The sequence below is a fragment of the Chenopodium quinoa genome, unplaced genomic scaffold (genome assembly GCF_001683475.1).
Source record: "Chenopodium quinoa cultivar QQ74 unplaced genomic scaffold, ASM168347v1, whole genome shotgun sequence".
NCBI classification, from domain to species: domain Eukaryota; kingdom Viridiplantae; phylum Streptophyta; class Magnoliopsida; order Caryophyllales; family Amaranthaceae; genus Chenopodium; species Chenopodium quinoa.
In genome coordinates, this window is record NW_018744239.1 from 9,236,645 (window position 1) to 9,308,733 (window position 72,089).

The window sequence follows — 72,089 nt, forward strand, 5'->3', positions numbered from 1 at the left end:
AGGAATAGTTTAGGAAGAATTGAAGGGTTCGAGGACGTTTTCTATCAACACCGTAAGGGTGTCTGGGGTCATTGGCGTTGTAGCCGAATGACCACTTGTTTGTCGATTGGGATCTATATGATTTTGCATGCATCTTTGTGCTTTTCTTTTACTTTTCCTCTTCTTTTCTTTTTCTTATCCTTTTCTTTTTCTTTCCTGTTTTCATTTCTTTTCTCTTTTATTCCCTTTTGAATATAAAAAATTCCATAAAGATTTTTGTTTGAGGCATTGTTTTGTTTTTCTCGTTACATTCGCTTATGAATTGGACATAATACCATTTGGACTTCTATTTTTGAATGAATGACTTCCTATATGGTAACAGTATGCACAGTTTGAGAATATGCTTGGTTGACTCTAGGATAGAGTATACTAAGGTAGTGTGTTTAGAACTTTTGGGACCTTGAAGCCCTAGTCTACTTTTTATAGTGGACTTGAAGCTAATAGTGAGTTTTTGCTACAACCATGTGAGGTTTCATTTTTCTAGCCTTCGGCCTTTATTGCATGAGCGACGCATGGATCCTTGATTATCGCTTACTTTATCCAGAACTTGACTTTTATCTCCCGAGATCGCAACCGAACCAGTTTGGAAGGACAAAGGCATCTCTTCGAGGTGGTAATTTTTCCTTTTCTAGGATTGGATTTTATACTTTTGGTTTTGTGTTTACATTTTCCTTCTTTCTAACCATTTGAGCCTTATACCCTCTTTTCTATCCATATTACTAGCATTTGAGCCATTTGTTTCGTTTTTGTTTCCATCTACGGTTTTTGTGGAGCAATTGGTCCATAGTTAATAGAGGCGAGGACAACGCAATAAAGTATAATAAAGAGCAAAATCAAATGCTAAAAAAAATAACATAAAAAGCACAAAATATTTTGGTGTAAGTGTGATCTCCCTAGTTTAGAGCATTGAGGACAATACTCCATTTAAGCTTGGGGGAAGCGTTCTTACGCTTTTTGTATATATGTTTGTGATTTTTGCTTCAAATAAGCTTGGGGGTGTTAGTGTTTTTTTTTGGTGAGTACTTGATTATGGTGTTGAGGATTGATCACCCGTTGCTTCACAATTTAGGTATACCACCAAATTTTAGCTTACCTTTACCCTTTTCGCCCATACGTTACAACCCTTCCCAAGACCTTTTTAACTTTATTGTTGAGTCATAAGTCGGTGGAGGAAGATAGGAGTCAAGCCTATGGAGCGGCTTGCATAGTCAAGATGTCGAGTAGCCCTAGAATCTCTTCTTTTCTGGTGCCTTCAAGGAATCATTGAGATGCTCACTAGTGGTGGATTTGAAACTAGTAGGGAGAACGCGGTAAGATTGTTTAGGATGAAGGTGAATTGTGTCCTATTAGTTCTCTACGCTTAGCATATTTTATGTTTCAATCAACCTTTGGTATCTTGGAACATGGATTCCCTTATTTGTTTAGGAAGTTGTCCATTCATTTATATTTGGTCATTTGCAAAGGTCCATTTCAAAAGCATTTGTGTTCTTTTTCCTTTTTGATTTTATTTTTCCTTTTATGCTTTTCCTCGTTTTACTTTAAGTGTTATGGGTTTAGCTCTTTACAAACCCTTATGACACCTCACTCTTCCTCATTGGCGACTTTGGGGTTCTAAGGGCTTGTTGTAGCTAAAACAACCGTGATTCCTACGAAAGTGAGTTAGTGTATATTCTTGTCCCCTTCTTTTCCTTTTTCTTTATTTGAATAAATATTTCATCCTACTCCTACTAGCTTTTGTTTCTGCTCGAGGACGAGCGAAAGTTTAGGTAACTTGGGGGAGTTTGATGAGTGCCATTTTTGGCCTCAAATGGCATTATTTTGGGATGATTATAGTTTCTTTAATATCTTTCTTCATGCTTTTTCCCTTAGTTTTAGTCTTTTATTCTCTAGTTGGTCTCATTCTAGTCTTTTCTACCTTTTTCTTGTATTTTCTTGGATTTTATCATCTTTTCCCTTTTACTGGTTTTCCTTTCTTTATTTTCCGATCTAAGGTGAAGTTCAAGGCCCTCCATGGTGATTCCTCAAGTTAGAACATACTCAAAGTGCAAGGTGGAAGCTCTCATATAGCTCACAAAGCAAGGGATGACTTACTCCAAGATTTGATGCTTGCGCCCTCATGCTGCGCTCACATGAAAATATGATGTTGAACCCACCTTAAACTCATTTTGGGACCATCCCCAATGTTGATAAAGAGGAGTGCACCACTTGCATTGAAGAACGCACGGAGGAAATCCCCTGCTCCAATGGCGCGGGCGCACATTCATTGGGCGTGGGCGCGCATGGTGCTGGCGCGGACTCGCATACTCCGCGCGCAGGATCGCTCGCTGTTGGCGTGGGCGCGCAAAATCCGCGCGCAGGTGCTCCACTTGAGCTCTTTGTTCCGTACTCCGTTTATTGCAACCGCGCATTCCGGAGATAGGGCGCGCCTGTACAGGTTTCTTTTGGACGTCCACTTTATTTATCCTTAGTTAGTTATTCTATAGATGGTTGATTTTTCATTCATATTTTGGAGGCTAGAGAGAGAAGTTTTGAAGTTAGTTTCTAGTTCTTAGATTTTAGAGAGAGAAACTTGAGAGAATTTGGATGATTTCTACATTTGATTTCCTTTTACTTTGAATGCAAGCATAATTTCTTTAATTTGATCAAAGTTTGTAAGACTCTTATTCTTCTTAATTCTATCTTTTGCATTTGATTTTGAATAATTGTTGCAATTTCAAGTTTATTGATTGGTTTGATTCTTTATTATTTGTTTGGCACTGATGATGATGATTAGTTTAGTTTTGTTCTTCAATTTCAACATGCTTATTGAGTAGATTCCTAGCAAGGGTGATGGTGAAGAATGCATGAATGATGGATCCTTGCTAATTGGTAAATTTTGATTGATTATATAATGTGATTAAATTGGTTGATAGAATTGTGCTTGTGGTTGAATTGGTAAAGAGTAGCTAACCTTGATTTTCAAGCTTGATTGCATTGTGATTCCTAATGTCATGAACCCTTGATTTAGGGATTGCATTTATTGATTGAATTTGATTTGTGATTCTTCTTGCTAGTCATTCATAGAGGAAACCTAGCTTGACTTCTAGGAGATAACCTCTTAAATTCTCTTGATTGCTATTATTATCCTCCTTTACAACATTTTTTCCCCTCAATTGGCATAACTACCGTAATTGTATGTGGATCCTAATCCCTAGTGCTTTTGATATTGAATTCCCTCTTTAGTCTAGTTTGAGACCATAGTTAGTCATATTCAAAATCCTTCGTGTTCTTCGAAATAGCTTGACCTTAGGCTATTGTAACCTTTCTCTCATTCCTCGTGGTTTGATCCTTGACTTACCCTATACTTGGTTTAGGATTGGTCAAGTGTTTATAAATTTTGTTGATAAGGTTTTAAGTATTCAACGACGTGTTCAAACCTTCTATTACACGTTTCCCCTTATGATTGGGCCATGTGGCCTGGGTATTTTTACCCAAATCATTTTCCCCTCACAAGGGTGACGTGGTATGCCACATGGCGCTTGTGACACTTGTCAGAGCAGCAATGGTGAACGGTTTTTTAACTGTTCACTTTCTTGGGAAATTACAGAGATGCCCCTGAGTTTACCCCTCTATAAGTAGAGTTTTACCCCTCCCTTGTTTTTAACATTTTCACAAAGTCTAGAGAGAAAAAGTAAAGATTTTAGAGTGATAAACTCTGAAAACCGCATGTGCTTCTTTATGAGAATATTACCTACTTTCACCGCTTGTTACAGCCGGTCAGCACTTGACACCTCATTACCTCAGAATGATATATTTGAGGTAACCTTCTTTCTTTATTTCATCCTTTTACAGTTTGTTCATATTGTTTTGAAATAAATGGATTCACCATCAACACACACGGCACGGCCTAGGACAGTAGTCAGCCGGTCTCCTGGTACCGCTGAGTGTAGGACTGGGGGTGCCGCCTCTGGGTGTATGGAGCACCCTTGCTCTTCGCCAAATCCGACCATCTTTGTATTTGTGCAGGACACTATAGCTTGGTCGAAGCAAACGACACCTGATCCGGATTATAGAGAGGAAGGCACATTAAAAGTGTCGTATAACGAAGTTATACCGGGGTAAGAAGAAGTGAATTCTCCACCGAGTGCCCCTAGCACTCCAAGGGATAGTATCTTAGAAGAGTTTAAGCCTCGAGACGGCAAAGAGGTCGGCTCTGGGCCTAGCTCTGAGGAGAGAAATAGAGGAGAGTCCACCTCTGGGTCGGACTCTGAAAAGTGCAGCAGCAACTCATTAGAGCCGGTGATATACAGTGAGAAGGAGGAGCGCCGACTCTGGAGTAATAAGACGGACCCATTTTAGATTCATGTTTTAGCCAGGGATAGGGCAAACATGCAGGCGGGCCTTGAAAATTTCAAGAAGAAACGTCCCTTTGGGGAGAACTATGCCATTCGGGTGCCACCTGAGTTGGGCACCATATTATGGGAAGATGACCAACAAAACGCCAATGACTACTTTGGCTATTATGAGGTGGCATTCTTAGCCGACCTCCACTTCCATGACGCAATAAAGGCCATTCATCGAGGATATGGCTTAGGCGCGTGGCAGTTGACCCCAAACTCCTTTGTCAACATTCTAGGCTATATCGCTGCCTGCGAGATGCGAAACCTCCATCCCACCTAGGAGGCTTTTGCCAAGATGCACTATTTAAGCTGTAACCCAGGCGGCCGGAGGGCGTGGTACACACTGACCACTTACCTGGAATACTTTATGACCTTAGACAAACCATCTAAGTGGTCTGATTGGAGGAACAAGTTCTAACTTGTTTCTTCCCCCAAACGGCGAAAAAATCATGAGTATCGTCGTTACAATAAGAAACCGGAGCTGCAGGGCAAGAAGTGTGCTATGCCCCACATCCGGACGATGACTGGAACTAAATAATAGAGCCGGATTTTTTTGGGGTAACCACCATGCCCCTATCATCCGACGAAAATATCATTGTGCCCAAAAATTGGGTACCAAATCATGAGTGGCTGAGGGATGAGTGCTTCTTGTCCACCTGTGGTCTCAGTACCATGTTTGACAGACGTATGTCAAAAAACCATTCGGCATTTTAATGCCACCTTTATTGCTTCTACACTTTGCGTGTAGTTTTCTTCTTGTTTGGTGATCTAACAGACGGGTTTTCTTGCAGAAACCGACAGAGCCATGCTTACAAGACGTCTTCCCGTTAAACTGCTCAAATAAGGCAGGACGATGCTGAGAAAAAAGGGGCCCAACAGGCGGCCTCCTAAAAGGATCAGGTATGTCCCGTCTGTCATAATCATTCTTACTTCATACATAAATGTGCCAACTGTGCTTAACAATTTATAATCTTTATTTAGCATGGAGACAAAGGGCCTCCTAGATCATTTACAAAATTAATCAAATGGATTCCAGAGGACGAGGCCAAAGGCTCGGCCAAGTTTAGAAAAGTGTCTTCAACCCAGACGGTCCCCACCCTTTCACTTGGGAAGGAACGTCTGTCTACTGGCGGCAAGAGCTTGAAAGGTTTTGGGATTGATATCACCAAAAAGTTGAGCGCCTCTAAGCGCTAAAGAGTGGCGTGCCACTCAATGCTGCAAGCGGTTCCGTAACGGTTGTAGGCGTTCAAAGCCTTCAGCCTTTCTCCCAAGGTACGGCTGGTCCCTTTGAACTTCCTTGTTCCATGCGGGTCAAGTCATATTCTCAGCCATCGGAAGATTCTTCAGGCAGCCGACAGTCTGTTGGTGGCGCCAATGTTGCTTACTCACCAAATCAACCTTGTGCTGCAGATCTTTCCCTCAGATTACTGGACGTGCAGCAATACTCCAAGACCATGCTGAAGTCCATATATCTAAGGACAAGAAGGCCATCCCTAGGGTGTGCTCGTTTTCCCTACCGGTTGCCTCCATTTTCCGTAACACAAAGTCCCCAATTTTTAAGGGTCGTTTATGTACTCTCTTGTTGCAGGCTCTTGTCATTCTTAGATGGTATATCTCATGACGCAAGGCGGTATTTCCCTGGCATTCTGGGAGTGAGTCCAATGATAGCCACATGGCCTCCTAGTTGGCCTCTTCATCATACAACATGAATCAAAGAGTTGGGTCATAAAGCTCAATAGGTAAGATGTCTTCAGCACCATATACCATGAGGAATGGGATTTTTCCGGTTGCCCCTTTTGTCGTTGTTCTGATGGCCCATAGGACATGAGTTAGCTTTCAGCCCATATATATAGGACGCCAACCCTTTCAATTTTCTTCTTAATGCCGTCTGAGATTAGCTTGTTGAAGGCTTCAACCTGGCCAATTACTTGGGGTCAACCGACCGATGCAAAGCACTGAGAGATCACTTGGTCTCCTAACCAATTCTTGAGGGTAGGCGTCTCAAATTTAGGTCCATTGTCAAAGACCATAGACATAGGTACCCCAAACCGGGTGATGATGTTCTTCCAGATGAATGAGATGACATCCTTTGTCTTGATGCCTTTAACAACCTCAGCCTCTACCCACTTGGTGATGTAGTCAATAACAACTAAAATGTACCTTCGTCCCCTGGCGTAGATGTATACGGACCCAAGATATCCATGCCCCATTTGGCGAATGGTATTGGGCTATGATGGCCATTAGATCAGTGCAGTGGCCAGATGATGGATGAGCTTGTCGAACCTTTGACATTTGTCAAACTTCTTCACCAATTCCATGGCGCCTACCTCAAGAGTGGGCCAGAAGTACCCTTGCCGCTTGGCCCTTTCTGCTAGAGCTCTGCCGTTTATTTCTGAGGCGCAAAAGCCTGAGTGTAAATCATTCTGAATCTCATGCCCCCTTTCTGGGGTGATACACTTCAAAAGAGGCAACATAAAACCCTTTTTGAAGAGTTCTCCATTGCGAATCTCAAAGATGGTCGCATGCTTTTTCATTGCAACCATTTATGGATATGTATCCGACAGAGTGTCGTCTAGCCAATAGGCCCGGATACCGTCCATCTAGGTTGAACTTTGACCAAGTAATCCAATGAGATCTTCTTCTATACTTCGTTTTCCATCCCTTCCTAGAAGACTGACCAAGGTGTATCACAGGAGGCAGATGATGTCAGCTTATACAGATCATTCGCCTGATTGTTTTCTGACCAGGGCACTTGAATTAAGTGGAATTCGTCAAGTGTCCTAAACTCTATTTTGGCCGTCTGCAAGTATTTGATCATAGCTAGATGGGTGGCCTCATAGCCACCATGGTATTGGTGAACAACCAGTTGTGAATAAGAGCAGGCGTCAATCTTCCTTGCTCCTACCGCCTTACACATGCATAAACCGGCTAGCATGGCTTCATATTCAACCTCATTGTTTGAGGCTTGGAACTTGAACTGCAATGCATATTCATATTTGTACCCCTCAGGAGACTGACATATTATCCCTGCACCACAGCCGTTCATAGTAGAGCTCCCGTCTACATAAACCTTCCAAACCTGATCAAGATTTTTCGGTTTAACCGGCCTTGTCATTTCAACAATGAAGTCGGTGAACGCCTGACCCTTCACTGCCTTCCTTGGTTCAATAGAGACTTCAAGACTTTACATTTCAATATCCCATTTGAGCATCCTACCAAATGACTCTAAGGTTGTCATTGGCCTCTTGAGAGGTTGTTCTATATAGACTACCTCCAGATCTGCCAAGAAATATGGTTTCAACTTCTTGACTACCATGAATAGAGCAAGGCCAAATTTCTCAACCGTTGGGTACCGGAGTTTAGCATTTCAAAGAACATGGCTAATGAAATAGACCGGGAGCTGGATGTCATCTCTCTCAGCAAGGAGAACAGCATTGAGGGCATGATCTGAGACAACTAAGTACATGTAAAGCGTCTCTTTGGGTAGAGGGCTAACAAGCCTTGGCAAAGAGTGCAAATGTTCTTTCAATTTTTGGAAGGCTATGACAGGCTAAAGTCGTATCACCTAATCAAAAGTAATTCTTAAAACCACTAACTATTATAGATAAAGAAGTAGGGTCGAATCCACAGAGAAACAAGTCTTTCTATTCCTAATTAATTAATATAATCTCAATTATCAAGTAACCAAATTGTTTTTGTGAGAATTAAACTAATAACTAAACTGAAGCAAATTAAATAAGGGAGGAAAACATTAATAAAGGCCTAGGGTATAGGTTCACCAATAAATAATATTCCGAGGTAAAACATAACAATCAATCATCAATGCATAGACTAATTAGATTGTAAAGGGCTTTCGCTACGTATTACAATCACAGAATTAATCTACCTTTATCAAATCGCATCTCTTGAATCTTGACTTAACCATTTATAAATTAACCTGCCTATTGAAACTAAGCCTAAACATCAATTCTCATCTCTCGAATCTCGAATCAATATTTCATAACTCAGACAATTAAACCAGCGCTAATCTAATTGCATAGCAGTAAATCAATCAATAGGAAATCAACCAAAACATTGACTATCAAAAATAATAAATTACCCCGTCATATTAATTATGGATCCCACAACCCTAGAATTCAAACTACTCGCACATATTTAAATCTAAACTAAGCAAGACAATTAAAGAAAGCATAATTAAATCAAAGCAATTAAATTAACTGAAAGTAAAGAGGGAAGAAATCGTTACCAAAGTAGACGGAAGTAAAGAATTGCATAAACTAAAAGTGTCGAGAGGGATCAAGAGTATTAACCAAAAGCTTAAACTAAAAACTAAGAAATTAAACTAACGACAAAAGTAGAGAGAAAGAGAGAGAGCGAAAAGAAGGTCCCCAAACTCGCTTAACAAAAGCGTATTTATATTAAACTAAGAAAATCTAAGCTAAAACGAAATTAAAAGTGCTAAACGAACAAAAGCATTTTCTCTTTGGATTCTGAATACATGGTCCATTGCCTTGGACTCTTCTTCTTCGTCGAGCCCTTAATCACCGATTTTATGACTATAACCGGTCCTGGGCTTCGGAATATGGTCATATGAATGCGACCTTACTCCAATGCTTGTAACAGCTCCAATAAATCCGAGAAAATGCTCCAAATCCGCAATTTCCTATGAAACAATACCAAATCTACGAAAACACTAGAAAACGCATATTAGTAACAAAAGTAGCTCCGTAGAGCTCAAATAAACACAATATATATAATAGACTTATCAAACTCACTTAAGCCAAACCTTTGCTTGTCCCTAAGCAAAGCAATGAATAAATAAACCAAAACTTCACCCCAAAAATAATTTAAATCAAGCACAATCAATTCAAGGCAAATCCAACAAATATGCATCAAAGTCAACCAATCAAATCCATCAAACTACTCATCCTCCCTAAGAATTGTCAAGTAGAGCGAACCACAAGTGTATATAGAATTCAAGACTGGTGCTCACACACTCTTCTCTCTTTATGTGGCGAGTAAAAGATGTACTCGATCGCTCTCCATCCAACCCCTTTAAATGTGAACAATGTCCTCCCAAACTCACAACACTCGTGTGTTTAAGAAAACAAGCACTCAACTAGCAGTCGACTCCAAATAAGTCAAATAATTCTTTGCATTGGAAAACAACTAATTTCACATCCATACAACTCTATGCACAAAGGTCAGAAGGTCTTCAAGCTTGTAATGTAAGGCTTAGGTAAATGATAGGAAATATTTGGGAAAATGTGAGAGTAAAGTCATGCTTAAGGGAACCAAAATCCTAATAAATAAATCCAAGGTCAAAATTAAATAATGACTAATCAACTCTACCAAAAATTCACCAAACATCCAATTATATTAAAAATTCCCAACACTTACAATTTAACTCATAAAATATAACAATAAGGAAATAGAGTGAATAAACAATCTTTGAACTCTTTTTTTTTTCTTGAGCAACCTTTAATTAGAACACTTGAACATTGAAACAATTTTTTTTTCTTTTGCTCTTTTTTTCCTTTTTATCTCACATTGGAATTTTCAACTTTGAACAATAATTTTTCTATTTTTTCCAATCACAATATCAAAAGAACATAATAATAACTTCTCATATTCACCTACATTGTGCAAATTATGTGCACACTACAACTCCCTCACCTCACTAACTATTAGCTCCCCCAAGCCAAGCTTGGGACTAGTAACCAATGGGGCTTAAATAGGCTTGTAATGTGGCTAAAAAAACAATAAAAGGGCACAAGCAACAACATGGGTTGCAAGAAGGGAACAAATATATTTAAAATCATTTGAAGGCCACCTAAGAGAACAAATGCCTTCGTCCTCCTCAATGTGCATAATAATGAGTCATACAAACATTACTTAAAGATATAAACCAATACTCAACTTCATTGACATACCAGGAACTAACACACATTCCTAACCAAATCAGCTAGCCAAGCACCAAATCCACAAATAGCTGGACAAAATTGACGCATGCTAGGGCATCCAAGCAATTAAACATCAAATCATGGCTAACCTATCCACATTACTCATCATCATATACCAACAATCAAAATAATTTTCATGTATGGGGCACAGGGAAGCATGATTTATCATTCATTGGATCGTATTTTTGTAGTTTTTTTTATTATTATTAGAAAGAAAAATAAAATCTAAACTATGAAGCAATAATTAAAAAAAACTAAACTAAGCACACCAAAGAAAATAGAAAGAAAAAGGAAAGAAAGAAAACCTACATATACAAGAAATTCCCCCCAAGCCAAACCAGACAATGTCCTCATTGGCTCAAAGGGAAGAAAGTAACCCAGGCGACTACCCTTCATCATGAAACTCGTATACACCACCATCCCAAGCATTGCAATGCATCATCTTGGTACAATTCTTGACAAGAAAGAAACAAAATGTTAGTAGGAAAAGAGGTAAAAATGAGTCAGGGTCACTATTTCGTTCATAACTTTTTTTATACAAATGATAATGCAGTTATTTCAATTGCATTGGAAATTAGACTTGAAGAGCTTTCCAACGATAGGTTACATGAAAATTTTTGTTAAGAAACGCAAAAGTTATGGCGTCTTGAAGTTGGCCCGTTTTGCTGTCCCGTTCACGCGCCCGGTCGGGCGGCTCTTCGCCCGGACGGGCGAGTTTAACTCTTTCTTCGACCTTTGTTCTCGCGCCCGGTCGTGTGAATGTTCGCCCGGTTGGGTGAATTTTGGGCAAAAATCCTCTTTTCTCTCACGCCTGATCGGGCGAAATTGCTCGTATACGGACTTCCTCCCGCGCCCGGTCGGGCGGGTTCTCGCCCGGTCGGGCGCGCTACAACACTTGGAGTCCGATTTTCTTCAAGTTGCTCCTTTTTCTCCACTTGTTCATCTTAAAACCAAGCCCTACACAATTTAGAGCCCTTTCTATAGCATCCACTTCATCCTTCCATGTAGTGGCTTTTCCTGTGGAAAATGTGACACAAAATACCGCCTCCAAGGGATCTCTAACGAGATCTTGGGGCTTATTAGAAAAATTATTTACATCAACCACATCAATACTATTGCATTTTTCTTCCAACATGGGGCTTTTAGGGGCATTATGTAGATTAAAAATAATATTTTCATCCCCTACACATAATGTAAGTTTACCACTCTTCACATCTATTATTGTCCCTGCAGTATAAAGGAATGGTCTACCCAAAATAATCGGAATTTGCAAATCTTCCTCCATATCAAGGACAACAAAATCAACATGTATATAAAATTTACCTACTCTAACAGGAACATCTTCTAAAACAGCTAAAGGATATTTAAGAGAACAATCAGCCATTTGTAGAGTAATATTGGTAGCTTTAAAGTACCCATATTCAATTTAGAGCTCACAATTAATGGCATAACACTTACACTAGCACCCAAATCACATAAAGTTTTATCAATCATCAGATTGCCAATGTGACAAGGAATAGAAAAACTACCCGGATCTTTTAGTTTAGGTGGAGATTTATTCTGTAATATAGCACTACATTATTCAGTAAAAGCAACTGTCTCTACCTGACTAATTTAGAATATGCAAGAACTTGAGTAATTAATTCTGTGAAAGGAACCGTTACCTGCAAATTCATAAATTTAGAATATGCAAGAACTTGAGTAATTAATTCTGTGAAAGGAACCGTTACCTGCAAATTCTTGACAACCTCCAGAAACTTACCAAACTGCTTATCTAGCTTACTCTTAACATGTCTATTAGGAAATGGTAGTTTGATAACTGGTTTCTGTACATCTCCACTCTTGTCCTGATTTTTATCCTTGTTTGGAGTTATACCCTACAATGTATCATCAGAAATATTAGTTTCACCCTAGAGCCCTGCAGGGCTAGTAACAACAATATTTGGTATAAAAAAATCAGGATTAGCAATATTTGTAATGATAGGTTCATCATCTTTGGGCATAGAAGGCCCATCGTATTTTGAACCACTTCTCAGGGTAATTGCATTCACGTGATCTGTAGGTTGTACTGGCTGCGATGGTAGGGTTCCCTGCTGGCGAGTTTGTAGAGCAGAGGAAAGTTGCGCAATTTGATTGTCCATGATTTTATTATGAGCTATAATCGAATCAATTTGCGCATCCCTACTTTGCATTTGTTTCTGCATATCAACTAACATCGTTCTGATTTCTAATAAGCCAGAATCAAAAGGAGCAGTAACAGTCTGTTGTGGTCTCTGATGTGCAGGTTGATAGTACCTCTATTGTGGTTGTTGTACCTGCGGTGGGGGGTTAAGCGCATTCATACTATGGTACGACATATTTTTGTTATTTCTCAACCCTGCATTGTAGGTGTTAGAGTATGGACTAGTTTGCTTATAGGCTTGAAAAGCATTAATCTTCTTAAGAAAACTGGTGCATTCTTGAGCCCAATGACCTACAAGACCACAATTTTTACAATTTATTGCAGAGTTAGTACCAATAGCAGAAACATTAGCAACGGAAGATGAATTAGAATTACTAAATTGTCTAGTTTCTAGCTAATCGTAATCAATTGTGCTTGCAAAAAGGATATAGAATCGACTCGGTGTTTTCCTTTATTTGCAAATCCTCTGGGATTCCCATATTGGGAATTTTGAGTAGCCATCTCTTCAACAACATTGCTCGCTATATTAACATCCAAATTCATAAATCTTCCGTTAGCTGCAGAGTCCAAAATCATTCTTGAATTATATTCAATCCCATTATAGAAGGCTTGGATTATCTGCCTTTGTGCTAGCCCATGATGAGGGCACTCTCTCTGCAAATCCTTAAATCGTTCCCAAGCTTCATATAAAGATTCATCTGCTTCTTGGGAAAAATTTAGGATCTTACTCCTTAGCTGTTCTCTCTGCAGGGTAGTTTTTGTTATAGAAATTAAAAACAAGAGTTTCCCAATCAGAAATACCAAGTGCAGTTCTATTCAGTCCATTGTACCATAATTTAGATTTACCACATAAAGAAAAGAGAAAAATAATCTCTCTGATTTGGTCATGCGTGACCCAAGCTTGTCTAATGGTGTTGCAATATTGGCAAAAGTCCAAGATGTGAAGATTTGGATCTTCACCCTTAGCTCCGCTAAATTGCTTCCTTTCGATCATAGTAATAAACTGGGGTTTAATCTCGAATTGTACTCCCTCGAGATTAGGTGTGGGGGGCAATGTCTGGAAAATATGCCAGGGATGGCTCATATAATCGTTGAGCTTACGAGGTGGTTGAGCCGTCATCTCTGATTCTAGTTCTAAAGAAACTTCTGTATTACTTGAATTAGATGGGGGTTCTAAAGGTATAATACCCTCGGAAGTAGCTCGTAGTTATCTAAACAGATTCTTCTGCTTATGAAAAGAACGTTCGACTTCAGGATCGAATGGGATGTAACCTGATCTAGAACTCCTAGGCGTAAACAAAGAACTAAACAAACAAGTATGAGAAATTGTCCCAAAGAACTTGCGTTCTTTGAGACTAAAAAAAATAATCTAGAATACAAAAATAATCAGAAATAAAAATAAAATCGTTTCCCCGGCAAAGGGGCCAAATTTTGACAGGCTAAAGTCGTATCACCTAATCAAAAGTAATTCCTAAAACCACTAACTAATATAGATAAGGAAATAGGGTCGAATCCATAGAGAAACATGTCTTTCTATTCCTAATCAATTAATATAAACTAAATTATCAAGTAACCAAATTTTTTTTGTGAGAATTAAACTAATAACTAAACTGAAGCAAATTAAATAAGGGAGGAAAACAATAATAAAAGGCCAAGGGTATAGGTTCACCAATAAATAATATTCCAGGGTAAAACATAATAATTAATCATCAATGCATAGATTAATAAGATCATAAAGGGCTTTCGCTACGTATTACGATCAAAGAAATAATCTGCCGGTATTAAATCGCATCTCTCGAATCTTGACTCAACCATATATAAATTAACCTGCATATTGAAACTAAGCCTAAACGTCAATTCTCATATCTCGAATCTCGAATCAATATTGCATAACTCAAGAAATTAACCAGCGCTAATCTAATTGCATAGCAGTAAATCAATCAATAGGAAATCAACCAAAACATTGACAATCAATAATAATAAATTACCCCGTCATATTAATTATGGATCCCCACAAACCTAGAAATAAAACTACTAGCACATATTTAAATTTAAAATAAGCAAGGCAATTAAAGAATGCATAATTAAACCAAAACAATTAAATTAACTGAAAGTAAAGAGGGAAGAAATCATTACCAAAGTAGACGGAAGTAAAGAATTGCATAAACTAAAAGTGTCGAGAGGGATCAAGAGTATTAACTAAAAGCTTAAACTAAAAACAAAGAAATTAAACTAATGACAAAAGTAGAGAGAGAGAGAGAGAGAGAGAGAGAGAGAGAGAGAAAAGAAGGTCCCCAAACTCGCTTAACAAAAGCGTATTTATATTAAACTAAGAAAACCTAAGCTAAAATGAAGATTAAAAGTGCTAAACGAACTCAGAAACACGTGCCCAGTCGGGCGCCATCTCGCTCTGCCGGGCGCGCCTTTGGGCGAACAGCTACTCTCTCCCTTCTTCCTTGCCCTGTCGGGCGCACCTTCGGGTGAGGGCTTGCCCTGTTAGGCGAGCTCCCGGGCAAACTTGGACTTCTTCAATTGGGCTGTTTCTTAGCCCAATTCGCATTTCCTCTTTGGGTTCTAAATACATTGTCCATTGCCCTGGACTCTTCTTCTTCGCCGAGCCCTTAATCACCGATTTGATGACTCCAACCAATCCTGGGCTTCAGAATGTGGTCATATGAATGCGACCTTACTCCAATGCTCGTAGCGGCTCCAATAAATCTGGGAAAATGCTCCAATTCCGCAATTTCCTATAAAACAATACCAAATCTACGAAACCACTAGAAAACGCATATTAGTAACAAAAGTAGCTCCGTAGAGCTCAAATAAACACAATTATGACCATTGGGATGGGGAATAAATATATATATAAAATAGACATATCAGGTTGCCTCAGTATCATCCCCCCATTTAAAGATGATTTTCTTTCTGATTGCTTGGAAAAAATGGAGGCACTTGTCACATGACCGGCTGAGGAATCTCCCCAATGCCACCATAACCGGTTAGCTTCTGAATTTCTCTTACAGTTCGGGGTGATTTTATAGAAATTACCGCCTCTAGCTTCTCTAGGATAGCCTCTATCCCCCTCTGATCAATCAAAATCAGAGAAACTTCTCAGACTCTACACCAAAGACACACTTCTTGGAATTGAGCATGACCTTGTGCCGCCTGAGTGTGGCGAAGGTTTCTCGAAGGTCAGTAAGATGATCCGTCTGTAACATGGATTGGACTATCATGTCATTAATGTAATTAAAAGGAATGGTATCCTTCCAGCAAGTGTATCAATGCGATAGAGGGTTCAGAATTATTAGAAAGCTAATTCTTCAGTGAGGTCAAGTGATCAGAATGCCTAGGTGGAGGCCGCTTTCGATCAGTAATATTAATGCATAATTAATATTACGGCTTTATCTTGACTGAATCCTTCGGGTCGCACCCCTATGGAATAACCGATCCGAAATGACGAATCAATCCAAAGGATTATATGAGTCATTACAATATTACGAACAAAGACGTCGGATATAGAGCTTAGAGCGTCAAGACCGAGCGTCGCAAGTCGAGTCGAATTTGGAATTCGACGAGACTTGGAATCAAGCAAGCGACAAGTTCGAACCAAGCCGTAGCCTCGCATTTTCCTAGCCATGCAAATGCTAGTCTAGGCAAGGTCACCAACCTATACGTGTCATGCGTGCGTAGCATCGCCTAGCACACGCACATCGCATGGCCCAAGCATCGCAAGATGCGTGCCATGCGTGTATGTGTGCTGTGGTTGTACAAGCATGGCTGGGCGTGCTTACTAGCATAGCAGCACCAGCCACCGCAGCATGCTGGGCATGGCTCAGCACAGCCTGCAAGCATCGCTAGGCCAGCAGCACGCAAGTGCTTGCTGGGCCTCACTATCGCAAGCAGGCAGCACATAGCACCAGCGTGTGTGTGCTATGGCCTATGCATGCTAGGCATCGCATATCAGCAGCATCGTATAGCTGCAACATCGCACATAGCAGCGCCTAGCAACAGCCATAGCAGCATCGCATGCGTGCTTGCTGGCCGCGCATGTGCTCCGTGCTAGCTGGTTGCGCGTATGATGCGTGCTGGCTGGCTGGGCTACTAGCCAGCCATGTAGCTTGGTCAGCCGGTCAAGGAAGGGGACCAAAGAGGTTGGTGTTTGGCTTGGGGAGCAAGGTGATTTGGTCCCCCCTTTGGTGGTCCTCACCTACTCTCTCCCTCCATGTAACACTTAGAGCTTGTTGATTGCCTTGCATTTTTATTTTTATTTTTGATTGAAATAAAATAGTGGAAAATGCAAATCTCCCACATTGATTGGAGAAGGGAGAACAAGTCTCCATTCCCTATAAATACCAAAGTTTTGGGTTTCGGAAAAATCACTTGAGTTGAACTCAAAAGGGGATCTCCTTGAAAAATGAGAAAACCTTTAAGTTCGTAATACTCTAGTTTTGTTTGGTCAAGTCCCGACTAACCTTCGGGATTAAGGCCGTTCGGGTCGGGCCGAGGGTGAGAGCTGTAGTAGGTTGTCGCACTTGCAAGGCTTGAGCTTTGAAGTAAGAGCTCCTAAATCGAGCGAAGCACGCGTCAAGGGTAAGAATGTCTTTTCTCTTTCTCTTTCTAATGTTGTTAATTATGTGATTGCATGTTTAGTTGCTTTAATTAGTGAGCAGGTCTTGGGCGGGTTTCTCTTCCCCGTAGCGTCGAAACCCAACATGTACGCCTCTACATTTCTTCCAATCTAATTACTGAAGATCGTATTAATCATTCGTTGGAAAGTAGCAGGCGCATTTTTCAAGCCAAACGGCATCACTATATAACAAAATAACCCCTGATCCGTGACGAAGGGTGTCTTTTCTTTATCTTTTTTCCATTGGGGTATCTGATGAAAGCCAGAATAGGCATCCATGAAACTCATCAAAGCATGTTCGGCTGTAGAGTCGACCGAACTGTTGATCTTTCGAAGCGGATAACTGTCCTTCGGACATGCCTTGTTTAGATCCGTGTAATCAACACACATGCGCTAGGTCCCATTCGGTATTTTCACAAGGACAAACATTTGCCACCCAATCAGGGAAGTAACATTGTCGAATGAACCCAGCGTCTAACAACTTCTTAACTTTGGTGGCTGCCGCCTGCCTCTTCTCATCGCCGTGATTTCTTTTCTTTTGCCTAACAGGCTTCTTTTTTGGATCCACGGTGAATTTGTGGACAGCGAGATCCGGGCTGATGCCTAGCATCTCTTCCACTTCAAAGGCAAAAATGTCTTTGAATTCCTTTAGCACATTATGCAATTCTTCCCGCAGCTTTGCAAAAGCCACCGTCCTAACCTATACAGTTTTCTCTAGACGTGTGTCATCTAGAGCGATGTCAATTGTTCATCAGTCGGCTGGGGACGGAGGTCATCTAACTGTTCCCTGGTCAGTGATTGTTATTGCCTCTCTTTCTGTACAAACACCAGCTGGTCGGCCTTTCTTTTCTTGCCGCCTGCTGGTGGGGCAAACTCAGGTTCCTTGACATCGTCAAGGTCTATTGGTTCCACTTCCTGGCCAACTGCCATGGGTTTGACGTCCGAGAGATACCACTCTCGGGCCGTATTCTGGTCCCCATTTAGGGAGCCAACAGAGCCATCATCTTTTTCAAACATCAGCAGCATGAGGGATGGAATAATGATGGCCTTGGATGCGTTAAGAGTTGGACGGTCTATTATCATGTTATAGGCGGTCAGCTCTTCTACGACCAAGAACCAGACGACATTATTGCGCCCTTTCCCCCTCTCTCCCTGCCAGATGGGCAGATCAATGCTGCCGACTGGGTGCACAGCTCCACCCCTAAAAATAACCAAGGGGTGAGAGACCTTGTGCATGCTGCCTGGCTTGTAATTCAACTTGGACAAACAACGCTAGCTAATGATGTCAGACGAATTGCATGTGTCAATAAGGATCTGACCAACTTTTTTATTAGCCACCTTACATTCAATGACAATGGGGTCATCATGCGGCCAACGGACTTTGTCGCGCTACTTTGAAATGATGACCTCAGGAAAGGTATCGACAAACGTTTGGCCTTCATTGATCGAGCTAACATCCATTTGTCTGACATGATCAATGGTGCCTCTAATAGTTGGGCCCTTTAGGGAATATTTCAAACATTAACTTTGAGCCCCACTATGGTCATGCATTTAAGCATGGTGGCGTCCAAAGGGAAAGAAGCTAGAGATATAAGAGTCGTCAATAAGTTTTAAGAACTTGTAAACCGTTCACGGGTGTGAAGGTTACACCCCATTCACAATCACGGAGATCGCTAACTCCATAGTGGTTTGGAACCATGACTGGATATTCGGGGATGATGGTACGAATCCAACCTAAAAGAGATTGAACCCTCCCTAAATTGGCCTCGACTAAATTATCATGATATTCATGTGCGCTTTCCGTTCAACATACATACAACAAATTAATCCTAAACCTGTTTAATCTATGTTGGTTGATGATTAATGCACAAATAAATCTGTTATTGGCGATCACTTGAATTAAAATCATGTTAAACTTAAATTAAATTATTAATTATCTTATTAGGCGTGATTTCAAGTACAAATTCCCTTTAAACTTGCAAGAAAGGGCATGATCTAGCAATAACAATAAATAATGAATAATCAAGCAACATATAATTAACGACACAACAATCATCATAATAATCAAATCATCATAATATCATAAATAGTATAATTAGCATGATCCTAGGCATGATATTAAACGGATTAATAACAAATCCTAGCATGTCACTAAAAATAAAGATCAAAGCTTTAGCCTAAACATAATACTAGAAAGCATGACATTAGAAATATTGTTTAACACCCTAAACATGATACTAGGATTCCTAACAAACATCCTAACATGATACTAAGAATAAAAATAAAATTCTAAGCATGATATTTATATCAAAAGCGAGGAATAAGGATAGTAGATCTACTCACTTTGATGCCTCGTACCTCTTTCTATCAAAACAATACACAAGTTAGTAACTTCAAGAAAGAAATAAATCAAATACATAAATCAAATAAGAATTGAAATATAGATTTGGGACCAAATCCTCAGAACTATCAACCTTTCATGTCGAGGTCAAAGGCAACTACAAGATGGGCTTGGAGTATTCAAGTCTCGCAAAGGACGTATGGTGTTGGGATGTGTTTAGGCTAGGGCTAATAGAAAGAGAGAGAGAAAAAAACTTATAGCTTAAAGAAGGATTAAGATGATGATTGTTGGTGAATGAAAAATAGAGGAAAATGACCACTATTAATAGGGAAAATGGGGGAAAAGATCAGAAAAAGAGTTAGAATCCGACTTTGAATAAAAACTGATTGTATCGCGAAACGATAATTACATCGCGGCGCGATACTATATCGTTGTGCGATATTAGTAACTTTGCGCGATATTCGTATCGTTGCGCGATATTTCTATCGCTCAGAGACACTTTTAGAAGATAAATTCGTACGAAATCAAACTTCCAATCAAATTGGGTTAATCGTATTTCCGTACGTATTCTAGTTTTATCAGAATTAATCTATTGAAAAACAAGTGTTTTATTCAATATAAAAATTCTTAAATTTTTATCTTTTCAAAAACAGGCTAAATTAGAACCTTGTAGAGGATTCTAGAAGCCAATAATAAATCCTAAGGGATTTAGGAATGGTGTTTAAGGTTAATGGACCCTCCACATGGTCATTGGGTCGTAGGTAAGGCTCGATTTGGGCCCAGTTTAGTATTTTGGCCATAACTTCTTCGTTATAACTTGGATTTGGGCTTATAATATGTCGTTGGAAAGCTCTTTTCAATCCTCATCCAACTACACAATAATTGGACCAGTATTATGGACCAACAAATCAGGTTTGGACGTTTTTATAAAGTGGACACGAAATGAATGATTTTGGGTTTAAAGGCACGAAATAAATGATTTTGGACTAAAAAATTTAAGGAAAGGTTAGAAAGGAATAGGGCTAAAGAAAAATTCACGAGACTCTTCAACTCTTCACCTAAAAAATTTAAGGAAAGGTTAGAAAGGGTTAGGGCTAAAGAAAAATCAAAGACGTGAAAGGTACTCATCACTGGGTTTGGTTTTTGGGGAGACACAATCAGGTGTCTACAGGCCCCCACATGCAAATTCGCCTGCAATGGTGCAGATCATGTCCGGATCAGTGTTCGAACCACTATCAGCCTTTGCTGACTTTTTTTACGGCTGCTTGGGTTCCGTCTTCAAGGTCACCTTGAACTTGAGGATGTAGCACTTCAGCACCCCCTTTTCAGTCAGTCTGTCCAACAACCGCTTGAGGCTATAGTAGTCATTGGTATCATGGCGAATATCCACATGTAAATGACAGTAGTTGTCTTTGTTCCGGTTTTTGGTTGGACCCCTTATAGGTGCGGGCTTCTTAATGGTCACCCAATCTTTAATTTCCATGTGAATGGAGTAGCAGTCCTTGTTAAACTCGTAACTGGGGACGTATAGTTTAAACTCTTTCTTTTTTTTCATTGACGGCTGATCAGAATCCTCAACCGCCCAAATTTATTTTCTCTTCTTTCTCTCTTCGGCTTTCTGAGCCGGCTGTTCTTGCCGACTCCCTTTTTGTTGGTCAAACTTCTTTGAGTCCGACTCCTTGCTAGTGGAGCAGAGTTCGATCACTTGTATATAAGCTTCCGCCTCCATCAGGGCCTCTTGAAGAGTAGCAATTCTCTTCCGGACGAGGTCAAACTTAAAAGTTGACCCATCTTTCAGACCCTTGAAGAAGTTTGTACATGTAACCGCCTGACATTAGAACAGAGCCCCTCCTTCTCTCCCTGTTGTACCGCGCCCAAGTCAAGACTTGTTTTCTTGGCGGGTATGTTCATGGAGAAGTTAGAGGCAAACAAGAACAAAAGCGTCTTGAAGTTATTTATGCACCCAGCGAGCAGGTTGCCGAACCACTGTTGGGCAATGCCATTCAGTGTAGCTGGAAAGCATCAGCACCATGCGGCATCATTGAACCCCTACAAGTACATGAGGTGGGTGTTTGTCATCAGGTGGTCTTTAAGGTTGGTGGTACCATCACAGGTACTAACCATGCCATTTTCAACCATGGTCGGTTGTGCCGCCTCGTTTACTTCCTTGGAGAACGTAGAAGGTTGTTCACCAATTTTAAGCAGATGGAACTGCCAGTCCAGTGGTTGGACTTGATATGCCGCTAGACCCCCGAAGAGGAGAGGTTGCAGATATGGTTGGGAAAACGGCCTGTATGGTTGTTGGGGAACATACAGGATCGAGCCTATCATCTGAGAAGTTGTATGGATGGACGGGCCGCCTGATAGGTTCTGCTGTACAGATTGGGAATACTTCATCGAGGAATTCCTGAAGTTGTCTGGCATAGTCGACGTTGAAGCCGAGTCAGACAATTGCTTGTTTCTCTTTTGCTCAATGATAAGTCGAGCATCAGAGTAAATCTTCTTGCTACCATCCGGCTCAATATACCGGATGGGCTTCCTCTTTCCTTGATCTGGGAAGCAGAACTTGAACCAACCAATAAAAGGTCTGCCCCCCACCTTTGTATTGGGATGCGGAGTGGGCTGCCTGTCTTTGACTGACTTAGCCTTCTCAGAGTGAGAGGGCTTCTTTGCCGACTAACCTTTGCTTGGACCAGCCATCTTTTTAATGATCAGGTCCTTTAACTCTCCCTTGATGTTCGTCATGAATTTCATGAACTCTTCTGGGTGATGTGAGCAGTCTGCCCTGTCGCCAGGGGCTAGCCAGTTAACTTACTCGAACCCGCCTAATCAACACTCTGTTCCCTATTATCCTTGGAATGGATGCGTCTGGTTTTAAGGGATACATCTTTGGCCGTGTATATTTTGACCTCTGGATCATAATCTGTATCATGGTCCGAATGGACCTCTACTTTTAGAAGTTTGTCCTAAGGAGGCGGTATAGTCTCTTAAGAAACCATCTTAGAGGTACTCTCCCCACAGACGGCGTTTAATGTTTCGGGGTTCATGTGTCCTGCGAGAGAGTTACGTCACCAAGACTGAATTCCTTTTGCCTGTACCTGAAAACAAACAGAAGCTCCTTTTGTGCAGAGTTCCGCCTCCAATGATCAAGTTAGTAAGAGTCGAAGGTGAGTAAAAAGTGCGGAAAGTAAAAGTAGATCTTCTCGGATTCCTAGATCAAGTGTTTTCTCTGATGTGAGAGAATTGAGTGTGATGTAACAAATGAACGTGCCCCCAAATTCGGGTAAATCTCCGTATTTATAGGGTCGTGGGAATCAGTGCCCCCATTTCTAGATCATCAACCTAGGTTATCGGGCTGCGCCATTTTTACGGCGTTATCAGGATTTGGGCCTTTGAAAGCCGCCTTTTTCCCTGATGATTGGGAGTGCCACGTGTCAATTGGTGATTGGTCTTATTTGGACCTCTCATGGGGTGACACGTGTCCCCTTATGATTGGGCCACGTGGCCTGAGTATTTTTACCCAAATCAATTACATTATAATAATTGGAGATAAAGAGGTGAAAACAAGGTTTTTTTGGCTTGTGTTAGAAAAATTAATTTAGGAAGATAGAAGATTTTGGGATAAAATGGAAAATTATGAAATCTAAGGAAGAAATTGGAAAATTGAGAAATTGGAGGAAGGAAAAAGATAAATAGTTGAAAATAAGTTTTTTTGCTTTCAAGTAATACAATGTTACGAAGGAAAATTTCCCAAAAAGAAAAGAAACCTAATACAAATCCCACTATGCATTGAATTTGGTTGTTCAAATGTTGGGGATTTTATTCGATGCTTCTCACATCATCAATCGCAAATCTTCATCATCAATACATCAAAGCCGTTGATTTAATCAACCATCAAATCGGGACCACTCGTTCTTCATTTCTCATGCAGGCGTAGAATGTGGGTATTGCGCGCGCAGGCTTGACCTTTGAAATCCATGGAGCTCCTGCCTCGATTTTTGCGCATGAACTGCAAGTGTGCGTGGTGGAGTACTCGAGTTTGCTGCGCTCGCAGGAGTTAGGAGTTAGCTAGAGCTTCGATTTGTCTTGTTTTTGGGAATAAATTGCCGGTGCTACTTAGCGTTAATGGCTAGGCGTGAGGTGCGAGGTGGGTTGCTATATTTTCATTGATGGTGGTTGTAAGGTGGGCAGGTGGCTGTTGGAGGTTGGATATGGATGATGGGGTGGTGATGTTTAAGTGGCTAAGGGGACAGTAGCAACAACACGGTGGAGCTTATGCTTTCAACCTTGAAGTGATTAGTTTCTCGTCTCGAACAACCACCTACACATACAACCAAAGATGAGAGATAGACCGAGACAAATAAAATATAATAATAAATAAAAAAAAATAAAGTAAATTAAAATAAAGAGACGACACAAAAACTAAAACTAAAAATTAAACTAAAAACACACGAATATTACCAAATAAGATAGAAACCTTATTAACGTGAAAATAAGATAATAAAAGGAAAAGCAAGAGAAAAATAAGCATTAAAATTAGCTAACCACTACCCACTAAGAGTGATATAAATGTAACGCAACAATAATACAAGATACAATAATATAGGATAATAAAAGATACATATAGTGCTTGTTTGTTTTCCTTACCTTTTACAAGGTTTGAGATGATTCTTATGAATAGTAGTGTTTGGACAATTTCAGCTGGCCCTCTAAATTGTTTATTTATTTATTACCCTCATTAATATTAATTATCTCTTTTTTTAGCTCTTAAGAATAGTGTGCGGACATTTATAAGCCTAAAAATATTTGTTAGTTTGAGATAACACTTATAAATAGTATTTAGACAGTTATAATCTCTAAAATGTTTTTATACTTATTTATCATTATTAATGTTAATTGTCTCAAATAATATCGAGGATTGCTTTTCCAAAAAAATAAAGTACTTAAAAACCTTTGATTTATAGTAATGGGTCATGCCTTCGTTTGTGTTATTAATAATCTTAGGAAATTTTAAGGTTAAAAAATGCAATTTTACACACTTATTTGGTTTGCCTCAATGAAATCATCAAAAATGTTTTTGGCTTTGATGCAAAGGGGATAATTGTAACTTGGAGATGTTAATTATCCAACCAAAAATTACAAGGAGCTATAATGAGTTTACTTACCTTAAAAATGTAAAGTTTAATGATAAGGCCTATTTGCTTGGTCATTACATAGAGATAGGATATTGGAATCACTTAATTCAAATAGGAGAATTAATTAATGGATAAAGTGTAAAGTAACCAATTGTTTTTATTTAGGTGCTTTAATTCAAAATTGGACTTTGCCTTAGTTTGTGTGTAAATGACTAGTAACAAAAACAACACTTCACTTCCAAGTAAGATAAATATTAAATTGAATTTGGTTTTCTTCCAAAAAAATTGAACTTGACTTTCTTCAAAAAAAATTGAATTTGGCTAATTTCCTTGAGGGGGAGAAGAACCTTAGAACTGTTCTAGGGTATCACAATTTGGAGTATCCTTTGACTTTATCCTCTGACGTGGGAGCATGAAAAAGGCATGAATATAGAGTATTATTTCACCAATAGGATTTATCCTAAATGGGTAGCATTCATCCTCACAATTAATAATCTCCCTCAAACCCAGAGGAGGCGTATTCACCAAAAGCTAAGAAGCTATCAAAAAAGATGTTAAGCGAGCGTTTAGAGTGTTACAAGCGTGATTTTCAATGATAAAACATTCAGTTGCATGGATGGAACGATAACATATTATGTAAGAAAGTGAATACTTATATTATCATGCATAATATATTAGTTGAAGGTAAGATGGTTATGTATCGAAATTATCCAATTTCAAATCACAATTACCAAAACCCAATTAAACTTGTCCAAGATAGGGTTGGATATATTTCTAGATAGTCTAGTGGGATGATCCATTTAACGTATAATGTGGACAAGTTATTAAGTTGAGCTTGGAAAGGTTCATGGAGAGATGGAATGAAGTTATAGATAACCGTATACAATAGTCCTTGCAAAAAGACTCAGTTCAACATATCTAGGCTAATTGTTAAGGGTTAGATTAAGAATGAAGTATTACGTTACATAATCGTTTTAAGATAGCTTTTGCTTTCAATTAGTTACATTGTTGTTCGAATTCAATTCTATACATATTTTATTTAGCGTTGTTGGTGTTCAATGTTTTTCCTATTTAACGTATTAATTATTCTTTTTAAAGAGCGTGGTCGGGCTTTAATTTTATCAAATCAATTTCTGCCGAAGTAGAATTGGAATATTGTGGGGTACAGACCCAATACAAACATACTCATCACTATTATTTGTATTCCATCTAGCTATAAAATGCACAACAGTGTTACAAGCCTCTCCAACACGATAGAAAATACAAGAATTTAAAAGCAAGCTATTTTTCTTAATGTCTTCATAGATATGGAAGATCGGAGAAAACCCTTACTCTTCTGCATTACTCCTTGAATCACTGACACCATATCACTCTCCATGAATATTATTGCACCCCAGCCTACGAGCTAGCTATTGCCCGAATCTGAAAATCAATGCTACAAGATCAGGTGTAATATTGCTAATTCTCTTCTTTGTAACTACAAGGGGTGCCCTTGAGGTGTTTCGAATGACTACCTTAAGCCCAGCTTCATTACCACGTCTAATGTGTGCATTTATGATGATGACAAACACACTTTTAATGAAGGTAAATATTGACTACTAAAATACATGATATTATTTCCCTACCTTTTCAAAAGTATGACTCAACTATTATGAATAGTGTTGAGATAACTTTATCCCTAAAAAGGTTCATTTACCAATATACCGTCAACTTCTTCTAACTCTTATATCTTACCTTAGGGAAAACATTGAGATAATTATGCCCTTGAAATTATCAATTATGTATTCACTTTTAATATATTTGTTCTATTTATGTACCCTTATATACTATTTACCCTTAATACCTTATATATTTTGGTGATGCATGCATTTGGTGGCATTAAGCACGGGGTATAGCCGTACACGTATGAACAAGTGGCGTTACTTTTTTGCTTGTATTAAGTATTTGCGTATATTTATTTTTTTGAAAAAAGAAAAAAAAAAACTTGTAAGACAGGGCACTTAATTTTTTAAGACACAGACATGCTAATTGCTTACCTAGGGAATAGTGGTGACAATTGACACTATGTAATTCCTAATTTCTATCCATTTTGGATTCTAAGACAATGAATTAAGCTACCCACCATTATCTTCTTCCCCACTTTACTTCATGAAGAACGACATAAGATTTTTTTTTTTTTAATTCCTTTTGATTAGATTAAGTTTTTTAGTGGTTTGTTCGAAATATTTGTCAAAATTTCAATGAAGTTAATTTTATTTTTTGAAGACGCTCAACTCAAAGTAATTGATTGCCTAACTCAACTCAAGGCCGTTTTCCGACAAATTTTGGATCCCTGTGCCGTTTTTTCTACAAGGTTTTCATTTTAAGTGTTTATTTACTTCTTTAAAATCCGAAACTTTTGGTTGTTAGGACTGAGAATTGGAATATTTGTTGCTCAACAAAAACTGAAAGATGAAACACGAACCCACTCAGTTAAGGGATGAGTCATTCGTAACTTTATTTGATAAGGTAATTCATGGAAGTATTTAAAGATTTGCTTATATTAATTAATTCTCTTGTGATATCTTTGGGAAAAGGTAATAGATAAAGAAGACCAAAAGACTAGGTTTGATTTGTTAAAACACAGCAATTAAGGTACTTGTGTTAATTTGTCTTCTTTTTTAAAAAAATAATTACAGAGTACAAGGTATGATTATTTAGGCTAAGGTAACCGACCTAGCCCTTCTGTATATCAAGAGCTAATGTGGTCGTTTCTATGTATACTACATACGCATTTTTAAATATAGAAAAATTGATATTAATAATTTCAACTTTGCTCCATTTTCTTTTATTAACATAACTTTGGTTATTTTGGAATAATCCTAACTTTGGAGTTTGTATACTTTCTTCAATCCCAAACAAGTCAATAAAAGTCAATAACCTATTTAATCAGTTTACTTGACATGTGTCAAGTCCTAATTGCTCCAAAAAATTAAAAAAAAAAAAAACTAAAAACCAAAAAAAAAAAATCACCAGCCCCTTCCCATTCCCCCAGCGGCCCACCATAACCTCCAGCCCACTATCAGCCCGCCGACCCTCCCTCGCAAGCATGCAACCCCTCCTTCGCCGACCTTCCGCCCCTCCCCCTCTCCCCAAAACTCCCTCCTTAGATCAAAGCTCCCTGGTGTTTCTGTTTTCCCCCTCCCCAAAACTCCCTTAAAACCATCACTCCACCTCCACCTCTTTCCCAGATCGAATTTGACTTCGCCCTCCTTCTCTACTTCTACTTTTCCTTCGCTAATTCTAGCTACAAACTCCATGTCTATTACACCGAATCAAGGCTCGTTTGTTCTACTGAAACTCATTGATTCTCATAATCAACTGCCGCCGTTCGATCACGATTTCAAAAATATAACTACCATAGTTGCGAAAGGAGAGGAGGGGGGTGGGGAATGGGTTGAAGCAGCGCACAAGCGGAGGGGGGAGATCGGCGCAGGGGAAGAGATTGTGTGGCCGAATAATCGGCATTAATGGTGCCAGATCGGTTTGCCTAGGTTTTTTTAATTTGTTTGTTTTTTTTTTATTTTTTAACCCATTAAATTGCGACATGTGTCACTTACACACAAAAAAAAAGCAAAAAAAAAACTGATCATCGATAAGTGGGATTGAAGAAAATAAACAGTTCCCAAAGTTGGGATTATTAAAAGAAAATGAAGCAAAGATAAGATTATTAGTATTATTTTTTCCTTTAAATATTTATTATAATTTCTTGCAAGGTGTTTTTGTACATCCTTCAATTTTCTTTAGCTGATTGTATTGTGTAATTAAATATTTCACATTCATGTCCTTGTAATAAGCCTTTGTTTAATTTCCCAATTATACTAGTTGTGTTTTGTGGCTTGTAATCAATATTCTTTGTTCTAGAGTAAAGGCAATTAGCTATGGTTCTCTATCTATTATCTATATGTGGTGTAGCTTCCTGAACCATAGAGCTTCATAGACAACCATTTATTTTTGTTTTCCTAACTTTGATTGGAACTACTTGTTTGGATGCTCATTATATATATATATATATATATATATATATATATATATATATATATATATATATATATATATATATATATATATATATATATATATATATATATAAATATATAGACAAATCTACATATAGTCTCATTATATGTACACCTATACATGCTAGAGTTTTTGTCATTTTTAAGGGTATATTATTTAAGTTATCTTGCTCTACTCGAGAGCGTAACATATATTTGTATATATGTGATAGATGGGTAAGTGCTAATGTTTCATTGTGTCTTTGACTACTATAAAGAGAATAGAAAGTAACATCTAATAGTGTTTGAAATTGTATAACTCGCCTTTAAAATGCCAAGCATACTAACCGAACCATTTATTCCTACTAGGGTTGATGAAAACTAGAATCCACTTAGTAGTCGGGCTATCGGGATAATACATATTAGGCAACCATCACAGATAAGGAATATAACAACAATCCCACAAACCTCCCTCTAAGCTCCTACGTTCCCCTCTTACGGTTAAACCTGAACACTCACGAAGCATAAGCATCACATGTTTGTTCTTTGGAATGTGTAGGCTGGGAACACAATCCAAGAAAACGCCATTGGATAAGAGCCACGATCCCAGACCCAAAGCAAGGAAGCCAAATTGCTTACCTATGATGTAAAAAATGTGGGAAACATTGCTATGAAGCCATAGACACTATTTTCAAATGCCAAAACTAATCCAAAGAGGGTTGCATTGCCACAACCAGGTTTGCCCACATCTTATTCTTGATTCATCTTGCTATTTCAATTACATGAACTACATTGACACTCTTTCACCGTTCAAGTTTTACTCACTCCAATATTACTACTGTTCATCTTTGACCTGAGTGATGACATTGGGACTCTTCGCCTAACAACTTTTGTCGAGGAATACAAAAAATTTATTGGGCTGCCTACTTCTCAAATATACGAGAAGAAGACTGATGTGAGTACATTGCATTACTTACCATGCATACCTATAGGTATATCATGGGATTTCACGTTTCACACAAAAAAGATCCATTTTTAATCCTGTACTTCTTTGTCATCTTTGAGCAGAAAGTCTCTGTTTTATTTTGCAAATCTTCTTTGTTTCTTTTTTAATCGATGATGTGTAGTAATATGTTATGTTGACTTCATAATAATTAACTTAGCCAACAACTTGCTCTTAGTTTAGTCAGTTCTTATACATTTGCTAGCGTAGACACGAGTATTAACACATTCTCTGAATTATTAGGCAGGGTGAATGACCGGAATTTGAAGCAATAGCTACCAACATGAGGAGCAAACCTATGTATTATCATATTGAACCAACAACTTTTCTCATCAAAATCCGGGTTCTCAAATGGGCTCAAAAGCCATTTTTGTGAAATAAACGTGCATCAATACCACGTTAATAAACCCAACTGCATGCCCTTAAATGACACATTTTGTCCTTAGCTATATATATATATATATATATATATATATATATATAATAAAAATATATATATATATATATATATATATATATATATATATATATATATATTATATATATATATATATTATATATATATATATATAGTTGTAAGAGCTATTATCTTTGAACTCATTTGTTGTTTTTTTTTGGACAACGAATTGGCTCTACATGCTGTTATAGTCAGTATTTTTGTTAGCTCACTATAAGGGTTACTGTACTAGCTCAATGTTATGGTTATCTCGTTGATGCTTCATAATATATCATTTAATGCTAACATCCATGAATTGCAATTAAATACTTTGGTGTTACTTCCCAACACTTCTTTACAATTTGATAAACACTACTCAATCATACTATGACCAACATAATGCAAACTTACATTAAAAAAAAATAATAATAAAAAAAAAACAAAGAAACTTTGGAAAACTAATAGTTCACAAAATTGTTTCCCCAATTAGCTCACTGTCGTGAAGAACATTAAACCAAGTACCAGTGGTAGATCTTCATACCTTTTCTCTTAGGGGTCGATATATTCTAAGATAAAATGTACGTAGTATAAATACAAGTCAAGAATTAAATAAAGTTAGTTGAGATAAACATAAAAATACATTTCTCCCGTACTTGTACTTTAAATATCGTAACAATTGGACATTTCACTATTTACACACCTTTTGTTGACCATTAAATGTGAATTATACATGAGAAATAAAATCATGTAAGAATTTATTACATTAATCTATTTTCATATTATTTTTAAACTATAAGTAGTGATGTCTTGATATATATATATCTTTAAATTATCGATTTAAAATTTTTTCTTACTAATATAAAATTAGGTACTTTAATGATTTATTAATGATTTGCAAGGTTACTTTTGTCAACCTAAGTTGAGTACTCAAACTAAATTAATGAAATTTCACTTTACCAATAAACATGTAAATAATGCCAAACCATGTAAACATATGATGTTTTAATATTTTGACCTTTTTCTATTAATTGGCATGCAATCGCCATGCATTAGGTTCTATAATATGACTAACAAAAATTCCCAATTGCTTCAGGAGCCAAGCCCAGACAAACCTCTTCAAAGATCCGCCATTAAAAACAACCGAATATAAATTTTGAGAAAGGGCAAGCCGCTCCACACCCCTCGAGCACGTTGGACACCCTAGCTAGTAATTATAAGGAAGGTAATGATAGTAATGTTAGTAGGAAAGTGAGGTAGAGAGGAAAGTGAGGTGGAAGAAAGAGGAAAGTAAGGTGGTGGAAGGAAGAACTTTAGGCAACACAACTAATGATTCAATTAGCCTTTTGGCCAGTGCAATGCACGGGTTGTTCATAAATATGTATATAATCTAGTTTTTGTTTTATAATATTTATAAATTTATTGGAAAAATGAATAGTTTATACAGGAGAAGAAGATGTGACAATTAAATAAACTTGTAAGAGATATGATGTTGGGGGAAAATGAATTAAACAACATTAATATTAATATATATATTTGATTAAGGCTTTTTTTTTTTTTTTGGTTAATGATAAAAAGGGGATAAAAGGATAAATTAAATAAGGTCACATGTGACATTGTTTAATAGAAAAAAGTGACATATGGCATGATGGTTTGTGTTTTTATATATTATTAAGTATAGCTTTAAGCCCAATACCTTTTCACCTTGTCAAAATATTATTTAGTAAAAATAAACATTGTCAACTAAAAATAAATTACTTTAAAGGATAAATATAATAAATAATTGATAAAAATTAGTTTTAATCCGTAAATGTAATTTTTGTTTAGTAAAAATAATTTTATTTCAATAAAAAAATTTCAATTCATCAAAAACAAGGAGAAGAGAATAGAGCCTTAGAGAGGTAAAAACCAAATCTCATGTATTAAGGTAATTATATTAGCATTACATAAAACTTATTTCATAGCATATATACATTAAAATCATACTATATTTGTTTCACAATAGATGCAACGTTTTTATTTTGCTTGTGCACTTCTATAAAATTTTGTTATACTTTTTACACACACACACAAGTATATAAATATATATATATATATATATATATATATATATATATATATATATTTATGTATCAAAAACCTAATGCATATATTCAAAATATAATTTTATTTAATTTATTTTACTCTCTCTGTTTCGTAATAATCGCAATACTACAAAGTTGTAAGAAAGATATATATAGAGTAGGGACCTTAGATAGATTTTAATGATATAAATTATATTTAGTGGGATATATTTAATTGTTGATAGAAGAGAGAAATAATGATACTTTCTCCATTTTTTAGATGCATCATTTTCTATAAAAAGACGTTTCAATTTAGATGCATCACCTTCCTTTTTAGTTGATAAATTCTCTATATCTCTCTCATATATCAAGGTCCTCTTTAATTTTTCTCTCTATCTTTCTTCGCTCTATATATAGAGTAGGGACCTTAGAGAGATTTTAATGATATAAAGTATATTTAGTGGCATATATTTAATTGTTGATAGAAGAGAGAAATAATGATACTTTCTCCATTTTTTAGATGCATCATTTTCTATAAAAAGAAGTTTCAATTTAGATGCATCACCTTCCTTTTTAGTTGATAAATTCTCTATATCTCTCTCATATATCAAGGTCCTCTTTAATTTTTCTCTCTATCTTTCTTCGCTCTATAAGTTGTCTAGGATTTCGTAAATTTAAATGTGATGCATCTAAAAAATGAGATAGGGAAAAAAGAAGAGTAATATAAGTGGGGTTGGCAGAAGAAAGAAATATTAAAATAGTGGTAACTCTATAAAAAAAATAAGGAAGTGTTATTATAATTACAAATCGGATGTAAAAGGAAAGTATTACGTACGATTATTACAAAACGAATGAAGTATTAATTAGGCTATATAATTATTAATGATCAAAGTCGTGTTAAAAAACTAAAAGTAAAAAATTTACATTTATTACATAACGAAGGTAGTATTAGATTTAAAATGCCCAAAACAGGTTAAAATACCATAATATCTAAAAGTTGGCTATAATGACCTATTCAATTTTTAGTTATACCAGCGCTATTGTAAACCAAAAGTATACAAAATCTTTTGTTGAAACAAAGTGAATACTGCGTATAAGATTAGTTGTACGAAAAATACAAGTTTATCATATTGATATACATTTATGTATATCAGGGGGTATGTTGGTAATTTCATCAATAAAATTGGGGAGATATAGGTAATTGGAATCCTTGTCTTCTTCTCTTCTCACATCACATCTATGGTTGTTCGAAATTCCTCCTTCCTCCCTATGAGCAACACCATTATTGTTAAGATGAAAATGTCGGCACAAAGAAGATGTTTTCCCTAAAGGTTTAGTATGACCCTAATTTTACATTCTTTGCTACAAAAGTATCTTTTTATTATCATCACTGTAGGCGTCATTCAAAGCGCGCCTACTTAAACATGTTGTGAATATGCTTGGCACTCTTAGGAAGTGGAAATTGACATATGATAAGGGACACGATTAGGGACAAAGCAAAGTAGGGAGCCGCCAACAAGTTTTTAAGGAACTTGTAAACCGTTCACGAATCATTTAAGGCAACCACTAAAAAAGGGACATCGATAGGCAACAACGACTGACCTGTGAAGGTGACACCCCATTCATAATCCATGAGATTACTAACTCCATATGGTTCGGAACCACGAAAGGAGGATCGAGAATGATGGTACGAAGTGAGTCATGGAGTCACATTCGCCCGTATTAGCCTCTACTCGATTCTTATAGTGAAAAGCATTTCTTGCGATCTCAAAGGCACACAAACAAAGATTCAATTTACTCCAAACTAATATTAAGCTAAATTTGTTGAATATTAATACACACATAATTCTAAATATTACTGATCACTTCAATTAATAACAAAATTAAAAAGGAACCAAAACTGGTCGCCCAAATTATCTTATTAAATGTAATATTCAATTACATATTCCCTTTAACATGCAATATGGTGATCAATAAACATAATCGAATTAATATTAATATTGGAAGCAGTTTAACCATAACATTGTTAGTCAAATCAAATCATAATAATAAACCTAATCATGATACTAGCAATATAAAATAAAAATAAGAGTAATTAAGTGAATAAATTACTCACGTTCCACGCTTCTTTAAATTGCTACATCATGAATAAAAACGTTAGTAACTTCAATAAATAATAAATTAAATTGAAATTAAATTAAGTAAAAGTTGAGTAGGTTTGGCCTAAACCCTCAATCGGTTCTTCCTTTTACACCTTGATTTAAGTATGGAACTTTGGGTCTTGTATGAACTCCTTGGTGTGCTTAAGGAAGGAATGATGTAATTAGGAGAATAGACTTAAGTCTTAAAATATGAGAGAGAGATGAAAATGTGTGTTGATGCATAAGAGAGGAAGAGAGAATTATTTGGTGCCCCGAAACTGATGAAATCAGCCTCGTATTCATAGTGAAAATGTGAGGGGTGAGCTACAGAACCCTAGGATTGAGGCGCCACAGAGAAATAAACCCTATAAATTTCCGTGCCATGGCACAAATTGCCGTGACACGGCAATGTCTGCCGTGTCACTGTATTTTTACCATGGCGCGGTAATATCTAGTTTCTATGTGATTTTAAAACTTCGATAACTTTTGATCCGTAACTCAAAATAAGGAATATAATATATCATTGGAAAGATATTCAAGTCTAATTTCCAATCCAATTAGAATCAGGTCAAAATAGCTCGTAGATTTTACGATATGGCCGTCTTAGTGAAAGGGTGTCGGTTTTGGGCGGAGTTTAGTATTTTGCTCATATCTTCTTCATTTTAAATCGGAATTGGGCTTATGATATACCATTTGAAAGCTTATTTAAAGGCCTATCTAAAAAATAATATTTAGATCAAAATTATAGGTCCAGAAAATCAGTTTAACTCGGTTTTGTGGTGTGGACTTGAAAAGTGGGAAATAAGTTATGGTTTGGGGAAATGGGCTAAGAATTAGGTTGGCTTATGAAATGTACTGGATTGAATATGGATTTAAGCACTCCAAAGATCAAATAATTGACCCGACCAATAATGACAGTAAAAGGTTTTTCATCATCGGGTTTGGTTTGGGGAGACATTTTTAGGTGTCTATCGTCATAAAGTTGCGTTGGGTCATTACTGTTGAGAAAGGATGAACAAGAAGAGGAGGGATGAAGAGGAAAACGATGAGATGAAGAGGAAAGCCTATGTGGTTGATCGCGGGAAGATAGATTGTGGTGGCTGTGATGGATTTCGGGTGGTAGTGGTTGTTGTGATGGTGATATTGAGTAGATATGAAATTCCGATTATTGGAATTTTAATTTAATTACTAGGGATTCCGGCGTGCGCGATACGCGCTATGGCTAGTATTTTAAAATAAGTTTTTACAATTGGCCCTAATGTATTTTCATGGTATTTTATTATAACTATTTGCATATAGACAAAAAATGTGGTAGAATATTCTTCGAAACTTTAATTTATATTTTGTGAGGAAGTGACAAAAATTATCACGTTCTAGAAATGTAAATGTTAATATACTATTATCATTTTTTTTTTCATGAAGGCTGATATACTACTACCTAGGAATACTTATTAAAGAAATGTATTAATACGAAAAAAGAGCTTCTTAAACTTATAGATGGGAGAAAATATGTAAAAAAAACATTGTATGTAAGAAAAATAGAGCTTCTTAAACTTATAAATGGAGGCAAATATGTAAACAAACCTTTTATGTAAGAAAAATAGAGCTTCTTAAACTTGTAAATGGAGGCAAATATGATAACAAATATATTTAGTGGTATAAATGTTCGCATACTATTTATAAGAATTATCTCCTACTTTTTAAAAGGTAGGAATTTTTGAAAAAAAAGTTGCAAAAAATTACCTTTATTGCCATATAATATACATAGCCTATATATATCAGGCTAATAAATGGGGGTGGCTTCTCACTAGACCTTACCAATGTTAGCACGGCCCAACCCGACCCAATTTTTGTCGGGTTTTGGACAAAGTTTTTCGGCCTGAAATCGAGTTGGGCCCTGTCCGGCCTGATTTTTTTTTGAACGAGTTTGCGAATGCGATTTTATGTATTTTTAATTGATTTTTTTTTTGCCCGACCCGAAAATGGACCGAAAAACCCGCACTGCCCAGCCATTTTGGGCGGTTTTGAGTACAAAAATTCCGGTCCAAAGCTTTGCCCAACCCGCCCCGAGAAGTGGGCTAATTTATTTTACATCGGTCCGGCCCGTATCCGATCCGCCCCGCCCAATGATCACCTCTACTTCTCACATTGCGATACATTACAAAGTCAACAAGTTGACCGGCGGCTCCTACTCCATATGATTAATTACATCTTACCTGTTGAAACCTTGCATCCAACGGTAATAATAAGCTAAGCAACTTTTGCACATTTTTCTTACGCCAACAACAATCAGCAATTGCAACAATATTAATTAATTAATTAATAACACAAAAACGTCAACTCAACCCACTTCTGAAAAATTTGAGAAAGTTTTGACAACATTTCAGAAATTAACAACTTTGTTACGACTCCTTAGCACAATGCTTTAACTGCCACTCTTGACTTTACCTTCTCCACAAATTAGCTTACAAATTCTGCAATCCAATGAAGCCTTTTAAAGGTAAATCATCTTCATTTTGACCAATTTTTATGTTTTTTTGATGATTTAAAACTGCATGATTATGAGCTTTTTTTGCTGTTGAATTAATGTTGCATTAGCTTATGCTCAGAATCAGTAAAGTTGTTGTTGTTTTTTTTTTTTTTTTTTTTTTTTTTTTTTTTATTGTTATGATTTTTCTTGATTTTTCCTAATTAGAATTGTGGATATTGGGTGTTAATTATAGTAGAGAATTTTTTCTAGGTTATGCTCATTTTGGTATTTGTTAACAAAAATTAGGTATTGAAGCTGAAATTGGAAGACATATGAAAGAGAAATGAAGTGGGTTTTGGAAATTTTATTGGACTTTGATAGTGGGCAATTGGGATTTTGGTTATCTAGAGAAATGAAGTGGGTATTAGTGATTTTGATTTTAGTTGGTTGTTCATATTTCTGCATAATTTTGGGTTCAACTAATGTAACAAAGTGTCTTGTTGATCTAGACTATGTTGTAAAACTCCGATTTACGACGGCGTGCCATGGAAATAGTTCAAGAAGTAATCCAAGAATAGGCTGTTGTCAAGCCCTTTTGAGTTTAATGGGAATAGCTCTTTCCCATAATCTTAATCAGACTTCCCTCTTTGGATTTCGAGATTATCCGACTTCGGTATCTTGAATCTCAGATTTCCAATCCAAGCTTGATTCTATGTCTCTAGCCCCAAATTTGAACTCTAAGTGTTTTGATCCTAAGCAATTTGTGATCACTCCTGATGTTTGTGCTGGCATTGTTACCATCCGAAATTGGACTGATAAGCTTGGAAGTGATAATTCTTTAGATCAAGTTTGTGGATCTGACCTCTCTGATCTCACTGCTTGTGAAACCTGCTATGCTGCTGGTACGAGAATCCAAAATCAGTTGATTGCCATTGATGGGAACAGTTCACATGCTCGAGATTGCTTTTACTTCACTATTCTTTATGTTGCTGGGATAATCAATAAACTTGACCCTGAAAATGCTGGAACAACTTCATGTGTTTTTCAGCTTCAATTACTTTCGTCAGCTGGGTCTCATGGTGTGTGACATTTGAAGCTGCATCTGGGATTAATCGGTGCTGCTACTGCAGTGTTTTTAGTAATTTTCCTCTTAGGTTTGTACTTTTGGTATTACAAGCAACAGCAGAAGAAACCTAAGATGGAAGTTGATCCAAATCAAGAAAGTAGACCTAGAATGCGGCCTAACACTAGTGCAATATGGTTTAAAATTGAAGACCTTGAGAGGGAAACTAACAACTTCTCGTAGAAGAATCTTTTTAGGCGTGGTGGTTTTGGGATGGTTTACAAGGGAACCTTACCAGATGGGACAATAGTTGCGGTCAAGAGGCTTACTGAACCCAATTTTGAAAGTGATTCTTATTTTCAAAATAAGGTTGAGATTATAAGCAACCTAAGGCATCGAAATCTTGTACCACTTAAAGGATGTTGCATGGTTGATGAAACTGTGAGTGTTGATGATTATGGTGGAAAATAGAGATATCTTGTTACATGCTGAATGGCAATCTTGATGACCATCATCTTTTTCAGAATTCAACAAACCAAAGTGGGCCACTCAGAAAATCCTTAACATGGCCCTAAGAAAGTGCATAATATTGGATGTGGCAAGGGGGTTAGCTTATCTCCATCATGGAATAGAACCTGCAATATACCATCGGGACATCAAGGCTACAAACAATCTTTTAGATTCAGATATGCGAGCAAGGGTGGCTGATTTTGGATTGGAAAAAGAAATTAAAGAAGGGCATTCTCATCTCACTACCAGAGTGGCAGGCACACATGACTATTTGACCCCGGAATATGCACTTTATGGGCAGCTAACTGAGAAAAGCGATGTCTAAAGTTTCGGAGTGGTTGTTTTAGAGATAATGTATGGGAGAAGGGCCCTTGATCTGTCAGCTTTAGGGTCCTCTACCTCTATTTTAATAACAGATTGGGCTTGGTCTTTGGTTAAAGAAGGAAAATCAGAAGAGGTTCTTGACTCATTCTTGTTGAGAGAAGGGGATAACTCGGAGCTGAATCCAAGGGGAATTATGAAACGATTTGTACGTGTTGGTATTCTGTGTGCTCATGTCATGGTTGCACTAAGACCTACTATCTCAGATGCACTGAAAATGCTGGAAGGTGATATTGAAGTTCCTTAAATTCCAGACCGGCCCATGCCTTTTGGGCATCCATCTTTCCACAGGGATGGTAACCCGTACAGCATATCGCCAGTCTTGAGTGGGCTGCATTTAAATTCTGGTGAGATGCTTAGGTAATTAAGATCTAGTATATAAGTATGATCTCCATTTATCACTTTGCTGCAAAGTCAAAAACTGCGGGAGGTAATGCTGCCCATTCTCATAGTCGATGAACCTTGTACAGAAGTAAAACAAAGACAAAAGCTTTTTTTTGAAAACTTGACACGTCTTTATTCTGTAAACAAAAGAGGAGCTTACTAGCGATTTAACACGTTAGCAGATTAAGCTTCATCGATGATATGTACCACAAAAGAAATGGGAAAAATAAGATTGGTCTGGGGGACAGTTTATTCGCATTATTAGCTATCAGTTTCTTGTGATGTCTATCAAACACAGGAAGAATATCTGGGAAATCTTGGACTAGTTATCAACTATTAGTATTTTTTGACATCCTGTACATGTTGCCTTCTCTGCTTTTTTTTTTTTAAAGAAAGGATTTTTGTTCTTTTCAAATGGTATTTAGGGCTTCCATATATGTTATATGCATATATTACTCATGATCTATCAGGAATTATAGGTGTCAATACGAATGATCGGATCGGGTCTGATGAGGTCGGGTCGGGTCAATTTTTAAAGTTTAGTCTTGCTAAATTATTATGTCCACGCGAGTCCAAATCTGAGTCGAATATTTTTCGGGTCGATTTCGAATCGGATCGGGTTAGGTGTGGTTTTGACACCTCAATCAGGAATACATTAACCTCTTACTGTAATCAAAAGAGTAGACTGGTTTCTTCAACTTTATAAAGCAACTCTCTATTGAGAGTTGATTTTTGCACTTCCAAATCTATTTTGTGAGGAGCATATATAAAAAAACCTTGCTTATGTACACATCTACTTTTGGGCTCTTAACCGAACAAATAATGATGGATGAGACAAGAAAGAGCTGAGATTGAGAATTAATTCCGTCGGAAAACCATGAAATTCCGTCGGAAATGGCAATTTCTGACGGAATTCCATCGGAGAGCGTTGTCGGAAGACCTTTTGTAGGAATTTCGCGATATTCCGTCAGATTTTGTTTTGTCGGCGCTTTTGTTGACTTTGAGTGGAAATCCGTCGCAAGGTTCCGACGGAAAATTCCGTCGGAGTTGGGGATGTTCCGACGGAAATTTCCGTCGGAAAAGTCATATTCCGTCGGAAAATTCCGTCGGAAAGGTAAATAAAAAAAAAATAAAATAAAAAGCCCGACACACCCACCCAGACCACCCACCCAGCACCACCCCCCTCGACCACCACCCACCCAGACCATCCCCCACCCACCACCACACCCACGTAAACCCAGATCGAAACAACACCCACCAAAACACCACCCCCCACACACCACCACGTAAACCCAGATTGAAACATCACCCCCCACACACCACCACATAAAACCAGATCGAAACACCACCCCCCACACACCACCACACCCACAGAAATTTCATGACTTCGGAAATTATAACCAACCCACATAAACCCAGATCGAAACCACCAAAAACCAAAACAATAACCAATTCCCTTACCCACAAACTCATTACCACCGAAATCACAACCCCCAAATCGAAACCACAACCAAACAACAACCAAAAATCGAAAAAATTAAAAAAAAAAAAAGAAATCAAACAAAATAAATAAATATACAATTATCTTCTGAAATTAATCAAATAACATTACAATTATCTCAAAAATTAATTATAATCTGAATTGTTAAAAAAAAAACTAGATCTAAAGGAGGAACGAGATGCTGTTGTCGACTTGTTGTTGTTGCTTAGGCTCAAACCACCAGTCGTTGTTGCTTGGACACCTCACACCACCACACCATCAGCCGTGAAACACCGGATCTAAAGGAGGAACGAGAAACCGAGAAAGGCCGAATGACCATTTTGAGAACAGAGAGAAAGCGAATGTAGGATTAATTGTAATGAACTAGAGGAATTTTATTTAAAAAAAAAAAAAAGATGTAGAATGCAGGAGATCTCCAGAAGAGAAAAGAAGAGAGGAGAGAGAAAGCTAGAGAAGAAGAAGAAGAGAGGCGGGGAGAGGAGAGGAAAGAGAAATGAAAAGGAATAGGGGAGGGGGTCCGTCTTTTTATTTGTTTAGGTTTTTCTTTTCTTTTTTTTTTTTTTTTTAAATGAAAATCCGTCTGAAAAAGGTAAATATCCGTCGGAATTTTTCTACGGAATTTAAAACCGTAGGAACTTAATATGTTCCGACGGATTATTTTCCCTCGGAATATTCTGTCGGAAGCAGTAAATTCCGAGGGAAAAAATATCCGTCGGAATATTTTCAAGGGATTTTCCGCCGCAAGCCTATCTTTTCCGACAGACTATTCTGACAGACCCAATTTTTTTTTTTAAATGAAAATCCGTCGGAAAAAGGTAAATATCCGTCGGAATTTTCTACGGAATTTTAAACCGTAGGAACTTAATATGTTCCGACGGATTATTTTCCCTCGGAATATTTCGTCGGAAGCAGTAAATTCCGAGGGAAAAAATATCCGTCGGAATATTTTCGAGGGATTTTCCGTCGCAAGCCTATCTTTTCCGACAAACTGTTCTTACAGACCCAAAAATATCCGTCGGAAATTAACTCCGTCGGAACGATTCCGTCGGAAAACGGCCTATTTCTAGTAGTAAGAGATCAAAACCAAGCTCATGTGGACTTCGGAATGCGAGAAAAGGTGATCAAACTCCCTTAAAACCCAAACATACCCATTACAAATGAACGAAACTAACTCAAACACTAATTAGGGCTTGAAAATATGCTAAACCAAATTCAATATGAACCTTACGAGTTAAAAAGCTTATGCCTAGGTTAAAATAACATTATGTTGTGTTGTCTAAGCGTGGCCACGCATGATATTCATGGTTGTGCCCGCCGCCACAAGCTATTGTCAAGGATGTGCTTAATGACTTAAAGGTGTGTGTGTGACTTGATTTGGGTAAAAATATCCAGGCCACGTAGCCCAATTAGAAGGGGACACGTGCAACCTCAAGAGAGGTCCAAAAAGGACCAATCACTAGTTGACACGTAGCACTCCCAATCATCAGTGAAAAAGGAGGCTTTCAAAGGCCAAAATCCCGAGAACGCCGTAAAAATGGCGTAACCCATTTACCTAGGTTGATTAACCTAGAAAAAGGGGGATTGATTCCCACGACCCTATAAATAGGGAGATTTACCCTAATTTGGGGACACGTTCATTTATTATAACACACTCAATTCTCTCACATCAGAGAAAACATCTGATCTTAGAATTCGAGAAGATCTGCATTTACTTTCTCAACTATTTACTCTCCTAAGACTTTTAATAACTTGATCGTCGGAGGTGGAACTCCGCACAACCGGAGCTTGCGTTTGTTTGCAGGTACAGGCCTTGGTGAAGTAACTCTCCCGTAGGACACATAAAAAACCACGAAACAATTGGCGTCGTCTTTGGGGAGATTACCTCTAAGATGGTTTCTCTAGATATTGTACCGCCTCCTAAGGACAAAAGTCCAGAAGCAGAGGCCCATTCGGACCATGATACAGATTCTGATCCAGAAGTCAAAGTATACGCGACCAAAGATGGATCCCTTAAAACCAGAGGCATCCGTTCCAAGGATAACAGGGAACGAGGCGATGGTCAGGCAAGTCCGAGTAAGTCAACCGGCCAGCCCCAGGCGGCTGGACAGACTTCTCACATCACCCGAGAAGAGTTCATGAAATTCATGACGACCTTCAAGGGAGAGATGAAGGACCTGCTCTCCAAAAAGACGGTTGGTCCTAGCAAGGGTTAGTCGGCAAAGAAGCCCTCTCATTCTGAGAAGGCTAAGTAGGTAAAGGACAGGCATCCCGCTCCGCATCCCAATATAAAGGAGGGGGGCAGGCCCTTTATCGATTGGTCCAAGTTTCGCTTCCCAGACCAGGGAAAGAGGAATCCCATCCGGCATACTTAGCCGGATGGTAGTAAGAAGACTTACTTTGATGCTCAACACATCATTGAGAAAAAGAGAAACAAGTAACTATCTGACTCGGCTTCAACGTCGACTATGCTAGAGAGCTTCAAGAATACTTCGATGAGGTATTCCGAATCTGAACAGGAGCACCTATCAAACTACTAGTCCGCCCATACAAGTCCTCAAATGATAGGCTCAGTCCCGTATGTGCCCCAACAACCATACATGATGTTTAATTTTCCCAACCATACCAGTCACTTGCCCTCTTCGGGGGTCAGGCGGCATATCAAGTCTAGCCACTTCAATGGCAGCTTCGTCTGCTAAAGCTTGGAGAACAACCTTCTGCGTTCCCCAAGGAAGTAACCGAGGCGGCACACCAGGCTAAGGTTAAAAATGTCATGGTTGGTACCTATGATGGTACCACCAACCCAGAAGACCACCTGATGGCCTACACCCACCTCATGTACTTGTAGGGGCTGGATGACACCGCATGGTGCAGATGCTTCCCAGCTACACTGAAGGGAATTTCCCAATAGTGGTTCGACAATCTGCCGCTTGGGTGCATCAATAACATCAAGACGCTTGCGTTCTTGTTTGCCTCTAACTTCTCCATGAATATACTCGCTAAAAAAAGATAAGTCTCGACTTGGGCGCGGTATAACAGGGAAACAGGGAAGGGCTTCGTTCTTATTGTTGGGTTTCATAGATTCCGACTCTACGCGGAAGAGTCACCCGCCCAAGACCCGCCCACTAATTAAGGCAACTAAGCATGAAATCACAAATTAAACAATAATTAAGAGAGAGAAGGAAAAGACATTCTTACCCTTGGCGCGTGCTTCGCTCGAATCTCGTTCTCTTACTTCAAAACTTGAACCCCGCAAATGCGAAGGTCTCCAACGACTCGTACCCACAAACCCGGCCCGAACGGTCCTAGTCCCGAAGGTTAGTCGGGACTTGACCAATAAAAACTAGAGTTTTACGAACTTAAGGTTTTCTCACTTTTCTAAAGAGATGCCTTTTTAGTTCCACTCAAGTGTTCTTCCCAAATCCCAAAACCTTGGTATTTATAGGGAAATGAACCTTGAATTCCCATTCTCAATCAATGTGGGAGATTTGCAATTTTCCCATTTTATTTTAATCAAAACAAAAATAAAATTGCAATTCAATCACTAAGTTACAAGTGGCAAGAGGAGGAAAGGGAGAAGGAGAGGACCACCAACCCACCTTGCTCCCTAAGGCAATGACCAAGCAATGGTCCCTGCTTAGAAAAACCGGACCACCATGCCAAGTGGCTGGCTGACAGCCTCCCTAGGCTGCTAGCTGGCTCCTAGCACCAAGGTTGGGCAGCCTGGTCAGCCTGCCAGCACACTTGCACAGCCAGCCGCAAGCATGCGCAGCCAGCCAGTGCAAGCGTGCTGCTAGCAAGCCACGCATGCTGGGCGCTGCTGCTATGCGAGGCATAGCGTGCTGCTGCTGGCTAGCACACACGCACAGCCAAGCATGCCTAGCACGCTGCTGGCTGGTGCGTGTTGCTTGTGATGCTGCAAAGCACTAGTTTGCTACCATGTAGGGCCCAGCACGCATGGTGCGTAGCGATGCCTAGCCCAGCTAGCACGCACAGCCTCGCACACACGCATTTGCACGGATGCTGTGTGATGCGTTGTGCGATGCTCAAGCATGGTGCGTGGCTGCAATGGCTAGGCGCCAGCACGCTAGCAAGTACGCAAGGCTGCGATGCTTGCGAGCAGTACTAGGCTATGCCTAGCGACGTGCGATGGCCAGCTAGCACGCATGGCCCTTGCACGCCTAGCATGCTAGGTTTGCTGCTAGCTTTGCGAGGGGTGTTGCCTAGCCTAGCACTCTCATGGCTAGGCCAATGCGAGGCTACGGTTAAGCTAGAACTTGTAACTTGATTGATTTCACGTCTCGTAAAATTCCAAATTCGACTCAACTTGCGACGCTCAGCCTCGACGCTTTAAGCTGGATATCCGACGTCTTTGTTCATAAAACTCTGACGACTCATCAAGTCCTTCAGATTGATTCGTCGTCTTGAATCGGTCGTTCTATTGGGTTCGACCCGAAGGGTTCAGTCAAGATTAAGCTGTAATATTAATTGTACATTAATATTACTGATCGGAAGCGGCCTCCACCTGGGCATTCCGATCACTTGACCTTACTGAAGAATTAGCTTTCTAATAATTCTGAACCCTCTATCGGAATAATACACTTATTGGAAGGACACCATTCCTTTCACTTATGTCAGGCGGTTAAATTCCAGATCCAAGGACTGTTTGACGATGTTGCTTATACAGATTTCTTCAAGGGTCTAAAAGATGTGTCAACTTTCAAGTTTGACCTTGTCCGGAAGAGAATCTCAACTCTTCAAGAAGCGCTGACGGAGGCGGAAGCTTATACACAAGCGATCGAGCTCTGCTCCACCAACAAGCATTCGAACTCAAAGAAGTCTGAGAAACAAAAAAGAAGTCGGCAAGAACAATCAGCTCAAAAAGCTGAAGAGTGCAAAAAGAGAAAAGAAGTTTGGGCGGTTGAGGACTCTCATCAATCGTCCAAGAAGAAAAAGAAAGAGTTTAAACCGTACGTCCTAAGGTACGAGTTTAACAAAGACTGTTACACCAACCTCATGGAGATCAAAGACCCGGTGACCATTAAGAAGCCCGCGACAATGAAAGGTTCGGCCAAAAACCGGAACAAAGACAAGTAATGTCATTTCCATGAGGATATTTGCCATGACACCAATGACTACTATACCCTCAAGCGGTTGTTGGAAAGATTGGTTGATAAGGGGGTGTTAAAGTCCTACATCCTAAACTCCAAAGTGACCTTGAAGGTGTAGGGTTTCGTAGTGACCCACTCTACGCGGAAAGAAACCCATCAAGACCCAGCTCGATAACTAAAGCAATTAAAGCATGCAAAACATAATTAATACATAATTAAGATAAATAGGGATAAAGAATTACACATTAGACGCGTGCTTCGCTCGCTAAAAGAGCTCTTACTTGAACCCCGCAAATGCAAGGTCTTCGACGGCTCGTACCCTCGAACCCGACCCGATCTTCCTAAGTCTTGAAGGTTAGTCGGGACCCGAAAAAAATATAAACTTTGGAGTTTTACGAACTTAAGGTATTCTCAACAATGGAGATGCCTATATAGTTCCACTCAAGTGTGTATTTTCGAAATCCCACTCAAGGGGTATTTATAGGGAATGGGGACTTGAACCCCTTGTACATGATCAATGTGGGATCATGTGAAATTGTGATAATTTATTAAATTTTAAATTAAATAATTAATCAAAAGCAATCACCATGCAACAAGTGTCAAAAGGATAGAGAGAGTTAGGTGAGGGCCAAAACCAATGGGGGGGGACCATTTCCTTGCTCCCTAAGGCTTTTCTCCAAGCATTGGTCCCACCTCTCCTAAACCGGCTTCAAGGACTATTAGGCTAGAAGCCAGCTAGCACGCTAGCATGCACCAGCCAGCACAGCTAGCATGCACCGCATCATTGCCCAGCACGCAACGCGCACCAGCCAGCACGCCTAGCACATGCGTGCTACTAGAGAGCCACGCATGATGCTGGGTGCTGGGCGAGGCCCTTGCTGCTGGCTGCTTGCTGCCTGGTGCTGCTCCTAGCTCGATGTGCTTGGTGCTGCCATGCGAAGGCATGCACACAAGCACGCATCTATGCGAAGGCATGGTGCTGCTAAGCCAGGCTGCTAGCATGCTGCTCGCTGCGATGGCATGCATGCACACGCACATACGCACAGGCCTAGCCATGCGATAGTGTTGTGCTTTGCGTAGGCTGTGCAAGGGCTTTCGATAGCACTTAGGAACGCAAGCACGAATGCTGTGGTGATGCTGTGCCATGGGAAGGCACGCACACACGCAAGCACGCTGCTGCAATGGGCTGCCTTGTGCGCCTAGCACGTATGGCGCGCCTAGCACACACATGGTGCGCCTAGGCTTGCGATGAACTAGCCTTGCTTAGCACTCACATGGTTAGGCCAATGTGATGCTATGACTACGCTCGTACTTGTTGCTTTTGATTTTGCGACGCTCGGTTTCGATGCCCTAGGCTCGGTTTTGATTTTGTGTTCGTAAAACTCCGATAACTCATCGAATCCTTTGGATTAATTCGTCGTCTCGGATCGGTTGTTCGATTGGGTTCGACCCGAAGGGTTCAGTTAAGATTAAGCTGTAATATTGACTGTACCTTAATATTACTAATTGGAAGCGGCATCCACCTATGCATTCCGACCACTTGACCATACTAAAGAATTAGCTCTGTAATAATTCTGAACCCTTTATCAGAATAATACACTTGTTGGAAGGACACCATTCCTTTTAATCTCCCACTTGTCCTCCCGGATAAGTGTGCATATAGTGTATAGCCCATTTCCTACGTCGCTTAATGTCTCTTTGTGAACTATAAGGTAAGATTCATCTTCATCCTTATTACGTTCAAAAGTGTTTCTCGATCTTCGAGTTTGACTGTCAATAAGCAGATGATTTCTAAAATCCATCAAGCACGGCCATGCATTTTCATAGTCTCGCTCTTCGAGCGGCGTTGTAAACAACAAAGACATGTTCCGTATTGTTAATAGGGGGACATTCCCAGTCTTTTACTATAAGTTTCTCTTACCAAGAGGACCTAATCTCCCGAGTGTTCCCGTTATGATCCCCAGCTACGGCAGACGTTAGGCAAGATGAAAGAGACTAGTCCTCAAGCAAGAAAACTTCACAATACTCATGGTTGAGGAAACAGGTTCCGATAGCTATAATGAGAAATGTACTTATGACAATTTTGAATCTCTTAAAGTACTCTCATAGGTCTGTCCAATGTAGTTCCAAACTAGCACCTGTGCAAATGATTTATGACAATTACGTCCTTGCAGCACAAGAAACGGTGCTATAAATCATACTACAACTAATATCTGGTGGTCATCAATCGTCCATCAGTTAGATGACCTTGATTAGGGATAATTTTCGATTTAAATATTCAATGTTCACTTAACAGGTGTTTCTTTATCCAAGACATGGTCTTGATACCCTATTTTGAATATTTCCATAAATCGAATGGACTCATTTTTTAATTCTAAGTCACAATTAAATAGCAATGGAGTGAATATAAAATATGAAATTCATTACTCCATAAATGAATGGTTTCAACACAGTGTCTTACATAAAACGTCTAGTTAAATTAAGACACATGTATAGGGAATTTCAAATCTAATCTCCAACGTGCTTGATTCCCATTGCCTCAATGTGCTTGTTGTGTTTCACTTGAGGCAAAGGTTTAGTCAAAGGATAGGCCACATTATCATCCGTTCCGATCTTACAAATTCTGATTTCACCTTCGGATTTCCATTCCCTTATCATGTGAAATCGCCTTTGTACATGTTTGACCTTCTGGTGCTCTTGGCTCTCTAGCATGAGCGATAGCTCCATTGTTGTCATAGTAGAGATCTATCGAACCCTTGATTGAGGGTACAACACCAAGTTCACTAACGAACTTGCGAATCCAAACAGCCTCCTTAGCGGCTTCCGAAGCTGCCAAGTATTCGACTTCAGTTGTAGAATTTGAAGTGGTGCTTTGATTGGCATTCTTCTAGCTAAATGGTCCTCTATTTAGGCAAAATATGTACCCTGACTTGAAGTGATCTCTATCAGTCTGGAAGCTAGCGTCGGTGTAACCTTCAAAAACCAGGTCTTTGTGGCCACCATAGACCAGGAATTTATCCTTGTTCCGTTTCAGGTACTTCAGGATGTTTTTGGCCGCAGTCCAATGCGCCTCTTCTGGGTTTGATTGGTATCAGCTCGTAGCACTTAAAGCATACGATACATCTGGCCTGGAACATATCATGGCATACATGATCGACCCAATTAGCGAAGCATATGGAATCTGATCCATTTTCTCTCGTTCAACAAGTGTCTGTGGATACTATTTCTTGCTGAGAGTTACGCCATGGGACATGGGTAGGTGCCCTCTTTTGGCATTCTCCATGTTGAATCGTGCCAGTACTTTATCAATGTAAGTATTCTGGCTCAATCCAATCATCCTCTTAGATCTATCCCTATAGATCTTGATGCAGTATGTACTGTGCCTCTCCTAAGTCCTTCATTGAAAAGCACTTTCCCAATTAGCCCTTTACGGACTCTAGTAATTTTGTGCTGTTTCTAGTGAGCAGTATGTCATCGACATATAGGACTAGGAATGCGATGTCACTCCCACTGACCTTCTTGTAAACACAAGAATCATCTGGATTCTTGATAAAACCAAACTTGCTGATGGCTTCATCAAATCGCAGATTCCAACTTCTGCTTGCCTGCTTCAGTCCATAAATGGACTTCTTAAGCTTGCATACCTTTCCAGCGTTTCTTGGATCAACAAAACCTTCTGGATGTGTCATATACACATTTTCTTCCAAAATCCCATTCAGGAAGGCGGTTTCGACATCCATATGCCATATTTCATAATCGTAATATGCAGCAATCGCTAGGATAATCTGGACAGACTTTAGCATTGCAACCGGTGAAAAGGTTTCATCATAGTCAATCCCGTAGAATTGTCTATAACCTTTTGCCACCAGTCAAGCTTTGTATATTGATACATTTCCATCTTTGTCTATCTTCAGTTTGAAGATCCATTTGCAGCCGATGGGTGTGTAACCCTCAGGCAAATTCACCAAGTCCCAGACTCGGATTTCATGGCCTTTTGCCATTTAGCAGAGTCGGGGCTCGTCATAGCTTGTTTGTATGTCGCTGGCTCATCACCATCCACAACTAGGATATCCTGATCATCAGCTAAGACAATACCAAGGTATCTGTTTGGTTGAGATCTTGGCCATTGCGACCTACAAATGGGTTAAGCATTTACATTGTCTGTTTGATTCTGACCAATCTTTTTAGCTGCTTCCAAAGCACTTAGATTGTCAGTTTTATCGGGTTGACATTGTTACTCGTCTTCTCGAACTTTGTCAAGTTCGATTTTCCTCCCACTTGTCATTTTGGAAAGGTGTTCCTTCTCCAAAAAGACACCATCACGAGCAACAAACACTTTGTTCTTGGATTTATTGTAGAAGTAATACCCTTTGGTTTCTTTTGGGTATCCCACAAAGAAACACTTGTCTGATTTGGGGTGAAATTTGTCCAAAATTAATCGTTTGACATATGCTTCGCATCCCCAAATCTTGAGAAAAGACAACCTAGGAGGTTTCTTAGTCCATAATACATATGGAGTCTTTTCAACAGCTTTTGACGGAGCTCGGTTCAGTGTTAGTGCTGCGGTTTGTAGCGCATGTCCCTGGAAAGAGATAGGAAGTTCACTAAGGCCCATCATTGATCAAACCATGTCTAACAAGGTTCGATTCCTCCGTTCGGACACTCCGTTCCATTGAGGGACACACATGGTGTGCTTAGGCTTGCGATGAACTAGCCTAGCCTAGCACTCACATGGCTAGGCCAATGTCATGCTACGGTTATGCTCGTACTTGTTGCTTGTGATTTTGCGACGCTCGGTTTCGATGCCCTAGGCTCGAATCCGACGTCTGTGTTCGTAAAACTCCGACGACTCATCGAATCCTTCGGATTAATTCGTCGTCTCGGATCGGTTGTTCGATTGGGTTTGACCCGAAGGGTTCATTTAAGATTAAGCTGTAATATTGACTGTACCTTAATATTACTGATCGGAAGCTGTCTCCACCTAGGCATTCCGATCACTTGACCTTACTGAAAAATTAGCTCTGTAATAATTCTGAACCCTCTATTAGAATAATACACTTGTTGGAAGGACACCATTCCTTTCCGAAGGCGAATCCCAAGCAGCCATCAAAGAAGTCAGCAAAGGCTGATAGTGACTCGGACACAGGTTCGGACACCATCTACACTATTGCAGGCGGCTTTGCTTATGGAGGCCCAACCATCAGGGGCACCAAGAACCATGTTAGGCAAATGGATGTCATCTTGGTCGATGAAGGTCAGACGTTTGCCAAGACATTTCCTATGGTCATCATTTCAGAAAAAGACCGGGGCAAAGTCCGCTAGCCGCATGACGACCCCATTGTCATCGAATGTAAGGTGGCCAACCAAAAGGTTGGTCGGATCCTTATTGATACAAGCAGCTCATCTGACATCATCAGCTAGAATTGTTTGTCCAAGCTAAAGTACAAGCTGGGCAGCGTGCACAAGGTCACTCACCCCTTGGTTGGTTTTGGGGGTGGTGTTGTGTACCTGCTTAACTGGATTGATCTACCCATCCGACTGGGGGAGTGAGGGCAAGGGCGTAATATGGTCGTCCGATTCTTGGTCTTGAAGGAGCTGACCGCCTATAATCTCATCATAGGTTGTCCGACCATGAACCGTATTCATCCCATCCGTCATGCTCCTAAAATTTGAAAAAGATGATGGTTTCGTTGGCTCGCTGAATGGAGATCAGAAGACGGCTCGAGAGTGATATCTCTCAAACGTCAAGCCTATGGTAGTTAGTTGGGATGTATAGAAAATAGACCTTGAGGATTTTAAGGAATCTGAGTCTGCCCCACCAGCATGCAGGAAGAAGAGAAAGGCTGACCAGCTAGTGACTGTCTGTAGGGTTTCGTAGTGACCCGACACTACGCGGAAGGAAACCCACCAAGACCCGCCCCTTAATTAAAGCAATTAACAAGCATAATAAACTTAATCAAACAAGATTAAGAACAAGAATTATAGCTTTGACGCGTGCTTCGCTCCCAAAGAGCTCTTACTTCAAAATCCCGAAAAGACGAGATCTCCGACGGATCGTACCCTCGACCCGACCCGAGCGTCCTAAGTCTTGAAGGTTAGTCAAGACCCAGACAAAATTACTATGACTTTTACGAATCAAAGGTTTACTCTTTCTTAGAGTTGCCTTTTTAATTCCACTTAAGGTTGTTCATTTCCCAATACCCAAGCTTGGTATTTATAGGGAAATGAACCCTTGATTTTTCATCCTCCACCAATGTGGGAGTGTTGAAAATCAATCATTTATTTAATTTCCAAATTAAATAAATAATCAAGTTAATCATATTGCGACAAGTGGCATGTTCTCATGCAAAGGAGTGGTGGCCAAGGTTAGGTGGGGGACCATATGCCTTGCTCCCCAAGGGCTTGAATTGGTCCCCACAACCTTGCACAAACCGGGTTAAGGGAGGGCTAACTGGCTGCCAGCTAGCGTGCCAGCTAGGGCTGCCAGCTAGTAGTGCCCTGCTGCCCAGCACCCAGCCAGCCAGCTAGTGCGTGCTGCTGCTGGGCTGGTGCTGGTGCTTGTGTGCTGGCGCTGGGCGCTGCTAGCACATAGTGCTGACACTGGCCCTAGTAGCCCACGCACACCTCCTTTGCGCGCCATTGCTAGCACAACCAGCATGCGTACTTCTAGCGAGCCACGCATGCTGGCCCTTCCCTCGCATCATCCTACGCACCACGCACCATGCACCACGCAACGCTCGCACACGCATCAGCCAGTGCCTAGCACTGCTATGCTTGGTGCGAGGCACGCACACATATAGGTGCGCGGCCTGCGATGGTGCCCATGCACGCATGGCCAGCGTTGCTTGCTAGCTCGATGTGCTTGGTGCTGCCATGCGAAGGCATGCACACAAGCACACAGCTGCGTGCTGCTGGGCGATTGTGCACACGCACATGCACACACGCATGTGCCTAGCACTGCGATGGTGCTGTGCGTGGTGCCATGCTATTGCGATAGCCTGCCACATGCACCCAGGCACCCAGGCTAGCACGCTGCTAGCTGCGATGGGCTGCCTGGTGCTTGTGGTGCTTGCGATGGCTTCCATGCGCACCCAGGCACCCAGGCTAGCACGCTGCTAGCTACGATGGGCTGCCTGGGGCTTGTGTTGCTTTGCGATAGGCTGCCATGCGCATGCCTAGGCTGCGATGGTGCGCCTAGCCATGCTAGGTGCATGCTAGCTCGAACTAGCCTAGCATCCACATGGTTAGACCATTGTGGTGCTACGGCTATACTCGTACTTGTCGCTTGTGATTTTGCGACGCTCGGTCTCGACGCCCTAGGCTTGACTTCCGACGACTGTATTCGTAAAACTCTGCTGACTCATTAAATCCTTTCGGATTTATTCGTCGTCTCGGATCGGTGATTCGATTGGGTTCGACCCGAAGGGTTCAGTTAAGATTAAGATGTAACATCAATTGCACATTGATATTACTGATCGGAAGCGGCCTCCACCTAGGCATTCCGATCACTTGATCTTACTGAAGAATTAGCTCCGTAATAATTCTGAAACCTCTATCGGAAGAATACACTTGTTAGAAGGACACCATTCCTTTCACTATCAAGAAAGAGAACCAAATTGAATTGATGGTTGTTTGTTTGAGATTTGGATGTTTTCTTAAGTTTGTTTTTGAGAGTTGGCCACTCTTTTTCTTCACTTAGGAATTGCCACCAAATTTTCAAATTATTTCCCTACCTATACCTTTAGCCATGACATTACAACCCTAGTAAAGACCCTTAGACTTTAGAGGGGTGAGGCCAAAGACTGGGTGAAGGGAGATGGATTTCAGCCCTATGGAGAGAGTATGCATAGTTGAGATGTTGGGATGACCTTATATTTCCTCAAAATGTATCTTTTCCCGGTCCCTTTGTGGAATCATGAGGAGCTAACTAGGGGGTAATTTGAAGCTAGGGGGGAGAACGCAGATCGTTTTGGAAGGAACTGGGGCGGAGAATGAAATCACTAGTTCTCTATGCTTAGCTTAGGTTTGTGTCTTTCAACCATGAGCATCTTATAACGTGTTTTCCCTTATTTAATTGAGAAAGGCGAGTATTCTTTGGCGCTTGTCTTTTCTTTTGTGTCCGAATTGGAGCATTTTTTCACCCTAAAACTTAATTTGTTTTCCTAAGCCTTGCCATGTTGTGTTAGTCTTTGTAGTGTTTGCTTTTTCTCCTCTCTCTTAGTTTTGCTAAAGGACAAGCAAGAGGCAAGTGTGGGGGTTTTTTATGAGTGGCATTTATGCCACTATTTCCCCCCTTTTCACTAATGATTTTCCCTCATTTGTCACTTATTTGCGCCTTCTCTAGCTGTTTTTACCTTTGTTTTAGTTACTTTTGTTCATTCTCGTGTTTTTCCTCTTCTTTTATTTTTTTTCTTTTGTTTTATTTCTTTTCTTTGTTGACTTTGAAGGTTTTTAGCACCTTAAAATGAAGTTAAAGGAGCTAATGGGGCTAAGGAAGAGGAGGAGATGCTCAAGAGAGGGCGCGAGTGTCCAGGCCACGGGCACGGACACGATGAATTAGAGCTCATATTTAGAACCTGTAGAAGGTTGGTCGCGCCCTTAGAGAGGGCTCTCCCCTTTCACCCGCGGGCGCGGCTATTCGTGGCTTTGTTTTCCCTGTTTCCCAGCTGCGGCCTCTCCCCAACTGGGAGAGGGCTCTGCATCAATAACCCGCGGGCGTGGCTTCGTGGGTTTTGCAACTCCGTACCCAGCTTGGAGAGGGCGCGACATTTTTTGAGAGGGCTCTCCTTAGTTCGTTATTTTCGATTTCTTTAGGCAGTATAAATAGGCTTTTTCTTGAATTTTATGGGGAGGCTATTTTTTCCAATAATAATTAGAATTTTGTTGTGAGAGTAACTCTAGTATTTTAGAGAGAGAAAGTTGCTTAATCTTCAAGTTTCATCATTGTAATCAAGATTTCTTCAAGTTTTCCTCAATTTAATGCAAATATTTCATGTTTTCTTTATCAATCAAGCTTCATAGTAGTAATCTCTTTACTCTTACCTTTTCTTTGGTTTAATTGCTTTTGATAGTGTTGATTTCCATCTATTTCCTTGATTTTACTTATTCGATTACTTTTTCCTTGAATTTGAATCATGTTTAGCTTTGTTAACATTGAATCCATGCTTAATGTAGTTGTGATGGCTATTTTCTCTTCTCTAGCTTAGATTTCTAGCTAGGGAAGGGGGTGAAGATCATGATTGATTGGGATTAAATTGTTGATTGATTGGATTTAGCCTTGAGTTGATGATTTTGTGCTTAAATTGCTTGGAGTTATTGATGTGCACCTTTAATTCCAATATTTGAGTTCTAAATTAGATGCATGGGAATGATCTAGTTTAGTTTTGATCTGTTTCATCAATTTGCTTGAGTAATTGCATGGGAATGAATTATTTGAGTTGACTTTTTAATTCCTTGGTATGATTCCATGTTGATATCATTGTTGTTTTAGTTGATCATGATTGGAACCCCCTCTCCCTAGTGTTTTGATCATATTTCTCTCAAATCTAGTTTTCCATCCTTATTTTAGTGTTTCTAGTTTGAACTTTCTTATTTTTCTTGCTTTAATATTTTTAGTAGATAATTTGATCATAGAAATTCATGAAAACAATCAAAATACCCTTTGTTACTTGCAATAGATTCTTAAATCCACTTTGATTGTGCAATGCCCCGTTTCCTTGTGGTTCGACCCTAGCTTTCCACTATCTAGTGTGAACTTGATAGAGTTAGGTTAGGATTATAAATTGTTGATTTGATTCAGGAAAGTAGACACGACCTATTATCCGGAGATCAACTGTTAGAGAAGTTCAGAAATTAAATGGTTGTCTAGCGGCATTAGGGAGATTCCTCAGTTGGTCAGGTGAAAAGTGCCTCTATTTTTTTTTCAAGCAATCAGAAAGAAGACCATGTTTGAATGGGAAATGATGCTGAGGCGAACTTCCAAAAATTGAAAGAACATCTACACTCCTTGTCAAGGTTTGTCAGCCCTCTGCCCAAGGAGATGCTTTACATGTACTTAGCCATCTCAGATCATTCTCTCAGTGATGTTCTCCTTGTTGAGAGAGACGACAATTGTAGACACCTAAAATTGTGTCCCCAAAACCAAACCCGATGATGAACAACCTTTCAGCGACATTATTGGTTGAGTCCAGTATTTAATCTCACGAGTGCTTAAAACTCATATTCAGTCAAACATATTCAGTCCACAAATAAGTCCAAACATGGAGTCAAACATAGTTCAACCCGCATTATAACCCAAACCATTTTAATCTATTTTAATTCATTTCGTTATATTTATTAATTAAGCTCGATTAATAAATAATAAAAGCCTAAACCTAAAATAAGTTCGAAACACTGAAACGGCGCCTAGATTATCTGGTACTTAATTCCAAAATAAAAGATAAAAATAAACCTAGATGAAATTCCAGAAAACACAAATGCCACGACACGGCAATATCTGTCTCGTCAAGGTAATTCTGCCGTGACACGGAAATTTTCTAGGGTTTTGTTTTGCAGTGCCTTCAATTCTAGGGTTCTATACCTCACCCCTCATATTTCCTCTATAAATACGAAGCTGATTTCACCAGTTTTGGGGCACTAAATAATTCTCTCTTTCTCTCTTATGCTTTAACCTAAACACTAGCCTTCCCTATTCTCTCATAATACATCCCTTAAGCACTCCCCGGAGTCCATACAACACCTGAAGTTCTCTACTTAAACCAAAGCGTGAAAGGTAAAACCGTCTAAGGGTTTGGAAAGCAACTTTACTTTCTTTTAACTTTATTTCAATTTTATTTATTATTCTTTGAAAGCTACTAAAAATTTATTCATGATGTAGCAATTTAGAGAAGTGCGGAACGTGAGTAATTAATTCACTTAATTACTCTTACTTTTATCCTTATTGCTAGTATCATGATTAGGATTATTATTATGATTTTATTTGACTAATGATATTATGGTTAAATTGCTTCCAATGTTAATGTTGATTTTATTTTATTTATTGATCACCATATTGTATGTTTAAAGGGAATATGTAATTGAATATCATGATTAATAAGATAATTTAGACGACTGGTTTAGCATCCTTTTTAATCTTATAATTTAATTGAAGTGATCACAATATATTAGAATTATGTGTTGCATTAACATTCAACCAATTTAGCTAATATTAGTATGGAACAAGTAGAATCTTTGTTTGTATGCCTTTAAGATTGCAAGCATACTTTTCGCTATAAGAATCGAGTAGAGGCCAATACGGGCGAATGTGACTCAATGACTTACTTCGTACCATCATCCTCGATCCTCCTTTCGTGGTTTCGAACCATATGGAGTTAATAATCTCATGGATTATGAATGGGGTGTAACCTTCACGGGTCAATCGTTGTTGCCTTTCGTTGTCCCTTAATCATGGTTACCTTAAATCATCCGTGAACGGTTTACAAGTTCCTTAAAAACTTATTGGCGGCTCCCTACTTTCCTTGTCCCTAATCATATATTGTCAATTCCCACTCTCTATGATTGCTAAGCATATTCACAACATGCTTAAGTAGGAGCGCTTCGAACGACGCCTACAATTGGCGACTCCACTAGGGAGGATTCTTGGTTACTGATCGATTTGAATGATTGGTATTTAATTAAGATGAGTGGATGAGACTTGAAAGATTCTTGAATCGTATTCTTGTGATTAATTTTGCATTTTTGCATATGCATTGACGTTTTAACGTCGTAGTTAGGTTCGCCTCGTACGAAAATTGAATAACCTGATCGCAAATGAAAAAAACAGAGGCACTGGTCAGATTTCCTAACTGCCGTGAAACGACAAAATTGTTGTGACACGGCGTGATGCGACAATCTGTACTGTGACACGGCAATTCCTGCCGTGTCGCGGCAGTCCAGAAATCTTTCCAGTGGTTCTGTAATTTTCTCGTTATTAGCTTCCTTTGTTTTTTCTGAAAAATCGTATGTGTTCTAGATACGTTTTAGCCCCGGGGGATTTAAGCTCTATTAACCCGAAAACGTTCATGTCAATAAGGGTTCATCCGAGTTATTAAATCCACCCAAATCATGGAGTCGAGTTCGATTTAATCACAAACTTGTAGAGCCGCCCGTTGGCATACACCCTCAAGGGAGGCTGCCTTGCTAGCACGTCCAAACTCTTAACCATGGTACCCTTTTGACACCAAATAAACTTGACCATAGTGGAACATAGAACTTGACCATAGTTTGCGAACTTCATTGCATCATTGTGACTACGTGCCTTATGTGTGCATATTTGATCGTTTTGATCCTAAAATTAATGACCATTCTTTGTCTATGGTGTTGGTTTATTTCATGAATAATGAATGCCAAGGGATCGTACTCACTTAGTAATTAGCGCAAACACTAAAATTGACAAAAAACTGGAAAAAAAACCGCACAAAGAACCTTGAACTGATTACCATTCCACGGCAAAATTGCCACGCCACGGCAATCTGACCACACCACGGTACGGATCGACAGTAGTACCATGGCGCGGTACCCAGGGAATAGTCCAGCCAGTCCTATTTTGTTCTTCCGTGCTATTTGGTCCTCGCGTTAGTCGTTTTGTTACTATTTACATGTCTAGCCATGCGATCATACCACGAGTCTTATAATATCACTTAATCACTCATGAGTCAAGTATAGTCCACACACTTTTTTTTATTTTCAACTCAAGTAGTGCACCATGTCGTTTATGATCGTATACTAGGTTCATGCACCCCCTTTTCCATCATAATAAAAAATGAGTGGAGTTTTCTCACCTGTTTTCAAAATGATGTCTTTCCGTCTTTCTCTCCTATTTTGAGCAGTGAATCAAATCATTAAGTGAATTTTTTTTATTTCACAGTACTTGGTCAAGAAGCAGGGGTAGATTGGTACGATTCGAGTCAAGACCACAACAACCTCTTATACCTAAGAGGTGCACAAGGAAACCACCACAATCATCTCCATAAAATTCATCTCCACATCAACTATCACCTTCAAACTACTTTCAATTCATTCCAATGGCCACCAAAGAAGATATTGAGGGCATTCACAAGTCCATCGAGGCACTTTCTTCCATGATGCAAACCCTTACCACCAAGGTCAATACCGTGGAACAAACCAAAGTCACTATTGCTACAGTTGACAAGATAAAAGAACAAGTGAGTAAAATTCTGAAGAGTTCACCTATGTGGAACAACCCTCCACTACTTTGGTTGAGAAGGACAAGCTTCCTGAATAGTTCTCCACTTTTGACCACCTAAGTTCAAACCTACTGACAATCCAATATTCCATTTAAAGGCCTTCTCTGCAACCATGACTCTCAAGGGTTTAGACGTAGCACTCTTCCCTACGGTGTTCCCTCTCTCGTTAGAGCATGCTTGCGAACAATGGTTTTATTCTCTAGATGCCAAGCACACTGCAACTTGGCAAGATGTCACAGAAAGTTTTATGAATCGTTACAAGTGTAACATTCAAACTGGAACTTCTGAACGTGAACTCTCCATTTTCAAATAGAAAAGAGAATGAAGGCTTCACCGCTTATCTAAACAGGTGGAGGGAAACAACTACACTCTTGGGGGATCTTCCCAAAGAAAAGGAGATGGTTCGCCACTTTATCAAAAATCCGATTCACAAGTACAGGTAACATCTCAAATTCCTTCCATTGAACACTTTTTAAGTTTTATATGATATTGCCATTAATATTGAGGACGAGCTAATAAAGACTATTGGTAGTAATAACAATAATAAAACTTGGAAAAATAAGAAGAACAACCTTCCTTCTTCTTCGTCTTCTAAGCCTGAAATACTATAAAAAAATATAAGCCAAGTTGATCTCAATGAAGTGTTAGCTCTTGATACTCCTCTACCAAAGAAAAGGAGAACTTACACTACTTTGGGAATGACTTATGATGTTGCTTTTGATCGCCTTTACAGTCAAGTTTTGATTACATCTATTGGACCATTCCCAAAGCCAAAACCTGAAGAAAGGAGTTCCAAGTGGAATCTGATGCCCACTACAAGTTTCATCAAGGAAGAGGCTACTCGATCTACTGAGCAATGTTGGAATTTGAAAGATGCCATTCAAGACTTGGTTAATGCAAACAAAATTCTTGACCCTCCAAGCGGCAAGAAGTAATGAAGAGAAGGCGCACGGCGAATCCTTCGTGCAAGATTTAATGTTTTCTCTTTTTATCATTCATTTTCCTTTCCCCATTTATGTCTAGCATATGTCTTCTGTTTTGAATTTCTCTATGTTTCATAGTTTGTTCACCTTTTTTTCCACTAATAAAATGAGTATTTCCTTTACATCTCGATCATGTTATTTTCGCATAAAAAAAAAGAAAAAAAAAAGATATCAATTGCCGAACCAAACACAAGGTATACCAATGATTTGAGGCACCCTTTGCAACCCATTATTCCCTTTTTTACCATTCAAACACATATTCCATTCTTTCATTAACCACTTTAAGCCTCATCTAACGTTTGGCTTCATTTATTCAACCCACATTCATCTAACCTTGGGATGGGAAGATGTGTAATTTGTGTAACGTTCAAAAGTAAGTTCAGAAGCAAAAAGAAAAAAATGTAGTAATAATAATAATAATAATAATAATAATAATAAAACAATATCTAAGGGAAAGTGTTCCAATGTCTTTGATATGAACACGTCTTGAATTGCGTCTCTCATCTAGCGCTTGGTACCGTGCCTGAGAAACATGAATGCTAAGTGAGTGATGGTCTGCATGATCCAAGATTGCTCACATTGATTCAAAAGAATGAAAAACAAAATTGAAAAAAAAACAATAATTCAAAGAAAAAAAAATGTGAAAATTAAAACTTACAAACTTAAATTTCAAACACTCAATTACACATCTTGGGGGGCTTCTCTCGGGTCTTGAGCCTTTTACCCTTTTCTTCTTCAAACAATTAGCTTAACCACGTTACAACCCTCAAAAGGCCTCTTTTGAGGTGTACATATACTTGTGCGAAGTTCGGCTAGAGCTACGTTTGGCCTGATTCCTAACGAATACGTAGGCAACCTCACATCGAGGTGCAGCCACATTCATATTCATATTCATGTATGATCGAGTTAAAGAATATCCAGTGCTCATCCTTATCCATCTAGAGCTAGACTTGGGGGCTTGAACCCACATCACTTAGCCTACCCAGCCTAAAGAGTCACCATCTCGACTCTTTTCACATCTCTTTCCATCACCATAGCCTTTGCAGCATCACCTTAGTATCACTTTCACACACTTCATTCACACACATCACTCACACATACATGGCCATATCCTCCTTCCCTTAGGATCCCCTTATCTGAAATCTTGTTCCCACACCGCACATACTTCACTATAATATTCAACAAACGTTATCGTCGTTCAAAAGTATCAATGAATACTTGCTTAGCTTCCTATCCTAAGAAATATTCACTATTACATACATTACATATTGTGCTTAGCTCCCTAACCTAAGCAACATTCATCAAGATTCGTTGTTACGCTTGCTTAACTCCCTGACCTAAGAAATACTCGACAATCACCACTGTCTACGTGCTTAGCTTCCAGACCTAAGCAACGTTCATCAAGATTGTTTTTCATACACTATATGATGCTTAGCTTCCTGACCTAAGCAACATACATTGACAACAAACTACTGTGCTTAGCTTCATAACCTAAGTGCATCCATTGATCGTGTCACATGATGTAATTTTCATTAGCCTCCTGGCCTATGAACATTCATCATGCATAAATTATTTTCAAGACGAGCAACTCAATTTGACAAGAAGAAAATACATGCGATTCATCTCGCTTTGCTCAATGAGGAATTCCAAAACTACTTCCCTTTTTCATGTCTTTTCTTTTGGGGAAGTTCAAAAACTTTTCCAAATTTTTCTCGACATGGAAGTACAATAATTTTTCTTTTTCTTCTTCTTTTTTTTTTCTTTTGGGGAAGTTCAAAAACTTTTTCAAATTTTTTATCAAGGGAAGTTCGAAAATTCTTACTTTATTTTTCACGTCTTTCTTTTTCGGGACAAAAAATGACGGAAATTTTTTGCATTTTCAGTTGTTTGTGTCTACGCACATACTCAAACTATAAATACACACACACACACAGTCACAAGTCATACACATGTCATGTCGTGTCAAGTCAAGCTTGATCAAGTCAGTTGGTCAAGTCAATCACTGTCCATACGAGTCTTTTGGAAAATTCTTTTTTGCAGGTCTTAGGTACAATCAAACAAATTATCATCATTTACGACCCGCGTTCGGGGAAAATCGAACCATTATCATTTATCAAACACCTAGTGATCATCTCCCGAGGCGAGGACGATTCAAGTTGCAAGTTTCTCAAGGCGTAGAGACTTGTAATTTCTCATTATCAGACAAGCTATTCCCGAGGCGTGGAGAATTGTCGGTCGTTGCACACTTCTCGAGGAATAGAAGTCAGGGATTGTGTCTCAAGGAGTGGACATATAATTTCTCATAATCAGACAAGCTTTTCCCGAGGTGTGGAGAATTGTCGATCGTTGCACACTTCTTGAGGCGTTGAACGAAGTCAGGGATTGTGTCCCAAGGAGTGGACATATAATTTCTCATTATCAGAATAGCTTTTCCCGAGGTGTGGAGAATTGTCGATCGTTGCATACTTCTCGAGGCGTAGAAGTCGGCGATTGTGTCCCAAGGCGTGGACATGTAATTTCTCATTATCATACAAGCTTTTCTCGAGGCGTGGAATATTGTCGGTCATTGCACACTTCTCGAGGCATAGAAGTCGGCGATTGTGTCCCAAGGCGTGGACATGTAATTTCTCACTATCAGACAAGTTTTTCCCGAGGAATGGAAAATTGTCAATAGTTGCACACTTCTCAAGGCATGAAGTCAGCGATTGATTCCCAAGGCGTGGAAAATTATCATCAAAGAGGCATGGAAAAATATTATCTAATAGAATTCTATAGGCGTGTAAAAATATTGCCTAACAAAATTCCCGAGGCGTGGAAAAATATCATCTAACAGAATTCCCGAGGCGTGGAAAACTATCATCCGATGGATTTCGAGGCATAGAAAACTACCAAACATATTTGCCATCTGAAAGGAATGGTGTCCTTCCAACAAGTGTATTATTCTGATAGAGGGTTTAGAATTATTACAGAGCTATTTTTTATGTATGGTCAAGTGATCGGAATGCCTAAGCGGAGGCCGCTTCCGATCAGTAATATTAAGGTATAATTAATATTACAGCTTAATCTTAACTAAACCCTTTTGGTCGAACCCAATCGAACAATCGATCCGAGACAACGAATTGATCCGAAGGATTTAATAAGTCGTCGGAGTTTTACGAACATAGACGTCGGATATCGAGCCTAGGGCGTCACAAAATCACAAGCAACAAGTATGAGCATAGCCGTAGCTAGGCTAGGTTAGCTCATCACAAGCCTAGGCGCACCATGGTGTGCTAGGCGCGCCATGTGTGTTAGGCGCACTAGGCTGCCCATCGCAGCACCACCTGCGTGTGTGCGTGCCTTCACATGGCACTGCAGCACAACACCGTGCGTGCATGGGTGCCTAGGCACTATCGCAGCCCATCGCACCATCGCAGCATAAGCACAACACTATCGCATGGCTGGGCCTGTGCGTGTGTGCGTGTGCTTGTGCCTAGGCCTGTCGCACCATCGCTGCACGCATCATAGCACCATCACAGTGCTGGGCACTTGCGTGGGGGTGCGTGTGATTATGCCTAGGGCCATCGCAAGCCATCGCAGCATTGCAGCCCTAGCACCACGCACAACACCATCGCATTGCTAGGCACATGCGTGTGTGCGTGTGCGTGTGCACCATCGCCCAGCATGCGTGGCTCGCTAGCAGCACGCATGCTAGGCCTTGCGTGCGTGAGTGTGCTGGCTGGGCGGGCTGTGCATAGCATGCGAGTGTGTGCGAGGAAATGCATGGGAGTGCTAGGGGCCAACATCAGCATAGCGTGCTAGCAGCGCCTAACACTAGTCGCAACAGGGCCCAAGCATCACCCAGCGCCAGCACGCACTTCCTGGCTGGGGATGCAAGGCTGCTGGCTGGTGCTAGCTGGCAGCCAGCACATCCCTCCTTGAAGCCGGTTTGTGTGTGGTTGTGGGGACCAGGCAAAGCCTTGGGGAGCAAGGCTATGGTCCCCCCCCCACCTAACCTTGGGCATCACTCATTAGTATGTAATTGTGCCACTTGTCGCGTTGTGATTGATTTAATTATTTATTTAATTTGGAATTAAATAAATTGTTGAATTTACTAACTCTCCCACATTAATGGGAGAGTGGAAATCAAGGGTTCATTTCCCTATAAATACCAAGGTTGGGTATTTGGGAAAGAACAACCTTGAGTGGAATTAAAAAGGCAACTCTTGATTTGAGTAAACCTTTGATTCGTAAAACTCGTAGTTTTATTTGTCCGGGTCTCAACTAACCTTCGAGACTTAGGACGCTCGGGTCGGGTTCGAGGGTACGATCCCGTCGAAGGCCTCGTATTTTCGGGGTTCAAGTAAGAGCTCATAGTTGAGCGAAGCACGCGTCAAAGGTATAATCTTTTATCCTTTCTTGTGTTTTAATTATGTTTTGCTTGTTAATTGCATTTATTATGGGGGCGGGTCTTGGCGGGTTTCTTTCCGCATAGTGTGGGTCACTACGAAACCCTACAGTGGTATCGGAGCCACGCTCCTTTTAATTTTTGCAATTATTGATTAATTAAGGTGTTTTAAAGTAAGATTTAAATTCTGGTTTTGCTTTTCTAATTAGATTAGAAGCTCGTTTTAATTAATTTTAAAACTCGTATTTTTATCGATTTGGCTGTCGAACCCAGATTTTGGCTCAAAAATAGTGATTTTTGGGTGGAATCGACATTCTGAAACAGATTCAACCCTCTTAAGAACTGTCTAGAAGCCAGATTCGAACCAGAAACCCATGTTTTTGGGTTTTTTTTTTTTTCATTTTTCAACGAAAATTTTAAATCTTTTTAAGCCTTGATTAATGCAAGCATTACAAGCTTAGATTAAATGCATTATTGCATCCCTAATCTACTGCTATTTTAATTATCCTTGAGCATAATTTTGGAGTTTTAATTAGTGCTTGAGTTGATATGCTATTTTTCACACAAACTTGATTTTTCACAATTATGCAAATAAATTGCATTAATGTGTGAATGTTTGATGTGAATGTGTAATTTTAAGTTCCTAAGTATGTTAAAGTTCTAATCTTTAAAGGTTTAAATGATTGGAACTCGAACCCTAAATTCCATATTGAACAAAGTTTGGATTTTTCATTTTGGTTGATTAAATCCATGAAGTTCAAATACTTGTGAGTAAAATTTTGATTAATCTTCATATTGGAAGATGTAATCTTGGTATTTCACACAAGTATGAAAGTTGGAAAATTTTTATCATTAGATTATTAATTTATTTTTCCAACTCCCTTTTGTCAAATCCATTATTAATTTTCATATTGGCTGAATTAGTTATGAACATAGCTATTTCAATTTTAAGCATATAAGAAGACCTAAATTATTTCAAAATAAATTTTTGGATGATTTAGGCTTGTGCACCGTTAAAATTGAATTTAATTAAGTTGGACTTATTTTATTTTCATTTTGCCCTAAATTAATTCTAAAATAAATTTTTGATTAAGTTTATGTCACACGTAAATAGGGATTAAAATCCCGAGAAATGGCACGCAAATCGAGGCAAAACAACCAAGCGCCACCAAGGCTAGCCGGGCTGCCTAGCAGCCCACATGTGGCTGCCTATGGTGCGCATAAGGGTGTGCCTTGAGGGGCTGCTGTGTGGCGGGGAAGCTTGGGGCTGATGTGCGTCGGCAATGGGTGGGGCCTGGCTTGCGAGGGGATGCTGTTGGGCAGCATGGCAGCAAACACCAGCCCAGCGCACCACTTGCTGGCAAGCGCCAGCTTGCTAGCCAGCATGCGTAGCATGCCAGGCAGGCTGCAGCGTGGTTTACTGTGCTGGGCGCAGCATGCTAGCACCACGCACCATAACACAAGGTGTGGGCTGCCTAGCATCCATGGTGCGCACCCACCAAGCGCTTGTGTGAGCTAGTTTGCTTGATTTTGAGCTATGTAATTTTGCGAAAATTTTGCCATTTTAAATTATTTATGTAATTATTTTAATAAGGTTAGACCTCGATTTTTTCCGGCTTTTGCAAAATTTTTTGATTTTGACAAATTATGGGTTATGCCGACTTAATTAATCGGGTTAATTAAGTATGGATGCGGAATTTAGCGGGAGCTTAATTGATTACTTAAGCATTTTGCTTTTAGAAATAATGGATTAAACAACTTTGACTAGTTTTAATTAGGCGCGTTAATCGGATTAACCACCTAAGTTAGTTACTAGTTTTGCGTGTTTAATTGTGTGTTTCGTAAAATGCATGGGCCATTCACAAATAGTGAATGGGTGAATGAAAGATTGTTTTCAAAACAGGTTATTGAAAAAGGCAACTAGTAGGGCTCGACTAGGATAGGAAATGCGGACTGCGTTCCGTTATATATTTTTGTAAATCTAAATATGGTCTGCGAACCGTTCAGTATTTTTGTACTTCAGATTAATCTTAGTCGTACTAGCTAGTTATTTTATTTTGGCCAAGATGTCTTAAGACGGCGTTTCGATGAAGACGAGCCAAGATGAAGACCCATGGAAATTGAAGATTTCAAGGGGCCATGCTAGTTGCCAAATGCATTAATTTATGCTTTATATATTATTGTTATATATGAATGTTAGATGCATGTCTAGGATTTCATATGTTGCGACGATTAGTTAAGTTCACTTAAATCAAACCAACATAGAAACCCTAGGTCTCTTAATAATATTGAGCTAAAATTTGCTGTTCCAAGAACAACACTTACCGAACTAATGCGCGTATGTGATGGGCTACACGAAAGCGAGGCATCACTACTTCCCTAGGAACGTAAGGTATACTAGGTATACAAGTTGTCTTGGTTAAGCTCAACGATATCAGTACGGAGTCCTTAGATGTCGTGGAAAAAGAGATAAAATGTCAAGAATGCATTAGATGCGACATTTTATCAAACCGAGAGTAGCTTGGAGCTATTAGCAATTGGATTGCTTACCTTAAGATATTTAATGATTAAGAGAAGCCAAAGCATGCTTAACCATTTCTTGATCTTTGGGATCTCGGAATCATTTTATTCTCGCCCATAAGGGACAATTTATTAATGCGTGGATAAAATGATCAATAAGATTGAAAATATGCATGAACGCTTTTAAATTTCAACTTATTGGTTTATGAATGGTTTTTCATTTCAAATTCTTTCAATTGTAGAACAATGTCTGCAAGTAACTCAAACAACAACCAAATGTGCCCGAAACTCCCCGAGAAGTTGGCCTTTTCTTTAAACTTGGTCAACTTCAAGGAATGGGAGGAAGAACTCAGGAGAACTCTCCGGAATTGTTCCTTAGAGTATACTCTTGATACTCCCATTCCAAGCTTATTTTCCAAAGGGATCATGACCGATGAGGCTCATGAAGAATGGTCTTCAAATTGCAAAAGGGTCTCACGACTCATGGCAAATTCCATCCCAAAAGATTGGAAGGAAACCCTTTCCTCCTACCTTCCGTACATGATCCTCAAAGCACTTGAGGATGTTGTCAAGGTAAGAGTCACCAAGAGTGACAATGGCAACTTTGATGGGCTCGTGTTTGACTTGAATAGGTCAGTCTCAAACATGAAGATAAAGCCACCAAACGTGGGATGTCTTGCTAAGGAAAGGCGTCGGCTTTGGACCAAGGTCTACAATGCCAAATTGAGACCCGGCATGCCCCTCCGACCTCATGTGCTTGGAATGACTAGGCTCTTCAAACACATGCAGCTTCTCTGAATCTCATTGGAGGATGAGATGGCGGGGAATTTCTTGCTTGCTTCGCTCCACTCGGGCTATGATGCACTTAGAGTGCATGTAGCTGCAGGAAAGGAGACACGCTCCTTAATGGAGGTGGTGCAACTACTTAGCCGAGCCACCACATGTGGAACGACTGTGAGGCCCTTAAGAGCAAGGAGAAAGGAGTTCAAGAAGGTCAAGGAGAAGATGCGTTGCTTCTATTGTGGTGGGCAAGGCCACTACAAGAGAGAATGCATGCTCTTTCGGGAAGAGGAAGAGAGGCATGGAGTATCTGCCTCAAGTATCTTCCTAAACACTTGTGAATTAAGCTTGTCATAGGTATTAGATACCAAGTATGACTCACTTTATGTTGCCTTTTCAAGGACCAAGTGAGAAGCTTATCAAGTGTTGGTGCAAGGACAAGTAGACGACGAAGATGGTTTTTCGGTCGTGCTTGCATGCACCATTTTGTCTATGACATGTAATTAAACTAATCCTAGTTTTCATCATGCCTTTTTAACATACTATGATCTATGGTGTTAGACACCTAGTTATTTTGTATGTAAGACTTTGACAATAGTTGTTTCAAAATTGTCTTGCAAATATATGTTCAATGAAACTTCATGTTCTTACATATGATTAGACAAAAGTTGATACCGCTAACTAAGACATCTATGAATTCAAATTCGTTAACAAACATTGGTAGATATGGCTATATCTACTTAATGTCAATCTGAATGTTTTGAGAAATTCAAAAATTTCAGAAAAAAGTTGAAAATCAACTTGGCAAGAAAATTAAAGCACTTCGATCGGATCGAGGTGGCGAATATTTGATCCATGAATTCGATGATCACTTGAAAGAAAATGGTATTCTTTCAAAGATGACAACTCCCGAAACTCCTCAATGGAACGGAGTATCCGAACGGAGGAATCAAACCTTGTTAGACATGGTTCGATCAATAATGGGAATTAGTGAACTTCCTATCTCTTTCTTGGGACATGCGCTACAAACTGCGGCACTAACACTGAATCGCACTCCGTCAAAAGCTGTTGAAAAGACTCCATATGAATTATGGACTAAGAAACCTCCTAGGTTGTCTTTTCTCAAGATTTGGGGATGCGAAGCATATGTCAAACGATTAATTTGGGAAAACTTCACCCCAAATCGAATAAGTGTTTCTTTGTGTGATATCCAAAAGAAACCAAAGGGTATTACTTCTATAATAAATCCGAGAACAAAGTGTTTGTTGCTCGTGATGGTGTCTTTTTGGAGAAGGAACACCTTTCCAAAATGACAAGTGGGAGGAAAATTGAACTCGACGAAGTTCGAGAGGACGAGCAACAATGTCAACCTAATAAAACTGACAATCTAAGTGCTTTGGAAGCAGCTAAAAAGATTGGTCAGAATCAAACATACAATGTAAATGCTCAACCTATTACCCTTTGGAGGTCGCAACGACAAAGATCTCAACCAGACAGATACCTTGGTATTGTCTTAACCGATGATCAAGACATCCTAGTTATGGATGGAGATGAGCCAGCGACATACAAGCAAGCTATAATGAGCCCCGACTTTGATAAATGGCAAGAAGCCATGAAATCCGAGATGGACTCCATGTCTGAAAATCAAGTCTGGGACTTGGTGAATTTGCCCGAGGGTTACACACCTATTGGTTGCAAATGGATCTTCAAATTATAGATAGACAAGGATGGAAATGTATCTATATACAAGTCTAGACTGGTAGAAAAAGGTTATAGACAAGTCCACGGGATTGACTATGATGAAACCTTTTCACCGGTTGCAATGCTAAAGTCTGTCCGGATTATTTTAGCGATTGCTGCATATTACGATTATGAAATATATCAGATGGATGTCAAAACCGCCTTCCTAAATGGGATTTTGGAAGAAACTGCGTACATGACACAGCTAGAAGTCCATTTATAGACTAAAGCAAGCCAGCAGGAGTTGGAATCTGCGATTTGATGAAGCCATCATTAATTTTGGTTTTATCAAGAATCCAGATGAAGCTTGTGTATACAAGAAGGTCAGTGGGAGTGACATCACATTCCTAGTCCTATATGTCGATGACATACTGCTCATTGGAAACAACACAAAATTACTAGAGTCCGTAACGGGCTGGTTGGGAAAGTGCTTTTCAATGAGGGACTTAGGAGAGGCACAATACATATTGGGCATCAAATCTACAGGGATAGATCTAAGAGGATGATTGGATTGAGCCAGAGTACTTACATTGATAAAGTACTGGCACGATTCAACATGGAGAATTCCAAGAGAGGGCTTCTACCCATGTCCCATGGCGTAACTCTCAGCAAGAAATAGTGTCCACAGACACCTGTTGAGCGAGAGAGAATGGATCAGATTCCATATGCTTCGCTAGTTGGGTCGATCATGTATGCCATGATATGTACCAGGCCAGATGTCTCGTATGCCTTGAGTGCTACGAGCCAATACCAATCAAACCCAGGATAGGCGCATTGGACTGTAGCCAAGAATATCCTGAAGTACCTGAAAAGGAACAAGGATAAATTCCTGGTTTATGGTGGCCATAAAGACCTGGTTGTTGAAGGTTACACTGACGCTAGATTCCAAACTGATAGAGACGACTTCAAGTCACAGTCAAGATACATATTCTGTCTGAATGGAGGATCGTTTAGCTGGAAGAGTGCCAAGCAGAGCACAACTGCAGACTCTACAACTGAAGCCGAATACTTTGCTACTTCAGAACCTGCTAAGGAGGCTGTTTGGATTCACAAGTTCATCGGTGAACTTGGTGTTGTACTCTCCATCAAGGGTCCGATAGATCTCCACTGTGACAACAATGGAGCTATCGCTCAGGCTAGAGAGCCAAGAGAGCACCAGAAGGTCAAACATGTCCAAAGGCAATTTCACATGATAAGGGAATGGAAATCCGAAGGTGAAATCAGAATTTGCAAGATCGGCAAAGATGATAATGTGGCCGATCCTTTAACTAAACCTTTGCCTCAAGTGAAAACAACAAGCACGTTGAGGCAATGGGAATCAAGCACATCGGAGACTGGCTTTGAAATACCCTGTACATGTGTTTTAATTAAACTAGATGTTTTAATGTAAGACACTGTATTGGAACCATTCATTTATGGAGTAATTAATTTTGTGCAAAATTATCATTCACTCCATTACTATTTAATTTTAGTTTAGAATTAAATAATGAGTCCATTCGATTTATGGAAATATTCAAAACAGGGTATCAAGACCATGTCTTGGATAAAGAAACACCTGTTAAGTGAACATTAAATATTTAAATCGAAAATTATCCCTAATCGAGGTCATCTAACTGATGGACGATTGATGACCACCTGATATTAGTGTGTAGTATGATTTACAGCACCGTTTCTTGTGCTGCAAGGACATGATAGTCATAAATCATTTGCACAGGTGCCAGTTTGGAACTGCACTGGATCGACTTATGAGAGTACTTTAAGAGATTCAAAATTGTCATATATACATTTCTCATTATAGCTATCGGAACTCGTTTCCTCGACCATGAGTATTGTGAAGTTTTCTTGATTGAGTACTAGTCTCTTTGATGTTGCCTAACGTCTGCCGTAACTAGGGATCATAACGGGAACACTCGGGAGATTATGTCCTCTTAGTAAGAAAAACTTACAGTACAAGACTGGGAATGTTCCCCTATCAACAATAGGGAATATGTCTTTGTTGTTAATAAGGCCGCTCGAAGAGCGAGACTATGAAAATGCATGGCCGTGCTCAGATGGATTTTGGAAATCATCTGCTTATTGACAGTCAAACTCGGAGATTGAGAAACACTTCTGAAAGTAATAAGGATGACAATGAATCTTACCTTATAGTTCACGAAGAGACATTAAGCGACATATGAAATGGGCTATACACTGTATGCACACTTGTCCGGAAGGACAAGTGGGAGATTGAAAGAAATGGTGTCCTTCCAACAAGTGTATTATTCTGATAGAGGGTTCAGAATTATTACAGAGTTAATTCTTCATTATGGTCAAGTGATCGGAATGCCTAGGTGGAGGCCGCTTCCGATCAGTAATATTAAGGTATAATTAATATTACAACTTAATCTTAATTGAACCCTTCGGGTCGAACCCAATCGAACAACCGATCCGAGACGACGAATTGATCCGAAGGATTTAATAAGTCGTCGGAGTTTTACGAACATAGACGTCGGATATCGAGCCTAGGGCATCGAGACCGAGCGTCGCAAAATCACAAGAAACAAGTACGAGCATAGCCGTAATTAGGCTAGGCTAGCTCATCGCAAGCCTAGGCGCACCATGGTGTGCTAGGCGCACTAGGCTGCCCATCGCAGCACCACCTGGGTGTGTACGTGCCTTTGCATGGCACTACAACA

The 72,089-nt window shown here is 39.4% G+C and overlaps 1 pseudogene; it reads left to right on the forward strand.

Annotated features, from left to right (window-relative positions):
- Positions 1-36,127: 36,127 nt before the first annotated feature.
- Positions 36,128-39,398, forward strand: LOC110694468 (annotated as a pseudogene).
- Positions 39,399-72,089: the final 32,691 nt, after the last annotated feature.